This window comes from Schistocerca americana, chromosome 5, assembly GCF_021461395.2.
Source record: "Schistocerca americana isolate TAMUIC-IGC-003095 chromosome 5, iqSchAmer2.1, whole genome shotgun sequence".
Lineage (NCBI taxonomy): Eukaryota > Metazoa > Arthropoda > Insecta > Orthoptera > Acrididae > Schistocerca > Schistocerca americana.
In genome coordinates, this window is record NC_060123.1 from 204,272,784 (window position 1) to 204,344,872 (window position 72,089).

The 72,089-nt window shown below is 41.1% G+C and overlaps 1 protein-coding gene across 2 annotated transcripts; it reads right to left on the reverse strand.

The window, feature by feature from the left end:
• Positions 1-1,642: 1,642 nt before the first annotated feature.
• Positions 1,643-57,137, reverse strand: LOC124616700. 2 transcript variants are annotated; one of them, XM_047145042.1, is made up of 8 exons: positions 57,001-57,137; positions 22,248-22,384; positions 20,617-20,881; positions 17,801-18,012; positions 16,938-17,181; positions 12,910-13,145; positions 2,709-2,852; positions 1,643-2,383 (listed from the first exon to the last, which is right to left on the reverse strand). In XM_047145042.1, the coding sequence occupies exons 1-8, from the start codon at positions 57,119-57,121 to the stop codon at positions 2,297-2,299; spliced, it is 1,446 nt and encodes a 481-aa protein (XP_047000998.1). In that variant the 5' UTR covers positions 57,122-57,137; the 3' UTR covers positions 1,643-2,296. The 2 variants fall into 2 exon arrangements, with proteins under 2 accessions (XP_047000998.1, XP_047000999.1); XM_047145043.1 differs by lacking the exons at positions 16,938-17,181; positions 17,801-18,012 and adding an exon at positions 15,919-16,038.
• Positions 57,138-72,089: the final 14,952 nt, after the last annotated feature.

Here is a 72,089-nt window from a genome sequence, read left to right on the forward strand (position 1 = left end):
TGCAATTTCGATGATTTTCAGGTGACACAAAAACAAATTTTCCTAAGGTTTCTACAACTCCGATGCTTTTGTTTACTATTCTCTGAACAGTTCTCTTGCCAACACATGCTTGAGCAGTTTGTTCTTGATTCTTCAAAGTGTCAAAAATAGAAGTGTCACTTTCAGCTTCACATTTGAAGAAATTATAAATATCGGACATTAAAGTCCTTGACTGCTTGTGAAGCATGTACATCTACATGATTACTCTGCAATTCACAATTAAGTGCCTAGCAGAGCGTTCATAGAACCACATTCAAGCTATTTCTCTACCGTTTCCCTGTCGAACAGTGCGCAGCAAATACAAACGGTATTTTCACAATCTGAGGAGAAAGTTGGTGACTGAAATTTCATGGGAAGATCCTGCCACAATGAAAAACACTTTTTCCTCAGTTGCCACCTCAATTCGCATATCATATCCCAGGAAGTATCTTCCCTGTTTCATGAAAATACAAAACAAGCTGCCCTTCTTTGAACTTTTTCGATCAGTTCTATCTGCCGTGCATCCCACAATTGACATCAATACTCCAGACGAGGACGGAAAAGCGTAGTGTAAATAGTCTCTTTAGTAAACCTGTTACATTTTCTAAGTGTTCTACCAATAAATGGCAGTCTTTGGTTTGCTTTCCATGCAACATTATCCATATGATAATTGCATTTTAAGTTATTCGTAATTGTGTTTTGTTGAATTTACAGCCTTTATAATTGTGTATTTTGTCCTGTAAACCGAATTTAGTGGATTTCTTTTACTAATCATGTGGATGACTTTAGAATTTTCATTGTTTAGAGTCAGTTGCCACTTTTCTCACCACATAGATAACTTGTCTAAGTTGTTTTCTAATGTGTTTTAATCTCTGATGACTTTATAAGAGTGTAAACCACAGCATCATTTGCAAACAGTCTAAGAGGGGTGCTCAGATTGTCTCTTAAATCCTTTACTAGATCAGAAACAGAGGAGCAGCTGCAACGCATCCTTGCAAATGCCAGATATCACTTCTCCCTTACTCGATTTTCCATCAATTACCACTTACAGTGACCTTTCTGACAGGAAATCATGAAACCAGTCACACGACTAAGACTATACTCTATAGGCACGCAACTTAATTAAAGTTTAATTGTAAGGAACTTCATGTTTATTGCCGTCACATGACATTTTCATTTAAAAATCACTCTAAAACGTTTACAGATATACATTCATTCACATCTATACTGCTACAAGAAATTAACATCAACATCTGAGTGAATAATTCGGTCATTCTTTGAAAGAGACTGCATTGTCGCAAAATGCAGCAACATCACAGCACGTGGGAGAGAGATACTCGCGCTCCAGTTTGTAACTCACGGCTAGCCGTGCAGAAAGAGAATTAATCTTACTATTAGCAGTTGATGGTGGGGCTGTGCAGAACTGCTGAAAACAGGCCCACCTTCCAACATGACGCGAGCTATAGGAGTAATTTTGCCAGCCGCACACACGTTATATTTCAGAACAAAACAAAAAATTGATCATATTAGAGTTTAGTGGGTACCCATATTTTAAATCTGACACTATCCATTCTGAGGTATGATTTTGTTTGTAAAGATAATTTAGCCAAATAACACAGTATCATTTAAAGACAGTACAATTTTATTGAACTATATAGCTTACACAATGATAGCTCCACTTTCTCCAGATCTTTGCTAAACATAATTATTGCTATTGTGCTCATTGTAATACAAATGTAGAAGGATCTATCAAAATAGAAGCAATTCATTAGCATAATTTGTTAGCATCCTTGACATCAAGTGAACAGCTGTTTAAGAGTCCAATAACCAATTTGACAACTGTAATGCATATGTTTGCTATGTACAGCACATTGTTACTTTAAGAAAATAGAATTAAGGTTACATCTGTGGTTCCTTTACTACATAGACAGTCTAAAAGTTCATGTTTCTGTTTTGAAGCAGACAATAGGTCATCATTTCTGAAATATAACTTATAGCTTTCCTCTATCAAACTACCCTAATATAAAAAGAATTGGACAACAAATATTTATAATTAATTTCAATCAATCTTGACAGCATAATGCCTTTATTTAGCATACATTTTAACCAGTCATAATTTAAATAATAATATCTGCAGTGTGCTGTAGAAGCACCAGAGGCACAAATTTATGTCAATACACATGTTAAGCATTATAGTATTCCATTTAACATTTTAAATGCAGCCTATGGCAAAAGGCACAACTGTGGCACTATAAAGATGCTGTCAAAAGGAAGTCTTTCACTTGGCAACGAGAACTTCATATTCTGGGTATGCTATCTCCTGACCTCCATACGGAATGTAACAGACTGTATGACTTCCTTGGACCTGCAACACACAAACATTTAAAGCAGTTAACAAATGTATCAGTACTTTAGGAACACTACCACTTTTCAAACTGATACGCATTTTATGTAAAGGTATAAGCCCCATGAATTTTTGTTTTTCCGATGATTCAACCAGTATAGAATTTAATTTTATATTTATTTTGTTTGAAAACAAGCTTCACATTTTTTACAGTTTGATAACAACAAATTTCTAACTGTACTGTGCATGCTAATTAAAGATAAACACTGACAATTGTAAACACACGTTTGTGTTTACAACTTCAGATTGCAAACTTAAGACTTTTTCATTGCCACTTCCAACATACCTTTCCAACACACATAGCTCCTTCATGTTGTGCTCTCCCTGTAAAGAGTGGCTCACCATCTTCAGTTTCTCCAGAAGGCAAGGCACCCGCAGGAACTTGGCCCTGGGCAGCTGGCACCCACGCAGCCTCACACCCACACAGTACCTGCACAACAAGGTTCAGATCACGTTAATGCAATGAGGATAAGTTACAAAAAATTTGATTATATCTTTTACTTCTTTTTGTCTTCCTTCAGAGCAAATGCAGTATGGATTCTTAATCACCATGTTATATTAGGCTTTAAATTTCATTGTTTAACAGAATTTTTTGTATAAAAATGAGACTACAACATAATAATGTGAGACTTTGCAATTAATTGTCCTTATTGTATCGGAGAAATGGTGTATCTACATATACACTCTACAAAGCACTGTGAGATGCCTGGCAGAGGGTACGTACCATTATACCATTGTTAGGGTTTCTTCCCATCCCATGATTGTTGTATATTCCTAGTCATCATTTAAAGCCAGTTTTTGAAACTTTGTTAACAGACTTTTTCAGAATAGTTTATGTCTATGTTCAAGTGTCTTCCAGTTTGGTTCCTTCAGGATCTCTGTGACACATTCCCATGGATAAAAGAAACATGTGATCACTAACGCTGCCCTTCTCTGTATACATTCAATATCCCGTGATAGTCCTATTGGGTACAGGTCCCAGACAAGAGTAATATTGAAGAACCTGTCACAGAATTGATTTGTAAGCAATCTCCGTTGTAGACTGATTGCACTTCTCCAGTATTCTACCAATAAACTGCAGCCTACTACCTGCTTTACCCACGACTGAACCTATGCCATCATTCCATTTCATATCCCTACAAAGTGTTATACCTAGATACTTGTACGAGTTGGACGATTTCGACAGTGAATCATTGATATTATAGTCATAGGATACTACATGTATTAGTTTAGTGAAGTGCACAATTTTACATTTTAAAGCAAGTTGCCAATCTTTGCACCACTTTGACATCTTATCAAGATGTGACTGAATATTTTTGCAGCTTCTTTCACACAGTACTTCATTATAGATAACTACATCATCTGTATAAAGACTGAGGTTACTATTAACATGGTCTGCAAGGCCATGAATATATAACATGGATAGCAAAGGTCTCTGAGGCACCCCAAAAGTTACTTCAACATCTATTGATGACTCTCCATCCAAGAGAACATTCTGCATCCTCCCTACCAAAAAGTTCTCAATCCAGTTGAAAATTTCACTTAATATCTATATGGTCATACTTTTGACACTAAGCATAGGTTGGTACCGAGTGAAACGCTTTTTGAAGCTCAAGAAACTCTGCATCTACCCAACTGACTTGATCCAAAGCTTTCACTACATAACACGAGAAAAGTGCAAATTGGGTTTCATACGAATGATGTTATTGGAATCCATGCTGGTTGTCATTAAGGAGGCTGCTCTGTTCAAGATACCTCATTATGTTTGTGCTCAGAATATATTCTATTGACGTTTACAAGTGATGTCAAGAATACTGGACAGTAGTTTTCTTGGTCACTTCTACTACCCTTCTTGTAGGCAGGTGTGACTTGTGCTTTTCCCCATGAACTGAGCTCAGTTTTTTGTTTGAGGGATCTATGATAGATTATAGTGAGCAGAGTGGCTAACTCAGCTGCACATTTCTCTATAGAATCCGACTGGGATTCCATCGGACCATGGAGCATTGTTCATTTTTAATTATTTCAGTTGTTTTTCAGCACCACTGACACTAATAACTATTTCATTCATCATTTCAGTGGTATGAGGATTGAATCAGGGCAGTTCTCTTCGATTTTACTTTGCAAACCAACATTTGAAAATGGAGTTGAGCATTTGAGCTTTTACTTTGCTGCCCTCAATTTCCATTCATGTCTGATTCGCTAGGGACTGTACATTGACTTTTGTGCCACTAACAGCCTTTGCATATGACCAGAATTTCTTTGGGTTTTGTAAAATACCATTTGAGAATATTCTGCTACAGTAGTAAGTGAAGGCATTGCACAGTGCTCTCTTGACAGCCAAATGAATTTCATTCAAGATCTTTATCTATAGCCCTACACTTTGTTTTACACATACCATGCAGTAATCTCTGTTTCTTTAGAAGTTTCTCTACACTGACTGTATACCATGGAGGTTCCCTCCCTTTATGAACTGTTCTACTGGGTACATATCTATCCTGTGCATGGTCAACTACTCTTTTAAACTTCAACCATAGTTCCTGTACATGCCCCAGTCCTGTGCTAAAAGTTTCAAGTTACTTGATTTTTTACCTAGTTTACTGAACTTAAACATATTTCTGCATGCTGTAGTTGTCCTTTATCCTTTGCTAATCATTGTTGACAAAACCGTGTCAAGGTCACTTATACCAGTTTCAATGTGGACATCCTCAAACATGTCAAATCTATTTGTTGCCATTAGACACACTACATTTCCATCATGAGGGGTTCCTAAGTGTGAGGTCTTTTCGAAAAATTCCAGAACTTTGTCCACAAAATTTTTCTAAGCTTACCTTTTACTTATTATGCATGGTATCCTTTGAAATATTCTCCTACACAATTCATACACCACTCCCAATGCCATTTCCACTTCTGGTAACAGTCTTTATATGCCACTTACTGGATCACATGAAGCACCATTTGTAAATTTTGTTTTATCTCATCTTAAGTTGCAAATCTCTATACTTTCAATGGGGTTTTCAACTTTGAGGGAAAAAAAAGTCCACAAGGGCCAGGTCTGGAGTGCCAAGGATGAGGCAGCACAGTGATTTTGTTTTTTGTACAATAGTCACACACCAGCAGGGATGAACGTGCAGGTACATTACTGAGATGCAAGAACCATGAATTGTCTCACCACATACCAGGCCGTTTGCTTCTCGCATTTTCTCATGGGTGTTGCAACACGATAGTACCATCAAGTAGCAGTTTATCCCTGTGGCGCGAGTTCATGATGAATTAATCTTTCAAAATCAAAGAAAACTATCAGTCTGGTTTTGAGATTTGACCTGACCTGATAAGCTTTCTCTGGTCTTTGAGAACCTTTCTTGATCCACTGTGAAGATTGAATCTTCGTCTCAACATCATAACTGTACACCCATGAGCCATGGGCTAACTTGGCGGCAACACAATACATTCCAAGATGCCATGTCAGGATTTCATGACAGGATATAACTAAGATGTTACATTCTTCTGCAATCTGTCAGTCAGTCAACCATCAATTTGCATGCACAGTTTTGTTGACGTTCCTGACATGAATGAGAGTGATCTTTAACTTCTGTCTGGCCATTTTTAAACTGCATGAGCCAGTCGTCACACCTAGTACAGTTTAAGCACTCATTGCCATAGGCTTCTTGCATCATTTGTTGCATCTCTGTAAAGGTTTTCTTTGGTTTCATGCAAAAATTCATCCAGACACATTGCTTCTTTAACTCTGCCACCTCTGAATTCACAAACTGTGTGACATAGCATTCTACTTGATAAAACTCTGAACACTAAACTTGGGCATGTGCAGGGATGCCAACTGCATTTCACTCAAACACACCATGAGTGCGAAATTATGAAAGTCATGGAATTTTTTGAACAGACCACCTATCTGTTCCAGGCATTTTTCAGAGAAGGTATTTATTAATGTTTTGTGGGATATCTTTTTGGTCTATTTGATAACTCTCTCTGGAACTTCAGAAGTCATCTGCCGAACAGTTTGCTGAAGACTACCTAGAATTGCTTAAATTTAATGTTAGAAGTTGTTGAGTGAGTTACGGCAAAATAGAAGAATTTTTACCCTTCAACATTTTGTTTGACACATCTTCAATAACAGTGTCTTTCTTATCCAGACTGTTAATCAATGGTAATTTTATTTCTCAAAACAGCTCACCTTCTATGTCAAACTTTCCTGGTTCCTCCCCCCCATCTTCACACTTTTCCACTTCAGCTCTATCTGTCTTCATAAAATCTCTCGACAAACATTTGTCACCTTTCTTTGATGAGATGATTAACTGTTTTCAGACTATAGAAATTTATCATTAGGCATAACTGCTTAAATCATGACTCTGCTCTCCTTCATAAATGAGAGTCTTCATTTAATTGTGTAGGCTTCTGCGGCCAGAGTCAGTCGACATAAAAGTTTTCTGGGTATGGTACCATGTCATTATTGTATAAAACTACTGCTGGAGAAAACCCAACATTTTGGCTACAGTTGCAGCGGCCTTCTGGGTCTACTGCATAGCTAGAACACACCAGTAGACCTAGGAGGAGGCCACGGCAACCGTGACGGAAACTTTGGTTTTTCATCAGCAGTAGTTTTATACAATATGGCGTGGTACCATACCCAGGAAACGTATGTCGAGTGAGTCTTCATGTTTCACAACCACCCCCTGTGCTTACCAAAGACCTCTACAAGACTATCTCAGTAACCCAACAGCCAAAATGACTAATAAAAGAACATCAACGAGGCACTACAGTCACTGAGTGTTGCTATTTGGGCAGCAAATTAACTAATGATGGTTAAGTACAAATGGCAAAGACTGGCAATAGCAAGAAAGCATTTCTGAGAAACAAATATTTTAACATCTAACAAATTGATGCATTTGGAAGATACTGAAAGTTTTCATCTTTAGTGTAATCTTATATGGAACTAAAATGGGGGAAATAAATTATAAAGACATGATAAGGAGAGAAGCTTTTGAATGTGGTGCTACAGAAGAAAGAATACTGGAGTTTAGATGGGTAGATTGGATAATTAATGCTAAGACACTTTAGTTTCTGTATTTTAGTTTCATTTGATCCTTTCATGAACTACGAGTTGTGTCACTTGCTGGTAGCTTCCACATTACCTCTTAACTCTTCTTCTACAGTTACAGAACTAACAGCAACCCCTACCCCCAGTTCTTTAAAGAATACAAGTTCTGTGTATAAAACATCCTTACATGTCTGATCACTTTACAAATGAGTTACTATGTTACAGTTTTTCACACAAGTCAATGTTTATGACTTCATATCTTCTAAACCCATGGTAGTCAACCTGGTCCCTAACACCCACAAGTGGGCATTTCGGCTATCATGGTATGCAGTAGTGTTTTTAAAAACATATTCATTAGTTTTCCATAAAATTCGACAAATTATCTGGTAAGTACCCATAGTTATTGGCATTTGCTTTAAGTTGCTGTAACTCTACATTACAAATTTTATAATGTAAAGTTATTTAGTTAGTTTAGAAATCACCATTTCATTGTAACCAGTAGGCAGTTAAAAAATTTTACAACAGAAAAACTAAAGTGGACACTACTACTTTCCTGAACTGCATAATTTTGCAGGTACATTCAGTGGTGTATGTAGGAACTAAACAATGTATGGAAAGTAGCTAGATATTATAAAATAGCTGTAGAAGTTATGATATTGGTGTGATTATAATGGTTGGTTGGTTGATTAAAGGGACAAAACTACTAGGTTATCAGTACCTTTTTCCTTGGACAGACAGGTGTATGTGACTGTGGATCAGAGAGAGACTACCACACAAAACCCACGGGAAGAAAACCCCATGACCTACAAAAGGTCACCAAAGCTGAGATAAGGGTCAAAAAGAAGAAAGGGAGACAGAAAAAGGATCCTAATGGAAATTGTATGTACATATATGTCACTGAATAAGGTTTGGATTTCTGCAGTCATGGTGGGGGCATGCATCAGTTGGCTTCGAGGTCATATTGCCATACTGCCAGCGACACAGTTGCAAACATCTGGCTACCAGACCATACTTTCACACCACAATCTCTTTGTGCTCAATCTGCCCTGCTCCCTCCTCTTCCTCTCTTCTTTCCCCTCCCCTCCTCCCTCAGTGAGCACTTTTTACATTTTCTGCAGTACACAGCACATACGATTGCTGTGAGAGGAACTGTGCACAGCAATTGAAAAGATGCCTGATCACTTGACTGTCCAACAGCAAGCACAGAGTGCTACACATTATGAAGTGTAGAATTCCATCATTCTGGTGCAGACAAAATGACATTCTATCATACTACAAATGGAGTGAATGCCACAATTCGCCCAGAGGCAGTACAGAACTGTCACAGAATGTTAGGCTTAGTGAAGATGCAAGAATAGCTGGTTAGCCAGTGGCAACTGTGCAGGGAGTGTTTATATACAGCCCTTAAAAAAATCATCACACCAGGCGGCACGTGAAAGTGGACTCACAAAAAATGCGATATGTCAGATCTTGCATAATGAACTGAATTATCGAAAGTGGAAACCTCTCAAGTTCAACAGCTGGCACCAGAAGACAGATGACGCAATGGAGTATAAGGAATCTATGTTGGGGTGGTACGAAGATTGGCCTCAACTGTTTAATAATGTCCTCTGGAGTAACAAGAGATGTTAAGTTCCATAGTGCTCAGAACCATTTGAACCTCAGTAACAAGACTTTATTCAATATGGGAGGTTTTATAAATGAACACAACTGCCATTATTATGTGGAAGAGAACACTGGTGTTATGGTGGAGAACATGCAGTCTTGCTCAACAGTGGCTGTGTGGTGTGGAATGACTGCCACAAATGTCATCAGGCCATTTATCCTACAGGACACCATGAATGCAGAGCAAGCATATGGGATAAAATCAAAGACATTATTCTTATGCAAGATAGCAAGCACCTCACTTTGCAAATGTCAGTGTACATATGACTGGATGACAGTTTTCATGATGTTGGTTGGGAAGACGTGGACCTCATGAGTGATCTGCACCATGTCCAGACCTGACATCATATGGCTTGTTTTATGGGGCTGGGCAAAATGTGATGTGCACTGGATGAATCCTTGCACTCTGAAAGAATTGGAAGCATGGATTCAGGACATTATCAGCAACATCCCATGCAATTTCCTCCAGATGACTGGATTCCATACCCAGCCACTGGCGATTCCTACATTGAATTAAAAGTAAGCATCCACATTCTTAAGGAACACTGTAAGCATGATATTAACTTCAATAAATTAACATTGTAAATGTAGAATTTATCTGCCCATTTTCAATACCTAGTTACTTTCCAGATACCATATATTTGTAAAATGTATTGTGAATAAAATTCCTGGTAAGAAAATAATAAATTCAAATCCCATACACGGTGCTTAAATGTTTTTGCATGAACAGAAAAAATGTAGTAAGGAAACGTATTTTCCTTTCATTATTTCATGAGGTGTCAGTGAGAAAGTTCTGTAAAGGTTTTAAATTATGTGTAAAATTTGTTGGAAGTTGCTAAGTGCTTCCATTCTAAAATATTGGGTTGATGTAGTACGCATAATTTGCACACCACGAGTTACACTGCCTCAAAACTAATACACAGTTTCCATCTTAAATAGACAACTTTTTTTGCTAAAACTAACAGAAGATTATACCCATTAATGAGTAGATTATGACTGTTTTAAATTTGAGTTCAGTCAATAATTATCGGAAAAACTGAAAAATTAAATCCATTAGATAGGCAATCTGCATCTGGAATGGGAGATAAGATTAGATGTACTTTACATTCCAAATAAATCCATGATGAGGAGATCCTCCAGAATGTAGAACATATCAGAAAAACAAAAATACACAAATATTTTCCAAGGAAAACGAATACAATTATCTACCTTCCACAGAGCTCAAGTGAAATAGTACTCCTCATGAACATGGAGTAACTCAAGAATATTTTAAACTTTTCATAAAGTAATAAATACATTGTCACAAAACATGTGAATGTTCAATGTAATTAGGTGTGTATGATAATTCTTGGGGTAATATGTAGCCACATGTAAACAGAAATATCATTTTATAACACTTATTTACAAAGATCAAATTTGTTGTATAGAATATGTACAGATGTCAGATTGTACTGATACTGGAGTGAGCAGGTGGCTGCTTTATCATTTAGTAATATAGATAATATTGAAATTACTTGCTATTATCTTCAATTTCTAATGCCTATGTGTTCAATTTATTATAGACTATATATGTTTTATTATATGTATAATTTTAAGACCCATTTACAGCATGGAGTAATCAGTAGTGAAACACATTTTTTGCTTGTTATGATTAAGTTTTTGCTGTGCTTATTAGTTTCCTCTATTTTGTTTGAAATATAAACTATTTGTCTGTACACTTTTGATAGTTTTTAGGAGTGTACCTTAATATCTAACTTCAAGGACTGAACATTCCTGTTAACTTCAGGACAGTGTACAATGTTTACTGTAAATATGACTCCAGGCCAATGGAACATTAACAACTGTTGTGTCATGATAAACATCTATGTCATGATGTAAACAATATTAAAATAAGAGTGTACTTGAGAAAACAAATTACACAAAGGCAGCATTGCTAGGTGTTATTTATCTTTAGGATGCAAAACTTCAATACCATTGATAAACACATTTAAAATTAGAAAACAGCTATTTCTAGCTTCCATAACATTCCCAAATGTATCCCTCTTTACTCCATGAGAAGGAACTAATGGTTGTAAAAGCTAGGTAATAATTTTTTCCGCTTTTAAATTTGTATTGGAAGAACTGAAATTTCTGAAATCTCTTTCCTTCTAATTTTCTTTCTTTTTTTGTGGTCACATAAATATTAAGTTATCATTAGAAAATAAACAGTAGCTATTTGAATTAACTACAATGAAGTATTCTATAAATCTTTTTTCTTGGGTTTGTTGTAGTTCTGGAATAATTAGTATTTTGTCTGTTTCTGACTTTAAAGGTGTGGCCATGCTGGTTTGATAAAAATGTATTACCCCCTACTCTGCTGCTCCAAATGTGTGTATCAATAGGCCAACTTCCAGTGTCAGTTTGACATTTTGTTTTGGAAAGTGTTTCCTCTGCCATTTATCTACTTTTAATCTTACTTTCTATGTATATTTCACCTTCTGTCCTGAGATCTGACACTACCACCTCTGACCTCAGCAGATGGGGACTTTTTCTTTCAATTTATACTCTCCTCCCTCCAACACTCACACCTCATTTCTTTCTGTTACTTCAGTCATTAACCTGATCTCCCAGTCCAAAATGGGGGAATATGCAACTGAGTATATACTTAACACAATCCTTTTGTGGACATGCATTTATCAGCCAGCACATTATGACTGCCTACCCAATGTTCAGTATGTCCACCTTTGACACAGATAACAGTGGCTACATGTCACGGCATGGAATCAATAAGACCTTAGTAGGTTTCTAGAGGGAATTGGCACCACATCTGCACACATAATTCACATAATTCCCATAAATTCTGGAGAGGATGATGACAAGCTCTGACACCACATTCAGTCACATCCCAGATGTGTTTCTGGCAAGTTGGGAGGCCAGCACATCAATTCGAACTCGCCCCTGTGTTTCTCAAACACATTTTCAGCACAGTCCTGGCCTTGCGACATGGTGTATTATCTTGCTGAAAAATGCTACTGCTGTCAGGAAACACCATCATCATGAAGGACTGTATGTGGTCTGCAACCAGTGGACGATACTCCTTGGCCATCATGGTGCCCTGCACAAGCTCCACTGGACCCAAGGGTACTAATGTGAATGTTCCTCAGAGCATAATGGAGCCACCACCAGCCTGTCTCCATCCCATGGTACAGTGTCAAGGAACTGCCCCCAGGGAAGATAACAATTCATGCCCTAGCATCAGCATGATGAAGGTATTGGGATTCATCAGGCTGTGCAACACTGCCACTGCAACAACATCCAGTGCTGACTCATGTGCCCATTTCAGTCATATTTGTCAATGCCATGGTATTAACGCTGGCACATACACGGGTCGTCAGCTGCAAAAGCCCATCGTTAGTAGTGTTTGGTTTATGGTGTGTTCAGACACACTTGTTCTCTGCTCAGCATGAAGGTCTGATGTTAGTTCTGCCACAGCTCAGTGCCTGTCCTGTTTTACCAGACTGCCCAACTTAGACTTCTGACATCTGTAATGAGGGGTGGCTGCCCAACTCCACAATGTCTGGACATAGTTTCATCTTGGTTTCACCATGTGTCCAAGACTATGTGTGTGTGTGTGTGTGTGTGTGTGTGTGTGTGTGTGTGTGTGTGTGTGTGTAGCAGTCATTCCTATTCCTTGCCGGGTGATGCTGCTACCACCTGCATGGGTTTAAATCAATAGTAGGTCAGTGGTCATAATGTTTCGGCTGATCATGGTATAACCATGTGTACGTACTTCATATTCCTCTTTGCCATGTTCTTGACCTCCCCAGGCAACGTAGCAGACTCCATGAGATGGATGTACTTTCCCAGGAATCAATGCACCCTCATGACGAGCACGACCAACGTACAACTGCTCATTGTCATATCCACCGGGAACAGCCCCTGGTGGCACTTCACCTGCCCTAGCAGGTACCCAAGTTGCAGCACCACCACTTGGAGCAGATGGAAGACTCCAACCAGGTTGAGGAGCTGCCAAAAATAAATAAAAAATGAAATAACTGGAACATTATTAATAAGAGTAAGACTACTGATTGTGCGACCAAGCAGAAAGCTGTCCTGTTGGATTCTGTAGTTTACTTGCTCCCTTCATCATTGATTTCTGATAAATATTTTACACAAAAAACTTTTCACAGCTGATCCTTTTAAACAAGGGGGGAAACAGGTGATGAGGGGGGGAGAGGGGGGGACAACAGCACGGAGAGGGTAATTTCCATGTTAGTCCCAGCTGAGGGAATGGATTTGTAATTCTTACATATCTCTAATGTTTCACTGCAGTATGTGTTGTCCCTTTCATTAATTTTATCAACAGAATGCAGAAATTATGTTAGCACACTTATAATACGAATCTATTCTGACATAAGAAGCAAAGAGCTAATTTATGCCACTGATAATCAAAATTTTGTTGACTCAAAGTGTAGCAACTCATAGAAAATTCCAAAGAAATGTCACTACAAATGTCATTTCTGTTTTTAAATGTCCTGAGGTCTTTATATTAACAAAATGATGAATTATGCATACTTTCAGAAGACCCACACATATCAACTGACAGTGCAGTAAAATTGTGTTAAAAATTTGATTTTATGTAAACTGCCTTATGGATTTACTATTGAAGCTTGTTTCAATTAACAATAGCCTGTTGTAAATACACTCAAATGAGAGCTTCACATTAGACCAATTACATTATTGTAACTGTCACAAGCCAGTTGGTATCTGCAAGTACAAATATAAAGATGATTTCATGTAATGCAGCTTGTGTGCTAAGTGAACAATAATATACACCACATTTTCAGATTTTTTGATGAGTATCTGCAAGAGCAACAGCTCACATGATTTGAACCCATTAGCATGACCCACCATCCTCTTCACAGGGCAGCCTTAGTCTCATGTAATCAGTGGTTCTATTAATCAGAAAGAAAGGACACAGTATCAATGCTATCTATGTCATTCTTTGATATGGCAACTTTCTTTAAGGAAGCAATAAAGAATTGTGTACTCTTTACACTTTGAGTGTCAAGAAACATCAGGATATCAGTATCACCTTTGATTGTCATGTGATGTTCATAGATCTTCATTCTTGTGCAAATATTCTCCAGTATTATGATGATGATGATGATTATTATGATTATGATTATTATTATTATTATTATTATTATTAATGGTTTTTGGGGCACTCAACTGTGCGGTCATCAGCACCCATACAAATTCCAAATTTTTACTCAGTCCAATTTTTTACACAGTCCAATCTAGCCACTGTCATGAATGATGATGATGAAAACACAAACACCCAGTCCCCAGGCAGAGAAAATCTGCAACCCGGCTGGGAATTGAACCCGGGACCCCGTGATCCAAAGGCGACACCACTAGCCACTAGATGATGCCAACAAGTTACTGACTTCATTTGTTTACATGTGCTTTGAGGAGCACAATGAGTTAAGAACAGTGTGACCTAGAAAGTCTCCAGACCTTAATGCTACTCAGCTGTATTGGTATACTCCCATCTGTGTGAAATGGCCTTTTCTGCCTTCCATTTCTAAGGGCTCTCTAAACAATAGGCACTAATACTAGCAAGTATAAATGAATTCTAAATATCAAGTAGTGGACCAAGTATGCCCCACCACACACTCAGGCAGCCACAGGTAGAGAAATGGTGCTGAGGAAACACATCTCCTTTGCCTCTTGTAGTGCAGGAAACACATACTTGCATTCCATGCTTCTTTAAATCAGAAATCACACACAGATAACAATTACATAAGAAATTTGCTTAACAAACTATAACAATGCTTCATGTTCATTTATGATAATTATTCCTGCAAATTACTGAGTGGCTAAAAGAAACAGCATTTAACAATGAGTATTGCAAAGCTATTGCACACAGTATTGTTTCATATACAAAGCTGGTTGCAACTGGAGATAAGTCAATACTGATCTAAAGTCATCTAAATTCAAGTGACTTGCTCCACCCAGAAGCTCTTACTAAGGGGGCCAGGGGGAGGGGGGGGGGGGGCGGGCGGGAGATTTATAATGAACATAAAGCAGATATCAACTAAAATCTTTATTCTTTTTTCTCTTAAATATGCTATTTCAATATTTTACATTTGTGTGCTTTGTACTTTTAACACTCATTCAGTTGAGTAAAAATCTGTAGTAGACTTTCCTTTATTCTATGCTTTAATTTGTATTGGAACCTTTAATCATTTTAGTTTAAAATACCCACAGTGATCTTCAATGAATGAGTTCACCAACCAGAAATGTCTATGTGGGAGTGTTAACAAAAAGCAATTATATGAAAACATAAAATGTAAAGTGAGTCTCACATCAGCGTTCTAGAAAGACTTCTTTTTCTCCCAGCTAGGAGAACCACTGATTCTGAAAGCTACACATATTTCAACTTTTGAACACATTCAATGATACTGCCTCCTTCTATATTAACAAGAACTTATTTTGCTAGTACTGTAATAATATCTCTTTATTTGATTATGAACTTGTATTTATAAGGATAATTTTCAAACAAAAGAAAAAACAAACAAGTAGACAAACAACTGGCCAATGAAGGGCAGTAACCTTCAAAAAAAACTTTAATCTAAGCATAAACTACAATCCAAAGATTTTACTGAACAATAATTGATAGAGATGCATATCAGAGCTAACAGATTTGTTAGCTTTCAGAACCTTGGTTGCCCCTCCACAGCTTTCTGCACTGGCCTTTAACAAAATGTTCCTACATATAGTTATTTCCACATACCATAAAGCCCTTGAGATATCTCTGCTTGTATAAAAGAGTGTGCTTCCCCTTTTGGTGGAGACAGGGCAGATGGAAAAAATTCTGCTGCAGGTAACCCTATATTCCAGCCTGCTACATTTACTGAAATAAAGTGCAAAATCTGATGCCTTTTGCAGATATCCCAAGTTTGCTCCTTCCTTAATTGTAGTTTTAACTTTTAGTTTAGTATTAAATTAAATACCACATACTACAACATTTTAGTTACATGTTAGAGAAAGACAGACACCTTTAGTATTGTGTTAACATTTAAAAAGGTTATTTCACTTACCTTGTTCCTCCATCACACTTTAAAATGAAGCATGTAAATTTTTTTTGTTTGCTTCTAAACTCTGAAGTAGTAGGTTACTTTTTTAATGAAACCATGCATGTGACAGCTTATTTTAAGCTGTAATGTTTCCTGCAAGTTCATAATTATGTATCTGCTCTTTTTATGACAGCCATGCATAAGCAACAGTAAGTACTTCATTAATGTTCCTATGACAAATTCAGTTGCAGAGTAAATGCATTTTAGTTGCTATTCTACTTTCACGGTACTGACAGTCTGACTGCTGTTATTCACATTTTACACTGAGTCCAAAATATTACCTGTTCCATGAATATTTTTTTTGTCCCCACATTCACAAGTGTAACGTGTGACTATTCTAGTAGCACACAAAAGCTGTTGAGGAACAATTAGGCTAGAACTGCAGAATTTAAAGTTTTAGAGGAAAAAACATTGAGACTACATGAACTATCTAAAACTGAGTCAGTCTCAGTCCACAATACATTCAATCACAAAATGAGTGCCAGTTTTCAAATGCAAGAAGGTCCGATACACCAGAATTTTAGTTCAATTGCAGCACACAAAGAAGAAAGATTTTCTGTTAATGAGAGATTTCTCTGATAACCTCAAGCACAAGCACATGCTGTTGAGGCAGCATATGTTAGTCGATTTCTGATAAATCCCTGGCCATCAGTGGCTGTGCACCCTCTTCTAATACCTGCACGAGGTGCAACTATATGCTGGGGTCCCGTTGACCCTGGAATTGAGTTGCGCACTTTCCAGTGACCAGTTGCCCCCCACGCTGTTCGCACACCATAGTGCGAGATACCAAATGGCGCTGGATCACGCCATTCTATCAGCACGATGCCGTCCTTCTTAGCCTGGATTACACCTTTGTCCCACTGTATAGTCAGCCGGCGAAATTCACCACCATGCAGCAGTCCAGGAGTCTCTAGATGAACCTTTTCAAATTTTTGCAGTGTCACATACAATGGTAATTTTAGGACACCTACTTATTACTGTGTTACAGGTTGCTTAGAGTTATGGCCTTGATATTTTTATTTTTTATAAATTCAGTGTAAGACTATTTTAGTTTGAGAATTCTCTGAATGAAAATCTAATGTATACTGAGTGCAGACTTCAGTATAGAGGCTACCAATGGTATAAATACTACAGCTGTGGGGAAAGTTGTTAAAGAAGCAAGTAATTACTTGTAGGTCATGAACAGAAATTAGTGACTAGAACAGAAAATTTTTTATTATATGCAGAAAGAAAGTGGTTGGTTTGGTTAACAAATTTCTCAGGGGTGGCAGCAAAACTTGTAAGAAATAAGAACTGCAGAATTATTAGTACGGTCTATTGTGAATTTAGAAGGTTAGCATTTGCATTGGACAAATACTGTTTGAAGGTGAGAAGTAATGGAGAATGAAGAACTCACTTATGAAAGAACAGTACTGAATGACTTATTTGGTAATTTAGACAGCTTACTAAATAGTTAACTGAATTGTTGCCACTTTCATTAGAATCATTTATTATGTTCAAAATCTGGCAACATAGTGCTTTTGTTAGAGGACTTAGTACCTTATCTGGCTTAGTGCGGTTGAGACGGATAGCAGATTCTTTGTTGTTCCAGCCTCCCAGAATCAATTCATACATTGGATCTGCCTCACGAGGTCCAGTGGTGAGTGCAACATGGGCATTTGAAGGAGCTTTAACTTCTATCTCCAATGCACCCTTACAAACCGCCAAGAATCTGTACTCCAGGCGGTCAGGTGTATCTACCTTCGAGCCATCTAATAAAACAATTCAAATGTTAAGACGCTTCACTGGTTAGTGTGAATGTTACTTAAGGCCAAGGGAAATTATTCTCTCTTTAAGAAGACAGGGTCAGTATTTTAAAATAATTTCCCGCTCTGCAGAAACAAAAATTGGTTGTCAAGGCTTTTCCACTATTTGTTGTTCCCTTACTTCAGAAGCAAATGGTTTTGTTCACTATTTAGCACATTATGAGTACCACATTTATATTTCATCTCAGTTTTATTTAAGGTATACGAGTATTTCTGTAGTATACAATGTTTCAATAAAATCACTTCTAACACCAGGAACGAAACCTATCTATAAATCTACATCAATCTAAAATTATGTTTTGTTCTTATGGCTGTTTGAAGTATAAATGTCATTCAAAATATTGTTCCTTTCCACCAGCCTGTTCTACACTATGAAACACGATTAAGGCTTCGTCACACTGTTCATCAAGATTAAGGCAGTAAGCTACTGTTTATTTTTAATGGCAAGGAAATAAGTCTATTATCCTATATGTAATTAATATAATGTATTCCAATATTTTTCTTCTTAATTTTGCTAGTATTGTTTTTGTTTTGGGGTATATTTGACAAACTCGCTAAATGTTTTACCAACACAATTTTAATAGAAGATTACACACTCCAAACACTTTTTTATAATGTCTTTGTGATAATGTTTTAACACTGATCTTTGTAAAATTATGAGTTTCGAAGTCTTACTATCACTAGATGACATTTTCAGGTGTCTGGTCATTTTGATTCCATATTTACACACAGTGCTTGGAGAGCTTCATCTCATTTCCATCCTCAGGTGCTAATAATGAAATCTTTTATGTCATCAAAGCATTCATGTCATCATCATCATCATCATCAACAGAACAGACTGTGATGTATAGTCAATGAGTGCAACTAAAACCAATGGTCGCATCTAATGGAGAAATGATCTTTATCAATAAAAATTGTCAATAAACATGGAATCATTGACCTCCTGGACATGTGAATAAAATCAGCTTTACAGAATTGTTGGCTGCACAATATTTTATAGTGTTTTCCACATTCATTTGTGCTAGGTGTACTCACCTCATCCCTACCATGATCCAAATGGTGACACACAAATTTTGTTTTGCTTCTTCCATGCAGACCTGTTTCTTTATTTGAAAATGAACACACCATGATGGATGAAAAATTGTGTCAGGGCGGGACTTTAACCAAGATTTCGTGCTTTTTGCAAGCATTCAATTTAACCATTAGGCTGTCCAAGTGCATCTCCAAGCCTGACCATCTTTCACTGTCACTGATGTTTCCAAAATATATGTGAGTAGCACCACTGGGCGAACAGTTGGTGAAGGACAATGGCTTACCTTGCCATGCCACACTGGATTTGTATAAGAAATAAATTTAATTCATTACTTTATCCCCAAAAATGAGTTGGTTTCATTTCAGTGAATCCAATTCATTTTACTTTTATGAAAAATTTAATAGTGTTTCAAACTAAAGATTCTGCAGTCCAGTTCAAAAACTATTTGCAACACTGATCCATTATAAAATTCACAATAAAAAATGTAACATAGTGGTATATGAAAAAACCATTAAAAACCTTTATGCACATTTTTGAAAGCAGAAAAATTATTCTAGAACAGCTTCCATGAACTCTCTTACTGATAATTTCCTATTGCTTTGACATTTACAGCAGAAAAGACTGCCAACTGTAGGAAATCCAGTATAACTCGACCAGCAGCAGGAATAGATCTCCACCACGAAAAAATTAATTTGTAAATCATTGTTAATGCCTGTGGTACAGAGCTTTCTACAGTTACATTTTATTTACAGTTCTTGTGTGATTAGAATCTCAGTTGTTGATCCATGAAATGTGGCATAACATGCAAAAGAAAAATATCTGTATCAGTTAATTACAAGAATTATACATTTTGTAAGTTTTTTCTGCTATTAAATTTTCCAGCTTTTCCTCTGCTCTTTAACGTATGAAATTTACTCTGGTGACTGTATAACTGCTAGGTACATAAAACAGAGTATACAAAGACCAAACATGTTACATACAGTTAAAAATTGACTTCTTTCTGATAAGTAGGACCTATCAATGATAGTAGAATATTTCTGAATTTATTTTCTCTGCAGCTTTTGAATTGTTTGCTCTAAGCATACACACGGTCAAAACTTGCAGAGTCTCTGAACAATCTGTTCTGTTCATCGTTTCTGTACTACTCGCTGAGCAGGGTATAAAGTGGTTCTAACGAAAATTATGTTCTGCAGTTCCAGCATAGACAACAGCCAAACTACAGCCAATATTGCTATTATATACATAACAACAAATTTCATAGAGCTAATAGCATAGCTCACAATGCAATTTTAATTAGCTGTGCCTTGCCTATTAGCTTTGCTTATTGGAGAATTTAACTGTCTCTTAAGATGGTATTTCTCCAAAAATATTAAGATTCGAATCACATGAACAGATCTGAACATGGATTTTCTCTTACAACTTTTGTCTACTGGCATGCAACTGTGCACCTTTCAAATACGCAGTTAAGTGCATCATGCTTTTGTTAGATTAAGTTACCAAATTATTTCTGTACTCACCTTCTAGAAGCCATGAACCACTTGCACCCCATCCCGTACAAACTCCATAGTAACCAATACCAAAAGGTTCTGGATCATCCCATGACATAAATGGGTGGGCTTCACCTTCCTTTCCACAAGCAATTGATCCAGCTGACCAGCGAATCCAAAAGCCTCTGAATTCGTCACCACTGAGAATTCCTGGTGTTTCAACTTCTACCTTATCCGGCTTTTGCCTGTTCTTACGAATGATTGACTTGGTGTTTCCCCATCCTCCAATGAAGATCTATGGAATAATATTTTATAATATTAATTGCAATGCATGCTGCTAGTCAGATCACATACCAGTTTGTGTATTCCAGATTTAATTTGGGAATTCACCTTTGATTGATTTTGCTTGAATCATGGAGTAATAGTTATTATAATGGAGTTAACATGATTACCAACATAATCTCAAAATACACACAATGAAGCTGAATGAATTATTTATAATGTCATTTGCCTTACTAAACTGGACATAAATGTCATCCATTTAATTTGCTGCATTTCATTGTATGGATTTTCTTACCTCTTCTATACACTATCTTATATCAGTTTACATCAAAAGGTTATCAGTTTAGTTAACTGTAGGCATTGCACTGGTTCTATAAAAATAGCTGGAGTCCTGTCCAATGATTGTGATAGTATGTTCTTCATTTCAACACTTTATGATTGCTTATTAGATTTAAATCTTTTGTATTTTCATATCACACTGGGAAGTTCTGGTTGGAATGTAAATGGAAGGTGTACAGATAACTACTCAACCATATAGCCGAGGTGTTGAGCAGCAAAGAGGTACACAAAGTAGACTGGACTTATTGCTTAGCCTAGCTTTTCACAGTGTACCAACACAACTGGGCTTTCACTTGTAGGAAAATGCAGATGTACATACAATATGTGATCGAAAGTATCCGGACACCCCCAAAAACATACTTTTTCATATTAGGTGCACTGTGCTGCCACCTACTGCCAGGTACTCCACATCAGCGACCTTAGTAGTGAGAGAGCAGAATGACGTGCTCTGCAGAACTCCTGGACTTCGAACATGGTCAGTTGATTGGATGTCACTTGTGTCATACGTCTTTACACGAGATTTCCACACTCCTAAACATACCTGGGTCCACTGTTTTCGATGTGATGTGGAGTGTACAGGTCGACCTCGTCTGTTGACTGACAGAGACTGCCAACGGTTGAAGAGGGTCATAATATGTAATAGGCACACATTTACCCAGAACAAAACACAGGAATTCCAAATTGCATCAGGATTCAATGCAGGTACTATGACAATTAGGCGCGAGTTGAGAAAACTTTGATTTCATGGTCGAGCAGCTGCTCATAAGCCACACATCACACCAGTAAATGCCCAACAACGCCTCGCTTGGTATGTATCCACATTTTTTTGTCAGTTATCTCTGAGGAAGAACATTGTCTGAAAGCTTAGTGAAAACTTTAATTTTGTGCTTGCTCAATGTCTCCACTACACAGTACGTAGTTACCTTTATGCCTCACACTATGTTTTGTACGATCACTATCTACAAAAAGAGAGAAGCAGGGAACAAGATCTCGAACTGTTGAGGGTTAAATTTCTGCATTAAATGTATTAAGCAGCTTACCTCATACATAGGATCACTTTCTGCTGGTCCTGTTGTCAAGGCAATGTGTGCGTCATTTGGAGTTTTCACCTTGAACTGTGTTGAACCAGAAGTAACTGGGTAGAAGTTGTATTCCAACTTATCCGGAGTCTGGAGTTCTGAAACAATAAAATTATTGATCAGCTGTAATTTTTACCTGAAAGTACACTCTCTTGAAGAAGAAGAAGAAGAAGAAGAAGAAGAAGGAGGAGGAGGAGGAGAAATTTATATTTCCAGTGATGTATATTGTTAAAAAAGACATCAATCATCAACAACTTCCCTGTACTGCCTAATGTGATTTTCTTATTTCAATACAAAAAAGAAGCTGATGAATTAAGCCATTTAAATGATCATTTTATTCTTGGTTTGTGGTGTAAATAGAAGTAGCAAGGTGTAGTTACTATTACCAAAACTGGACAATGTTGTTTATTGGTCAGTATAGTGAAAAGATGTTTGGACTGCATGTGATTCAGAAATATGAATCCCACCTTGGTTATTGCGCTTTTTTACTACAAAGCATGCTTTCCTAATCAAAGTCTACTATAGTCAAGACAGCTGCATAATAATTTTGATGATGATGGGTGAGTGTTTTTTTCCAAAGTTGTCCATGTGGTTCACTTTTCTAGAGTAAGAAAGACTACTTTCATAGTAGTTGTTCCCATGCGATAAGGCAGGATTTTTCAATATCTTCCCAAACACCATCTAAATCATCTTTTTGGACAACTATTTTTCCCACTTTCACAGAAAGGTACAGACTGACCAGCTCTTACTAGAAAAGAGAGAAAAGTAGTGTGCTCTCGTTTAGAACCAAAGGAAACACACACACACACACACACACACACACACACACACACACACACACACACACACACACACACACGCTAACTTTCAGAGAGGAAGTAGCATGAAAAATAATTCTTAACAAAATGGAAATGCATTCCATAAATTACAAGCTACATTTCAGTTCTTTGTTTGAGGGCCTACCCATCAGGATGGGCTTACGACTCTACCAGTGACACTGTAGCTGCATAAATGGGTGAAGATACACATTTCCAGGCTGACAGTAATGGTTAACAACAAATCAAACACTCTGTACAAATCCCCCCCCCCCTCACACACACACACACACACACACACAAAAACCTGATCAGGATGAAAGGGGTGGGGAGGGGGGCGGGGGGGGGAGGAGGGAGATACGTCGAGTCCTCAAACATTGATGGAAAACACTGAAAAACAGCATTTATAGACTCTCATAGCCATAATGTTCAGAGTTGTGTTCATAGTCTCAGTGCTACTGTGGAAGTTGTGACTGTCAGTGTTGAGAGAGTTTGTTATGGTATGGTAATTCTCAAATTTTTGGGCAAATGCTTTCTTTGCAGGTGTTATATTTATATGAATTGCTACTTCTTTGATATTCTATCAAAGCAATGTAGTAAGGACTGAAGTAAATGAATCACCACTACCATCATGCTAAAACATTTTATATAACATTTCAGTGTTAAAATTGTGGACATCTGTGGCAGATTAAACGTACAAGTGATCAGAAGTAAAAGTAATATAGGTATGGGGAGAGGGGGGGGGGGGGGGGTGAGTGTAACAAACTATGATCTCTCCTCCTCCCCATCCCCTAATAACCAGACTGCGTTCTACATTTGCCATGGAAAGTGTTTTGCTGAGTGCAAAAATTACCACTAGGGTCTGACTAAATTAAAATAAAAAAGCGTCATATTGCTAAAAAGTAAAGTGCTGATCATGGCTTTGCAACAAGAAGAACATACAAAATGTGTTAGTACACGTAACTGTATATTTCTGTCTATGGCCACATTCAACTAATATTAACAAAAGAAAGATCGTCTCTAATTTTTAAATTTATTAATCATAAGTACTGTAGTTTCATACAATTAAAATTTTTGAACTGTGTAAATTCTGATACAAATATACAGATTATATGACACATAACTGCGTAACTTTTAATGTGATTTAGAGCTTTACAGATGAGTTGAAACCTTAAGATTGTCATATGAAGGGGCATGGAAGCAATCGAAATGTATTAGCGATTTTTAATTTTGTTTATTGGATAGAGCGCTTCATTGTCGCAAATCCGCACAGTTGGTTTATAACTGATTATCCACGGTGCTACCTAACCTCACTGTTTTACTAATGTTTAGCTGCACCACACGGTGGCTGCACCACTAGAGTGAATGATTTGTGACTTCACACTTCTCCATTTTGTTTTATCTTTCGAAAAGTGCGAAAAATTCGAAACGAATACATTCAGATGATCAAATATCAGAACAATATTGTCAGTACGTAGCCATTTTTTTAATACTGTGAGGAATGCGTAACAAAAAATTCGGCGTGCAATGCGCAGGGAGGACTGCCCGCAGATGACTTTGCTTCGCCCGGTTGGCCTTGCGCTCGTGCTGTGCCGATTTTGGTTGTCCGGAGTCAACGACCGCCCGCATGGCGCGCTACACGAGGTAAAGAGCCGCAGCTGCACCTGTCGTGACGTATTGGAAGGGAGCTGTCGTTTCTAGGAGAACAAAGCCAGTAAGCTCACGACGGAAAGGAAGAAGGGGAATATTTTTTAACCAAGTATGTCTCATTTTATTCACACGAACGTAAAACTCAACATGGATAAAGAGATCCATACAGCCCCAGTCTATATTAGCAAATGACAAGCAACGTGGAGATGCGGAATAACACAGATAATTTCTCAGCAGAGGGTTTCTCACTTTCACGAGTTTATTACAAAACAATTTTACAAGTAATGTAAGGCAATCGCCAAATAAAAGGCTAGTTTAAAACCACAGCTAAGACTGGGCATGGTTCTAATAGAGCTGGTGTTATCTTTCCATTCTACGATGTGCAACGCAGCTCAACCAGTATTTGAAAGCAGAGAGATTAACTTAGAATACGAACAATACCGTAATTTACAATGTTTCATATGCTATACATACAGCTTTCAGCATGTGAAAGTTAAAATATTTGATTTTATAATTATATAAAAAATTGTACCAGTATGGGCAAATACTTTCATCGCATACTGTATAGTAGCTTCTGGAACATATACGCTTGACGAATAACAGTTTTCTGCCGTCGACTGAGAAGAAGAGAGAAAGAGTAAAAATACGAACCTGGTGCAACGACATACGTCTAGCGTCCGCCTTCACAAGGCAATGCAAAAGAGTGTAACGGATGATTCCGCAACAGTCTTTGTGATTCAACCGTACTCATTCGACGCGTAACAATTATTCCACGGTGACAAGTACGCGATGACACGTCATTCTAGTTCCCCTTACTTTCCTTGAAAAATGCGATGAATTTCTAGCTTCCCCCATCGGCAAGTTTCCAATAAAACTAACACGTCGATGCTGTTCACCCGTCATTTAGCAAACCTATGTGAGATATCGGAAAATGTGATCAGATTGTTTATTTTTAGCGGCATGGACATTCCGTCAGAGATTCGCCTCAGTATAACGTGACAATTACGAGGGTGTGTCAATTATTAGCCGCAATTTCGTTATATTTTTGTTTATTTTGGTAGTACTATCGTTTTACGTTGGTGACGCATGCTTTTTTATTTGTTGTTATATCTTTGCAATTTTCAAGCTGCTAGGTTAGTTTCGTTATCGCTGCCTTGCTGTTAATCATGGCTGCTCCGCTGTCTGTCTGCACCTAAGAATAGCAACGTTCAGTGATCCATTTTTTGTGGTCGGAAGGCGAATCAGGGTCCGAAATTCATCGAAAGCTTTCGGTACAGTACGGGAACAGTGCTTCCCACAACGGAGTGTCTACGGATGGATTGAAAAATTCCGATATGGTCGCACTAGTGTTACGCACTATGAAGGAGCCGGACGTCCGTTTACCGCCACAAATGAAGAAACCACTGAGCGTTCACGTGAAATGATTCTCTTAGACTTAACGATTGACGATGTGGCACATCGTCTGCAAATTAGTCACGGCTCTGCCTACGAAATCATCCACAACAGACTTGGGTTTCGTAAAGTTTGTGCAAGATGGGTCCCAAAACAACTCACACAGATGCATAAATAAACGCCCTTGGACATTTGCAAAGAAAAAAAAAAACGTTTGGATCGCTATGGTAACGGAGGGGATAACTTCTTAGACAGGATTATTACTGTTGACATGGATCCATCATTACGAGCCGGAGAGTAAACGTCAGAGTATGGTATGGAAACATCCAAATTCGCCGTGCAAGAAAAAGTTAAAGATCCAACCGTCGGCAGGAAAACTTATGCTTATGGTTTTTTGGGATGCACAAGGTCCAGTACTGGAACATTATGGGGAAAGTGTCACAACAATAAACAGTGTACGTTACAGGGAGATGCTCACTGCCAGGCTAAAGCCTGCAACTCGAGGCAAGAGACGAGGATCGCTGTCAAAAGGTGTTTTATTGTTGCACGACGATGCCCGTCCACATACTGCTGCCCACATTGCTGAAACGCTCCAGAAAATATTGAATCATCCTCCATATAGTCCCGATCTTGCCTCTTCTGACTGTCACTTGTTTGGTCCACTTAAACAGGCATTAAGGGGCCGTCGATTTGCCTCTGACGAAGCACTGAAAGAAACCTTTTATGAGGGCATCAGGAAGCTTGTGCAACGATGGACCAAGTGCGTTGAAATGCAAGTAGACAATGTCGAAAAATGATGTTCTTGTAAGTTTCCTATTTGATTACAATAAAATTTTATAACTATTTTGCGGATAATAATTAACCTACCCTCGTAATTTGGTTACGTTTAGTTTGCCAGAAATATTTTACATATCACAGTGGAACTTGAGCGCGGAGAATAGGGCAATAATTTACAAATAAAAATCTTTAAACACGCTGATAGTATAGGTTGAAGCTTTGATGGCAGCATTAAAATTTTGTAAGTTCACAACCGTGTCAATGGCAGCGCTTTCAGAAGAGCTGATAAGACGCCTCTGGTTAGCAAGTGTTCGATGCGTGCTTTGGTTCATTGAAAGACGTGCACAGTATTTGATCATGTCCTAGATAAAACGTTACTTATGAGATAGGAACTCAAATTCTGGCTTCCTGAGGGTATGATTTTAAATTACGTTTGAGTTGCGTCTGGAAGTTGTTGCCAATTAATAACAACACCTCAACGAGCCAATGACTGTCGCTTAATTTCAGTGTGATATCACAATTTCAGCTCACACACTGCCACATAATGGAGCTGTATTGGCATTAACTCGTGAAGAAATTAACTAAACGTAATGACTTTCAGCATGTTATGCTGTATAGAAAGTCACCCACAGACACTCAAAATGTTCCATGTCGGTTATACTTAATTTCATTACATTACTTAACAGAGTGTATTAGTAACAGTTCTATGGCGCAAATGACACCCATAAGGGCGCGTTATTAGAGAAATATTGTAACAATGTCCATTCGGAACTGGAAAAACATCCAGGTGCGAAGAATTGCATATACCTCCTACTGTACATATGTAGTAAGCTGTGAAGATTAGAAAACGCAAAAAAAAAGATGTAGTAGCTTTTGACTACGGGGTTAATTAGTTAATCGGGAGTTAAGTCATAAAAATACGAGTCAGCAACAGTGTGTACCGATAAGTGCGAAGGCCACACAAGCTGAGCTGTACCTTAAGCAATAGTGGACTTTATTGTATAAATAGAACGCCGTAACAACTGCCGTTTGCCTTCGAAACATTACAGTGCTTAAACAGCCCACAGCAATTATTGTTCAAGTTTGTGGGATCTGTAAGATGTCGAACAGGCGACAGCATACATAAACAACGATGGCACGAATGATCCCAGGTTGTGTGACGAGAGAGCAACAAAAACGCTGTAAGCATTCTTAATCAGGAAATGCCATAAAAGAAACTATATAACGCGATAAAATCTGCTTAGAAAATTCAAAGAATCTTAGGTTAGGGCAGAAACCTGCCCAACGGTAACTCAAACAGGAAATATAAATTTGGGCTAATAACGTCAATCGTTCTTTCCTCTCTCGTCTCCCGAGTGTGACGGGACAAAATTAATTAGAAAGCACCCACTGCTACTTTTATAGCGTTTCGTAGAGTAAAGAAGGAGATAACGAAATGAGGGGGAAAGTCTTGTAAACATTGCCCCCAGAGTTGGGTTTAGGAAGGGTCCTTAATGACAATTCTTTCATTTATTGTTTTGCAAAAAAGTGTTCGATTCATAAACAAACGAGTGAGTTGGGCACTGTACTAACCCTGCTGAATGAAATGTGATGTTGCGCAGTGTTTGAGTGGAGACGAACGAACGCGGTCTGCAGAGCACTGCAGATGGTTAGATACATTATGAACCCGAGAACAGCAAAGAACATGATACACAACGCGGTTGAACCAAACGACCTGATATTCTGCTGCTTCCGTTAAAGTCGGCGATACATTTTGCAGAGAGAGAGAGAGAGAATACTTTTTGTATGGTAATTACATTGGTATTAGCCACAACAAGGAAACAAGTATGAATATTTCGCTCTGGCGGAACGCGCGATGGTTAGAAATTTCCTGATAGATTGCAGTATGACACACGGAGTCAAACCCGGAACCCTGCCTTTTGCAGGTAATTCTCGTTTATTCAGGAGGAGGAGGATATTAGCGTTTAACGTCTCGTCGACAACGAGGTCATTAGAGACGGAGCGCAAGCTCGGGTGAGGGAAGGATGGGGAAGGAAATCGGCCGTGCCCTTTCAAAGGAACCATCCCGGCATTTGCCTGAAGCGATTTAGGGAAATCAAGGAAAACCTAAATCAGGATGGCCGGAGACGGGATTGAACCGTCGCACTCCCGAATGCGCTCGTTTATTCACTGACTGCTGATGTAGCAAGACATACTGGAACGTTGGTGAGATGTTTGCCAAGTAAGTATCGAGGCGGGCCATGAGGCATGCCTAGGCAAGAAAGTGGGTGAGAGCATTGCCGGCGAAGAACAGATTTTGTTCGGCACACATTTTTAATTTCAAGAAAACAAATATTTAAAACAGGACGGTTAAGAACATTGCATCATTGCTTAGCACGGGTCATGACACTTCATACGTTTATTCTCATTTTCAATTTTGTGTTCCGTGGCCTTTAGAATACGAAAAGAAAAGTGAAGGCCCCCAATAATATCATAGTTATGTATTTCGTCATTCCGGAGCTGCAGGATGTGTGTGTGTGTGTGTGTGTGTGTGTGTGTGTGTGTGTGTTTGTTTTCTTAACGTGAAAGAAGAAGAGGATCGCTTTTCTTGGTACATTATTTCTGGGAAGAGAAGTCAGTTAAGACAAGAGTGCTGCTTAGTCAACTCGCTGCTACACTGACTCGGAGGGGTCAGAAGGACGAGCGGCCGCAGCACCAGAAGCTATTTTTAAAAGATTGTAGTCTTATCGCTGTGACTAGACTTACGGGTGAGTCATACTACGAAAGACATCTCTAAACGGTTTCAGGCTGTCTGTTGTCTAGCGAGAAAACCCTTTAGTCTTCTTTACTGTAGGGAAGAGTGACAACGACAATTGTATGTGGCGGTATTCTTTTGGCGATGTCAAATTATGTTTCCACCCAGGTGGTCCTTCCGTTAGCAACACAATAGTGTAATTTTTATCTCCTGATATAGTAGGATGTCCAATAAAAATACAAGAAAAATATCTGCGCATATAGTCACAGAATTAGATGAATATCTTTGTCGATATCCCTTTGTTCCAACCACTGATAATGCCGTACGATCGTTTCATTACATCGCGATCCTCAGGTCATACGATCGATAAATGTTCTCCTGTATAGTATATTCAATTTCCCGCTGTTGAGTGTAACACAGACGCAATTTAAGTGTCTTTCGAAAGACGTTGGAGAAAATACTTGCACTGAACAAGCCGAATGTTGGGAGTATGTCGAAAACATTATTTGCAATATGAAGGATTCTTAATCAGCTTAAGCCAAAATTGGCCCTCTGAACACAGCTGAACTTTAAAATACTAGCCGGCCGGGGTGGCCGAGCGGTTCTAGGCGCTACAGTCTGGAACCGCGCGACCGCTACGGTCGCAGGTTCGAATCCTGCCTCGGGCATGCGTGTGTGTGACGTCCTTAGGTTAGTTACGTGTAAGTAGTTCTAAGTTCTAGGGGACTGATGACCTCAGAAGTTAAGTCCCATGGTGCTCAGAGCCATTTGAACCATTTTTTTAAAACATTGGAAGTCCGTACCTCATCGGATTCTACCGTGGATACTACAAATGCCAGTGTCAAGAATAGTAAGCAGTTATTTTCTTCGCAACTTACATACAGTAAACAATTATTTATGAGAACATGAGACAGGTATTTTTATTGTTCGATTACAATCCAGTTTTTACTGTATATGTGCAACAGACTAGGCCATTGCGGCGACATCGTTTTACTATACGGTATGAACCCGAACTCTGACAAAATCGCTCAGGTAGGTCAGGGATGTATAGATCTAATTGACCAGTGGTCTCCGGTAGTTCACTATAACTAACTGCATTTAGTTTGATTTCGTATATCCTTTATTATTGTATCTGTGCTGCAATGAATCGCACAACAGTACAAATGTCGACGCTACGCACTTTGTCTCTTGTTTAGAAACAAATTATTCCATTCACTCACGGCACTTGTGTTAACAACAGTAATGCCAGCTTCACTCTTCACCCTCAAAAATGTTATTCGGCACTGCTCGGTTCTCTCGGCGGAGTTAGTTGTCGTTAAACAGTCACGCCCAACAGCTGTGTGTTAGCCTGTTGATGCACCTCCTGTAAATTTTCACAGAATGCAATGGAGCACGGCGCAACAACAGTATGTTCAGTTGTTACCGCAGTTACAGCAACCACATCCCAATACGTTTGTGTTGCTCATTTTGGTGAGTGCATATTACAGGCTGTTTCACTGCTGTGACGGTATTTTCACAGTAATAAAGGAAACTGGTGTAACAGTCCGAGTAAATTCATCACATTTCTAGGACGAGGCAATGGAGACCTCGGTGTGTTAATACCAAAATGCTCAGAAAATATTCCTGAAAAACATCCGAAATTTTACTGGTGGATGTAGGGTTAACCCTGAAATTTGGTGGTGGATTACCTTCACATAGAAAGGTAGCACAGTAGTTATGGAGCTGGACTCATTCGGAAGCAGCGCAGTTCAAATCTTCATCACACCATCCAGATTTATAGTTTCAATGGTTTTCCTATCCAATTAAGACGAATCCCGCAATGTGATTTCTTTGAAAATAATACAGCCGATATTCTTCCCAATCATTTTCATGTCGGAGCCTGTGCCCCATCTCAAACGGTTAGTTAACACGACGACATTATGCTGCGAAATTTCGAAACTTATTGCGTGAAATCAGTTTCAGGAAGCTAATTTCATATTGTGCAATGTGCTGTATGTTACACGTGTACAAGTGCGAAGTCGTATGTGAAACGCTTATATAATTATTTCAATAAAAATATAGTCTCATCAAAATGTTTAAAATCCATAGACAAATTTCTCACACACACACACACACACACACACACACACACACACACACACACACACACACAACTGAAAAGAAAACCAGAAAAAATTATTTGAATAATTCTTTTCAATATAACACGGTTTTAAATTGCACTAAAGAGTACAAAAACTACTTCTAGCCACATGAAGATTCCTAAGCCCACACAGATAGTCCTGAACATTTGTTCTTGCGATTTTTAATAGCTGTGACCATATTTGTAAGATCTATAACGAAAGACGTGTGGTGAAGGCAACAGATAATAGCTAGGGAGTGAATTATTCGTGCATCAATTATGTACTGAATGCGCTCGCCATTTTTCGCTATAAATCTGAAAAGTATTGTCATAGCTCTTAAAAATTCACTAGCGCAAGTTTTCAGGGCTATCTGTGTGTGGTTACAAATCTGTAAGGGTCGGAGAAAAATTATTTTATACTCTTTAGTCAGATTTAAAAACGTTATGTTACAAATTTATTTTAATTTAAATAATTATTTCGCAATTTATTTGTGCATTTGTTTCTAATGGAATGGATTTTTTCAGGTTGCGTAGTGTTGCCTCAAATGCAACAGCATGTCACTGCTTATTATTGTGATCATCCTTGAAATCTTGCAAAAGCCTACCCACAGCATAGATGTCCTAGAACCGAACAATTTGCTCACTTTTTATTTCTTTTGGTATGCTACCACACGACACTTCACCTTAACTCACGCGTGAGGTTCGAACAAACCGATGACTTGCGCCACCACACACCGCGCATGCGCAATGGCCGCTAGCGCACTATCTAAACAATGTTTGGCAGCCTAGTGTCGTCGTGTAAACTAGCCTTAATCTCGTCATCGGCGGGACGTTAAACCTTGAAAATGTCACATGGAACGTCTTCAGAGCGCATGATGTGAGTCTCTCTGGGACAAGTTCTGTCTAGAACAAAGTATCAGTCACTGCATCCGGAACGGAAGGTAAGGGAATGGGCGCAGCGCAGAACTTTCCGCTCGCTGGCAAGTGGGCGAAGGACACCGGGTGACGTCACCGCCGCAACCACCACCATCACATGGCTGCGGGTCATCCGATGTCGTGTCCAGCCTACGACCCAAGAGTCACGAGGCCCTTGCCGTCCCGCCTTCTAGCGATTTATTACGCCGCCACAGGAAGTGGGCGTTCCGCATCCGCTTCGCTCTACACGTACTTCCACGTCTGTTACGCAGGCGCTTTTAATCTTTACTATATGCGTACAGAAAAATGGCTGACATCGAAATAAGTGTTCAAGGCATAGAAAAGCAACTGAAATCACTCAACAGAGGAAAGCCCACTGGACCTGACGGGATACCAATTCGATTCTACACAAAGTACGCGAAAGAACTTGCCCCCCTTCTAACAGCCGTGTACCGCAAGTCTCTAGAGGAACGGAAGGTTCCAAATGATTGGAAAAGAGCACAGGTAGTCCCAGTCTTCAAGAAGGGTCGTCGATCAGATGCGCAAAACTATAGACCTATATCTCTGACGTCGATCTGTTGTAGAATTTTAGAACATGTTTTTTGCTCGCGTATCATGTCGTTTCTGGAGACCCAGAATCTACTCTGTAGGAATCAACATGGATTCTGGAAACAGCGATCGTGTGAGACCCAACTAGCTTTATTTGTTCATGAGACCCAGAAAATATTACATACAGGCTCCCAGGTAGATGCTATTTTCCTTGACTTCCGGAAGGCGTTCGATACAGTTCCGCACTGTCGCCTGATAAACAAAGTAAGAGCCTACGGAATATCAGACCAGCTGTGTGGCTGGATTGAAGAGTTTTTAGCAAACAGAACACAGCATGTTGTTCTCAATGGAGAGACATCTACAGACATTAAAGTAACCTCTGGCGTGCCACAAGGGGGTGTTATGGGACCATTGCTTTTCACAATATATATATATATAAATGACCTAGTAGATAGTGTCGGAAGTTCCATGCGGCTTTTCGCGGATGATGCTGTAGTATACAGAGAAGTTGCAGCATTAGAATATTGTAGCGAAATGCGGGAAGATCTGCAGCGAATAGGCACTTGGTGCAGGGAGTGGCAACTGACCCTTAACATAGACAAATTTAATGTATTGTGAATACATAGATGGAAGGATCCTTTATTGTATGATTATATGATAGCGGAACCAACACTGGTAGCAGTTACTTCTGTAAAATATCTGGGAGTATGCGTGCGGAACGATTTGAAGTCGAATGATCATATAAAATTAATTGTTGGTAAGGCGGGTACCAGGTTGAGATTCGTTGGGAGAGTCCTTAGAAAATTTAGTCCATCAACAAAGGAGGCGGCCTACAAAACACTCGTTCGACCTATGCTTGAGTATTGCTCATCAGTGTGGGATCCGTACCAGATCGGGTTGGCGGAGGAGGTAGAGAGGATCCAAAGAAGTGCGGCGCGTTTCGTCACAGGGTTATTTGGTAAGCGTGATAGCGTTACGGAGATGTTTAGCAAACTCAAGTGGCAGACTCTGCAAGAGAGGCGCTCTGCATCGCGGTGTAGCATATAGTAGGTTTCGAGAGGGTGCGTTTCTGGATGAGGTATCGAATATATTGCTTCCCCATACTTATACCTCCCGAGGAGATCGCAAATGTAAAATTAGAGAGACTCGAGCGCGCACGGAGGCTTTCCGGCAGTCGTTCTTCCCGCGAACCATACGCGACTGGAACAGGAAAGGGAGGTAATGACAGTGGCACGTAAAGTCCCCTCCGCCACACACCATTGGGTGGCTTGCGGAGTGTAGATGTAGAAGTATAGTTGACACTTTCAGTCCGTGTCCTAGCAGCGCCTCTGAAGAGCGAATAATTGGTTCAACTTAAAAAATCCAGCCCTTCACACAGATGTTCCACCACACCACATAAACACTGTATTACAAATATGTTTACGCTCTACCTCTGCGCATTGGGGTCAAAACTTCAGGAGTTAACTTGTTAAATCGCTTTCGACCGAGTGCTAATGGAAAATTAAAATCAGAATCATTCAGGATTCTGATAGCTCCTGGGTCGCAAAATTTCGGCGGTTGGCCCTATCAGTGAACAACTGCTATCTGTTCAACTACAGCGCATGCTTATGAAGCAACATGCCAGGGGTGTGCGGGTGGTCACAGCTGCTGCTGCTGCTGCATAAACTGTTTACATTCCTTCAACGTAAAGCAATTATCGTCTTCACTCATAGAAGATAATCGAGGCAGTCCGCGTCACTGAGGAAATATGTATCAAGGCAGTCCGCCCGCGTCACTAAGGAAATGTATGGTCTCGTTGTTCCAAAATCCATGTGAGAAGCAACAGAAGGCTAAGTGACAGAACAACATGTGATGGTTTCAACGAGCTTCCCGATGTTTGTTGAAACACACTTACGAAGTTTCATTTTTTTCTGTTTAGTTTATTGTCCCATAAAGCGACAGACGACAAATTAGAAAAAAAGGGCAAATAAGAACAGTTTCTGCGCGAAAAATGTCTCCTATGGCTGCTGCAGCGCGACAGCTTTCTCCCCGCCACGAAGTTGGCAACACTGCAGCTTCACCCGCATTCCTGGAGCGCCGCCAGCTAGACGGCCGCGCGGATGCTTCCGAGTAGTTCTGCGAACTCTCTGGCGCCAAGTCCTGAGAAATGTTGTCTTCAGGGTTAATTTAACAACCCGCCAGAATACTCAGAAAGCTATTCCGCGGCAGCTCGACCGGGCATTTCGGAACCAGTCTCGGCTTAGCCCTCAGTGACATTGCCCAACCATTGATTCGTGCGGACATGATATAGACGCTCAGATTCAAAGAAACTACAATGAAGTCTGTATAGGAAATTGGCACCGATATTTTGCATCAATTTTCTCCGTTATAGTCAAAGCCCTTTTGACTAGTTTGTTGCCGTATGCCATCTGTTTCTATCGTGTGTTGATGTTTTCACCTGTACATATCTGCCATATTCTAATGTCTTCACTTCAAATGCCTGCTATTGCAGGGGAGCATAAAAGCAGAGACGGAACTTTCTACATAGCTTGATTAGGGCACCTTGCCCATACCGCCTTAAGGCCAACTTCTCCATAACTTCTACTATACATTTCATGTGCTTATACATTCTACTTTTCTGTTTCCGCAATGTTGAGCTACTAGAGAGACAAACTACTACTGAAATTAACTCTCGGCTAATACTTGGGGCCTAGAGATTCCTTTGTCTTTTCTAGAGACGAACCCATATCTTCTCCAAATTTATGTACAGACAGTCGTTTTCTACAATTTGCCTTCACGCAGACCTGTTTTACCACTAATCTTAACGGAAAGATGAAATACTTTGTTGAACTAATTAAATAACATCGTTCAGACTTCCTTCAGCAGCTCATGCGACTGGTGAAATAACAACGGCATCCCAGCTTTTACTGTTTGTATTTTTATTCCGTTCTGGACTTCTGTCACTACTTTAGTGACTCTTCAACACGCAAGTCATTACCAAGCAAAAAATAATTTGCTGCGCCTTTTTTTTTTGTTTTTTTTTTACAAAATAATTATATCCATGACCTGCATTTATGAAAAGTCACGGATCATACAACTGATTAAGACGAACCTACCTCAGCAACAAACATACATTTATAGCCATACTAGACGTAACTGTATTGAATAATCTGGCCGATGAAAATCAGAATAAAAATCGAATTCGTGGATAATGGCGCTGTAACTAACAGAGGTCACAACCCTTTACGACGTGACCAAATGTATGGTTAGTTTTGCAGTTGAACTTCAAATCGGTCTGGTTTGCAGCAAGTAGTAAAACAGAAAATACAGCAAAGTAGCGAATGCCGAGCCGTTGTTTCTGTGAAGTACAGATTGAGACGTATGGATCAAGTGAGAAATGCTGTTTGCTCAGCTCTCATCTGTTGCATCCTCTAGAGATAAACAGTAGGAGACGAGGACACCAGATGTGGAATTTTCTGCTTTTATTTACCAGATCTTATACATACAGGGTATCTCAAAGCCTTTTCGTCAAGCATCAAGGTGTGACAGATCACTTCATGGGGAACCATTTTTGTTAGAGATGACATGATCTTTGACGCTTCCCCGTGGCGCTAGCCGTCCGTTAATAATCGCCGGCCTGGAACGACAAGATTTCACCGTACTAGCAGGGTCTACTAACCAGACGTGCAGCATATTACCTATCAAACTGAAGTGGTGATAGTTATTTTCAGCAAGAAAACCTTAAGAATCAGTGTCTCGAAGCGAATAAAGTTATTTTAGAAGAGGCTCAAGAGCTTTGATTTTGCTGGGCCTACCCCCTTTCACAGAGATCAGATGACTGTACTGAAGGCAACATACAAGGCATACGCACTGTGCGGACTACTTACACCCTGCCGCCTCTCAGGGGCGTAACCAATTACAAAAGGACGCATAGCATCGCCAGGATGCGTCAGCGAACACTTTACCCATGACACGATCTGTCAAGTTTGAAGCAGATTTAGAAACCCCATATCCATTTCTGACGATTTCTCCCTGTTAAAACGACGTGCTGAGATCTGTCTGCAAGCACGTCTTCAGTCTCATCCCAAACCTTGCCTGATCTTCCGTAAGCTTTTATTTATTTATTTTATTTTTTTCCACTAGGCGACAATGCGAACTGTATACAGTGTGAACCGTGGACGGTTGCTGGCGGTGTTCTTCGAATTCCTTGCGCGACGTGCTTCATCTGTCGTGGTTTCTATTTGCTAAGCTTACTTAATTGAGGCTGTTATTATTGAAGGCCTGTCTGCTCCCTTTTAATTAAATTAAGAGCCATAATTTGGGTTAGCTGAAACACTTATTAATCAAGACCTGTTTTTATTGCCCTGTTATTGAGATCTGACATATTACTCAATTTGTGTTGTAATTACTTGAAATTATGATTGCCAAAGGCCTACGTGTTTCAGAGGTATTTATGTCAATAAGGTAGTAACAGGAAATCACACTTGATGGTACATGGGCCCTAATCATTCACCTTACACCCCTTGACCTATAACTGTAGGTTTCGCAGTGTCTTCCAGAGGTGAAGAAACAACTCTAGGCTCCGCTATTACTACGTCATATACGTCAAAGAACAGGGACAGTCGCATCAAAAGACCACTGTTTACGAATGTTGTGTATATCCAGGTCTACGGTTACATCTACACTCTGCAAGACATCTTACGGGGTGTTGTGTGGAGCACATTGAGTAATATTGTCACTTCCTCCATTTCTTGTTCCAGTCGCGAATGGTTTGCAGGAGGAGCGATTGCCGGTAACCCTTCATGGACTTTTGAGATACATGTAGGGCGAAGCAATATATTGGTTGCCTCTTCTTAGGACGCACACTCTCGGAACTTTAACAGCAGACCACACCGTGGTGCAGAACGCCTCTCTTGCAGAGTCTGCCACTAGTGCAATCACACCATCAACACAGATTTTCTGTGAACGTTTGGGCAGGCATTGTTGGTGATGTCTTGATTGGGCCCCATGTTCTTCCACCTACGCTCAATGGAGCACGTTATCATGATTTCATACAGGATACTCTACCTGTGCTGCTAAAACATGCGCCTTTACAAGTACGACACAACATGTGGTTCATGCACGATGGAGCTCCTGCAAATTTCAGTCGAAGTGTTCGTACGCTTCTCAACAACAGATTCGGCGACCCATGGATTGGTAGAGGCGGACCAATTCCATGGCCTCCACGCTCTCCTGACCTCAACCCTCTTGACTTTCATTTATGAGGGCATTTGAAAGCTCTTGTCTACGCAACCCCGGTACCAAATGTAGAGACTCTTCGTGCTCGTATTGTGGACGGCTGTGATACAATACGCCATTCTCCAGGGCTGCATCAGCGCATCAGGGATTCCATGCGACGGAGGGTGGATGCATGTATCCTCGCTGACGGAGGACATTATGAACATTTCCTGTAACAAAGTGTTTGAAGTCACGCTGGTACTTTCTGTTGCTGTATGTTTCCATTCCATGATTAACGTGATCTGAAGAGAAGTAGTAAAATGAGCTCTAACATGGAAAGTAAGCGTTTCCGGACACATGTCCACATAACATACGAGGGTTATTCCAAAAGTAAGGTCCGATTCGCCGTAACTATTGAAATTTGGCGCCAATGACAAAACACGCATGCGCGCCGACTCCCGGCAAGCCTTGCGCGTCAAACGCCGCCATTCGCTTTGTTACTGTTGCTGAGTGTAGTTCACAGTGTCACTTTACAATGTTTAAGACAATTGATCAGCCCGCCGATTGTGAAGTAAGGGCAGTGATACGGTTTTTGTCTGCAAGAAACAATTCAGCGGCGGAAATCCATCGGCAGATTACTGAAGTGTACGGTCCTAACATAATGAGCGACAGTAAAGTGCGTAAGTGGGTGCGAGCTTTTAATGAAGGACGGGATAATGTGCACGATTAACCACGGTGTGGCCGACCATCAGTGATTTCAGACGATTTGGTCAATGCGGTTGACAAAAAAATTCGTGAAGATCGCCGATTCACTATTACAGACGTAGACATGCATTTTCCGAATGTGAGTAGAACAACTTTGTACAGAATTGTGTCTGAACATTTGAAGTTTCACAAATTGTGTGCCCGTTGGGTTCCCAGGCTGCTTACTGAGCCCCAACGAATGAAAAGAATGGCTTTTGCTCTTGATTTTTTGGAGCGATATCATAAGGAAGGTGACAGTCTTTTAGACAATGTTGTCACAGGGGATGAGACATGGGTTTCTCACATCACTCCAGAGTCTAAACGTCAGTCAATGCAATGGCGTCACACGTCATCGCCAGTCAAGGTCAAGGCAAAGCAGACAATCTCAACACGTAAGGTTATGGCGACTGTGTTCTGGGATAGACGTGGAGTATTGTTAGTCGACTTTATGGAGAGAGGAACAACGATTAATAAAGCCGCCTACTGCGCTACCCTGACTAAACTTCGACGTGCAATCCAGAATAAGCGACGTGGTCTTTTGTCGTCTGGAATCTTGTTGTTGCATGACAATGCCAGACCCCACACTGCAAATGAAACGCAAGCTCTGATCAAGAAATTTGGATGGGAACAGATGGACCATCCTCCCTACAGTCCGGACCTGGCGCCAAGTGATTTCCACCTGTTCCGTTACTTAAAGGAGTTTCTCGGCGGCAAGCGCTTTGACACAGATGATGAAGTGAAAGAAGCAGTTAAGGACTGGTTATCGTCACAGGCGGCCGATTTCTATAACATGGGCATTCAAAAGCTTATTGAACGATGTGACAAATGTTTAAATAAGTATGGAAGTTATGTAGAAAAATAGATAAAGATGTAAGGAATGTAAATAAAACAATTGTTTTGAAAAAACATTTTAGTTTTGATTTTTTTTTTATAACCGGACCTTACTTTTGGAATAACCCTCGTATTTTCTTTCTTTGTGTGTGAGGAATGTTTCCTGAAAGTTTGGCCGTACCTTTTTGTAACACCCTGTATATAACTACCGACGTGCTGATGTTTACAAAAATACCATGAGGAAGGTCGATTGCAACGGTAATCGAAACGTAGGTAGTAATTATATATATACGTAAAAGTAACTTCGTGCGTACCCCAAGGGAGTGTTGTTGGACCATTACTTTTCACAATACATTAGAAGTGACCTAGCTGATAAGGTCGGAAGTTTAATGAGGCTTTTCGTGGATAATGGTGTTATATGCAGTGAAGTCGTAACGCTAGAAAATTGTAGCGAAGTGCACAAAGACCTGCAAAAGATTGACTCTTGGTGCAGGGATTGGCAGTTGTTTGCCATCAAATACGCAGATAAACATATTGCGTTTAAATAGACGAAAAGAATAATTATGTTATGATTACACGATTGCAGAACAGTCACTTCAACCAGTCACATCCACAAAATATGTACGGACCGATTTAAAATGGAACGAGTGACCGCGAAATTATATATATATATATATATATATATATATATATATATATATATATATATATATATGAATTTGGCCAGCTATGGACCGCATAGAACTTAAGACTTATGGTGTTTCTTTTTCTTCCGTTCTTCCCAGTACTTCATTTTCTCGCCAACTGCTCGTCTCTGCTCATCTGTCCACACTCTCTTGGGTCGAGGTTTTGGCGCATCTTCTTCATAGTTTGCGTTTTCTATAAGCAGCCTAAAGTTATTCCTGTCACGTATTATTTCTTCTGTAACACCTATTTTGTTGGCGTCTTTCTTTACTGCTTCTATCCATCCTACAGTTTTTTTCAGCTTACTAATGTAATTAAAAATTTTCTTTGTAATCCGTGTTTCTTCCATTCTTTTTAAATGTCCATAAAATTTTAGCCGTCTCTTTCTCATTGTATCTGTGATCTTTTCTGTATTTTTGTATAGGTCTTCATTTCTCCTTTTAATCCACCTATTTTCCTTGTTTTTCTCAGGACCTAGAATTTTTCTTAATATTTTTCTCTCTCTTTTTTCTCGTTCTCTTAATTCGCTTTTCTTATTCAATGTTAGGCACTCTGATCCATATGTTGCTTGTGTCCTAATATAATTATAATTATAATTAATTATAATTATAATGTTTAATCTTTGCTTGTATGGATATTGATTTCTTATTGTAGTAGTTTTGTGTTAATTTATATGCAAACTCCAACTTTTTTATTCTTTCTTTATTTGTTGTGTTATCTAGTCCATTGGCTTGGATCCACTCCCCCAGGTATTTGAATCTATCAACTCTTAATTTTTCCTTACTTTGTTTTCATAAACTTTTCTGTATTATGTTTGTATTCTATATACTCGGTTTTTTCGTAGGATATTTTTAGCCCAGTCTTTTCAGCAATCTCGTGTAACATATCAAGCATAACTGTTGCGTCTGTTCGGTTTTCAGTTATCAATACCATATCATCCGCAAAGGCTAAACATTTTACTTCAAATCTGTTCTTTCCTTGGCCCATGCTTATACCCTTTGTGCCTCTGTTATTTAATGTGTTTTCCCATGTTTTTACTATGTTATCTGAAACCAAGTTAAAGAGAATATATACAATGCGTTCAAAAACCCAGATAAATTTTATTGAATCTCTGTTATAATTGCGCGGTCACTCGTTCCATTTTAAATCGGTCCGTACATATTTTGTGGATGTGACTGGTTGAAGTGACTGTTCTGCAATCGTGTAATCATACAATAATTATTCTTTTCGTCTATTTAAACGCAATATGTTTATCTGTGTATTTGATGGCCAACAACTGCCAATCCCTGCACCAAGAGTCAATCCTTTGCAGGTCTTTATGCACTTTGCTACAATTTTCTAGCGTTACGACTTCACTGCATATAACACCATTATCCACGAAAAGCCTCATTAAACTTCCGACCTTATCAGCTAGGTCACTTCCAATGTATTGTGAAAAGTAATGGTCCAACAACAATCCCTTGGGGTACGCCCGAAGTTATTTTTACGTCTAAAGATTTCTCACTGATGAGAAAGACGTGTTGTGTTTGCTAGAAATTCTTCAGTCCGGACACACAGGAGGTCTGATATTCCGTACGCTCTTATTTTGTTCATTTGGCGGCAGCGCGGAACTGTATTGGACATCTTCCGGAAGTCAAGGAACAACTGCCTGGGCATCGGTATCTAGAGCTTTCTGGGGCTCAGGCTGACAGAGGGGGCCGAGTTTCACACCATAGCCGTTTTCGGAATCCATGTTGATTCCTAGATTTTCGAGCACAAAACATGTTCCAAAATTCTACAACAGACAGACGTCAGACATACATACCTATAATTTTGTCCTTCGGTTGCATGGATCCTTTTTGAAACCCAGAATGACCTGCGCTGTTTTTTCCAGTCATTAGGAACGCTACGATCCTCCAACTTTGTTAATACCTATATGAGACTGTCTTCAAATAGGGCATAATATGCAAGCATAAAACATTTTTCACCATATATTAATAAGTTCAGTTCATGTACAGAAGCAGCATGTACAGTGGAAAGGAAAAGGAAAAGCGAATATGGTTGGCACTCGTTTCCAGAATATAGCGAATTTATAGTACGAGAGGAAAGAATGGGTGCAAAAACGGTTGGAAAGAGCCGAGGGCCGAAAACGAGCTATACGTAGCCTGTGCGGGCGGTTCTATACCACATGTGGAGGAACGTCTAACTTAACATTTAAAATGCGTTTTCCTTATGTTTGTGTGGTGGATTGAATATGCACCACCAATTTTATGCTTCTCTCAATATTGAAATGCTTCGTCTCGTTAGGAGATAATCGTTTAATTGTGTATTATCCTGTGGAAGATTTGAATGAAGCGCAGAGGAATCAAAGACTGCATAGCTCGGGCGTATTGGGGCGTGTTGCAAATATAATTTGTGCTGCTTGTAATACAGTCTTAGTGTTTTGTATTTGTGCACTTTTTATATTCTTAAAGATTTTTAGTAGAGGAGAATAGACGACAACGTAATAACTTATGAAGCATTGATGAACATCAGCAGAACCCATACAGCACTACTACTCTGCAACAAAAACCACACAGCTCGTATTTGGAAATTAATAGGGGTATCATAACACACTGTTTACTGTTTTCTGAGGGCCTAGGGACTACTCGTCAAAGTGAAAATAGAGTATCAATGCGACGCTACTCACACTACGGAGGGCGGCTGTTTGAAACTGACTCGCTTCCAGTTCAACAGAACAAGTCAGGCTCCGATTGAAACGACGCCAAAGCTACATCTCAGAAAAGTTCCCTGCGGCCAACACTAGTGTAGAATAAAGATACTGTAATTTTTCTGGCATCGCAATATGTAGCAGAATTTCATGGTTTCCATTAGGTCAACTGGAAATTTTTTTTTAAATAAACATAACAGGCAAAGACAATAGCGAAAATTGAATAAAATTTTACGACCTGCGTCAGTTTTGAATAGGCGAACTTATCGTGTTCAATTTCTAATGCAGGTAACACATTTCTTAAAAATTTAAATATTCTATGGCTTTGGACCAAAAGGAAGGCCACATTTCGAACTAAGGTCCACAAATGCGACCTCTTTGGCAACATTCTAGCAATTGTCTCAAGTATTACAAATGTGAGCGATATGGAAGAGAGCTCCAGAGGTAATTAACGTCTTAGATCCGGCAGGTTCATATCTCTCTCTCTCTCTCTCTCTCTCTCTCTAACGTGTTTTACTTAGCCCAAGATGCCGCGCGCCGAGACGGCGTTCTGCCCTGCCCACTGCACTCGCCAGAGAAATATGGGCGCATAAAAACTCTCGGCCCGAAATAAACCGGCAAGCCTTCCGCCTTCCGCACGGCGGGCAGAGTACAGCAAACACAACGCCCTTGGCGCTGCCCGACACGTAAGAGCAGAATCTGACGTCTGTCGATACTTCCGGGTATGTCTCAACGTCACCCGACTAGCCGGTCTTAGAAACCAGTTGCGCTCTGGTATCGTTACAAACGCGCCGCTGTCAATCGCTACTGCAGGATATGACTCCAGTGATGAAGCGGTTGCCCAAGAATATGAATGAACATCTCTTGCTCTGCTGCTCACGATTTATCCACTGGCAGCGTGTGCAATTTTCTATCTAAACATATCACGATATTCACCAGCTTTTATCAGTTCATTACTGAATGCTAACCTTATTTCCATCCATGTTTAACTGTGAATAGGAGAAGTTTATTACCAATTATATAAAAGACACCGCAGTTATTCGTGTTAGTCACTTGTTTTCATTTTCCTCCACGACGTGTTTCAAGAGCTTAAATCCTTGCCTTCAGGTGGATCAGTAGTTCATATGAGTTTATTTTCATGAATGCAGCCAGGAGTCTGCCTTACATTCCATTTCGCTACAAGTGTTTCTTGTCATAATGTGGTACAAATGTCACGTTATGAACATTGTAAAAATGGTCGTTAAGATGAATCCTACTGAGGACGACCGTTAGTGAAGTAAATATGAAGTCCCTTGAAAAGCTTAAGCCATTCTCCCTTCGCCTAACTGCAAAATATTGTTCAATAACATTTGGTTTCCTGAGTCATTCAGAGCAACAGGCAAGAAAGCGTCCGGTGTTTAATAATGACGCGGCGATAACTTTTCTGTACGGAAATCTACAAACAGAGTACTCTAGAGCAAGATGGAAAGTTTTTACAAACTTATACAGAAATATTAAGACAAACATTGCGTGTCAAATCACACTGTTCCTTAATATAATTGACTTATTAAGAAACTAGTTTTCTGGTATACTTTGTTCGCCTCTGTCGCCGGGTACATTATACTGTCAGTGTCGATGTTGTTGGAGAAGTAGAACGTACTCCAACTCGCCAGGACCACAAAGGAATCCGACAAGACATTCTTGACCATAGTATAACATAACTCAAGCTCCCAAGTGTGTCTTTTCCAACGAATGCTCTCATGCGATCGGGTAGTATTACATCAATTAGAAATAAACGATAGAGTCGCTTACAGAAGTGCGATAGACAGCTCTTCGTTTGATGAGGTGCAGCGTGCTATCCCCTGGTTCGCCCGATCAACCTTCTAGATAAAAAAAATGACTACCGATACGCATGCGACAGCAAGCGCTACCAATATGTTCCACAACGCCGCGCATAAAAACTGAGGTTTTTTCAGGGCTCATACCTCGGGTTTTATTGGTGGTAGAAAGGTAGGATCTCGTGTTTTGGATAGCCCTTTGTCAAAGGACCACATGTATACCCAACAGAAGGATTGTCAGTGTCACTGTCCAACAGTACAGGATCAACGTATGAGTATTACACACTTCCCTCAGATTAGGCAAATGGAACAGATCGGTTGATTCTGTTTTCATTACATGTGCTCTACGGTGCACCTTAACGGGCTTGTGGAGGCACCATTTAGTTCGTAGGCAGTACCATTTTCTCGCTGTCCGCAGCAGATATCTAAATAACTAACCGCAGCCAATCGCTCAAATCTTAACGGTATATTCTCTAGGCACTTAAGTCAGTTAAGACAAGAGTGCTGATTAGTCAACTGGCTGCTGTGCTGCCACTGAGGGGTCAGAGGGACGAGTGGCCGCAGCACCAGAAGCTATTTTTAAAAGATTGTAGTCTTATCGCTGTGACTAGACTTACGGGTGAGTCATACTACGAAAGACATCTCTAAACGGTTTCAGGCTGTCTGTTGTCTAGCGAGAAAACCCTTTAGTCTACTTCGCTGTAGGGAAGAGTGACTACGCCAATTGTATGTGGCGTTATTCTTTTGGCGATGACAAATTACGTTTCCACCCAGGTGGTCCTTCCGTTAGCAACACAATAGTGTAATTTTTATCTCCTGGTTTAGTAGGATGCTCAACAAAAATACAAGAAAAATATCTGGGCAATATAATCACAGAATTAGAGGAATATCGTTGTCGATATCCCTTTGTTCCATAAATAACTCTTAGGGAAAGTTCGTGGCAAGCGCCTTTCACCGTCATTAATCACGCGCAAATCGCCGAAGTGGCGTCAAATAGACGTGCACCAGGCCGCTGAACAACCACTGATAATGCTGTACGATCGATTCATTACATCGCGATCCTAAGGTTCAAATGGCTCTGAGCAAAAAATGGCTCTGAGCACTATGGGACTTAACATCTACGGTCATCAGTCCCCTTGAAGTTAGAACTACTTAAACCTAACTAACCTAAGGACATCACACACATCCATGCCCGAGGCAGGATTCGAACCTGCGACCGTAGCGGTCGCGCGGTTTCAGACTGAAGCGCCTAGAACCCCTCGGCCACACCGACTGACTGAAAAATGGGGTACCAGCTGCCTCATTCTGCCTTCCTCGGTACCTTTAAAATTTTTCCCGAAAGATTTAGCATGCAAATATATTCGCGCTTTTTATGCTGAGTGTGGAGGAGACAATGGCCGTGGCAAGGAGACAGAAAAGTAATGAATATTGGAAGGCACTAGACAGTGACTGTGTTATAGAAAGAGCGCAGAGGGCAAGGAGAAAGAGAGACACAGTGGCAGTGGAACATAATTGATAGTGACAGAACAGTGAAGAAGACAGTGCCAGTGGGAGAGGAATAAAGATAAGGGGAAAGTGGATGAGAGCCAGTAATAATGAGAGACCGAGTCTACGACAATGATACCGAACAAGAGAGCTGGTGACAATGAGAAGAGACATCAGCAATGGGAAGGAATGAATGGGATAGTAGCAGTAAGAGAGCAAGCGGGAGACACTAATAGTGGGACAGGACGAAGGACACCGTGGCTGTGAGACAAGAGACAGCGGCAGAGAGACACAAAGAGATGATGAGTTGGGCTGAATGAGTGAGTGCGAATGGACAAGTGGGAGTAGATGAGCAGAACAACTTACACCGATGGAGTAGTGGGTATGAGTGAGTTACTCTTAGGGAAGGCTGTGGGGGTGCGAGGTGAGCTGCATGTTAGAAAGAGGCCGAACATATTCGCATCTAAAAATTTTCCCTAAAATTTTGACATGTTGTAGGTAGAATGGGGCAGCCGGTACCTCAATTTTCAGTCTTTTAAACAGGAACAAATTCGCCTTTTTATGAGCTCCAATAGTCTCATTTTCCAGCTGGTGTTAAGTATGAGGTTGTAAATGTCTTATTATTTGCTATACTAGTTGTCAGTTGCTATCGTCTTAGACTTCTTGTGGGGAAAAGTAATTCTAGCGAAAGTTGGCAGCAGTGCAGACCACCGGAGATGATGCAGAGCGAGATTACGGAGCAGACTGTGGCAGCTACACTGCAGTCGTGGGTTGCCGACCAGCGACGCGGAGGCGGGCGAGTTGGCCCGCTAGCCTCCACCGTGCCCACTCTCAGCACCAACACTGCACGCATCCACATTTGGTTCGCGTAGCTCCGCTCAGCGACCTGCATACATATCGTGTGCGTCCGTGTGGTGGGGAGGGGGCGGCGTTCCCTGATCAGATTGTGTGCGCTCTATTTCAGTGTGCCAAAGTATCGATAGTGTGGTCTAAAGGTGCGCCAGAAGTATCGATGTTGTTGTTGTTGTTGTTGTGGTCTTCAGTCCTGAGACTGGTTTGATGCAGCTCTCCATGCTACTCTATCCTGTGCAAGCTTTTTCATCTCCCAGTACCTACTGCAACCTACATCCTTCTGAATCTGCTTAGTGTATTCATCTCTTGGTCTCACTCTACGATTTTTACCCTCCACGATGCCCTCCAATACTAAATTGGTGATCCCTTGCTGCCTCAGAACATGTCCTACCAACCGATCCCTTCTTCTGGTCAAGTTGTGCCACAAACTTCTCTTCTCCCCAACCCTGTTCAATACTTCCTCATTAGTTATGTGATCTACCCATCTAATCTTCAGCATTCTTCTGTAGCACCACATTTCGAAAGCTTCTATTCTCTTCTTGTCCAAACTATTTATCGTCCATGTTTCACTTCCATACATGGCTACACTCCATACGAATACTTACAGAAATGACTTCCTGACACTTAAATCTATACTGGATGTTAACAAATTTCTCTTCTTCAGAAACGCTTTCCTTGCCATTGCCAGCCTACATTTTATATCCTCTCTACTTCGACCATCATCAGTTATTTTGCTCCCCAAATAGCAAAACTCCTTTACTACTTTAAGTGTCTCATTTCCTAATCTAATTCCCTCAGCATCACCCGACTTAATTCGACTACATTCCATTATCCTTGTTTTGCTTTTGTTGATGTTCATCTTATATCCTCCTTTCAAGACACTGTCCATTCCATTCAACTGCTCTTCCAAGTCCTTTGCTGTCTCTGAAAGAATTACAATGTCATCGGCGAACCTCAAAGTTTTTATTTCTTCTCCATGAATTTTAATACCTACTCCGAATTTTTCTTTTGTTTCCTTTACTGCTTGCTCAATATACAGATTGAACAATATCGGGGAGAGGCTACAACCCTGTCTTACTCCCTTCCCAACCACTGCTTCCCTTTCATGTCCCTCGACTCTTATAACTGCCATCTGGTTTCTGTACAAATTGTAAACAGCCTTTCGCTCCCTTTATACCCCTGCCACCTTCAGAATTTAAAAGAGGGTATTCCAGTCAACATTGTCAAAAGCTTTCTCTAAGTCTACAAATGCTAGAAACGTAGGTTTGCCTTTCCTTAATCTTTCTTCTAAGATAAGTCGTAAGGTCAGTATTGCCTCACGTGTTCCAGTGTTTCTACGGAATCCAAACTGATCTTCCCCGAGGTTGGCTTCTACTAGTTTTTCCATTCGTCTGTAAAGAAATCGTGTTAGTATTTTGCAGCTGTGACTTATTAAATCGATACTGCCGTCTATAGACGGCGGCAAGTTCATTATTGCGTTCCACATCAACGAAGGTAAACTGTTGCTCCGTTAGTCACAAATGTGCAATCTCCGGCAGGAAATGAAGCGAAGAATAAATGTTGACAGGCAACATTACAGACAAGTGTGTGCCTTAATGACGAACTGGGTTAGTTCTTAAAGAACGTCCATTTCTTCACCAATAATCGTGAATCTTCTTTTAAACGGGTATCTGTCCCTATCCCGATAAACGACGGCACCATTTGTAGGATGGAAAGGGGAGATTTGGGAACTTTCATGAATATCGAATTCAGATATCGCTGGAATGTGCTGGCTGTATCTTAGAGGAATTTGATGAAGGAGAATTACTCAGCAGTGTACCTACAAAAATTGATGACCCTCCACAAAAAAGTGGAGGAACCAGGTTTCGAAATGTGGTTAATAAACATACCATCTTGTGAAGTACTCATCACATAGTATCCTCTGATTTGGCACTATCGCACTACAGTCTATTTCCATTTTCAAGAAGCGTTTGGGGATGAAGTTTAGCGTCATGAAACTTCTTCAATAGAGTAAATTTTCATCCCATTCATCAGACTTTTAGTCTGAGGATTTCGAGAGTCTACATGTATTGCAACAGGTGTATTAGAATTTTAATAAAACATTAATAACATTGCACACTGTTGATATTGGTCGCTTTTCTGATCAATAGTGAATACTAGTAAGCAAACTTTCGCCGTTTCTGAATGTTGGTGGTTCGATAAAAAAAGGGGTAGATAATGATTTATGTGCGTTTGTATTTGTTTAAGAAAACCTGTTTTATGCTAGTGCTCTTAGTAGCAGAAGGTTTTATGAAGGATCAGACTGACGGAATTAGCAACAAGCATCTTCAAAAATGTTGATATTTTAATTTATGATTAATGTAATTTTGTAGAAAATTAATAAGTTGAGACCGTGGCTGCATAAATAACTAGTTACTTCTTAAAAAGAGGAAACAGCGTTCAGATACTTTCAAGGGTAGTTTTTATTAAGAAAAAGTAGCATCCTTACCGGTAATTAATGATTAATTCCGAAATACTAGGTAATTACTAAATCTCACAATTTCCTCTATTCTAGATTTTATTTCTTCCGATAGTTCCGAATTATTCCGGCGAAACTTTGCCTACATTACGCTGGGATATTGCGCGTGTAGGAATACTGCCAACACTTCTTTCCTATTCCGGATACGGCTGCATGTTTTATCTTAAATCATTTGCTCCCCACGTACGCAACTGGCGATTCAGTGGCTAGCTAGCTTACTGATTTCTCCTTAGTCGACGATGCAAACTGCTTGTGCAGGGTTTGAGTTATAAGCACTGCGTAGAGTAAGCGTTATCGGCAGCTTCCCACTGAAACGTTTCTGCGTAAAATCTACGAATACTAAGATTACAACATCGACCTTAGGAGTGCGTGCATATCATAATCTAGGATTTATCTAGTTGTCATTCTATACAAATAATGTTTGATGTTTCCCCTCGTATGAACATGATCTTTCAAAACAGGAATTCGTCTATGTCTCCAAACATACGTTTCTGCCAAAGACTATATGGAGTATCATTTATAGCGTTCACCACCACAATACTTTCGTGTCACTTTTAACATCGCCCAGGCATTAGGTCGTCTCACAGGTTCCAATTTCCCAACCGTAAATTTAGGCATTTTCCAAAGCTGCAGAAAAGTTGCCTGTTCATTGGTTTATCTACCGTGCTATAATCAATGACTGCTCGTTGCAAGTTTGTTTACGTAACAGGGCAACGCGCCAGTATCTCTCTAAACGTCACCGTAAGTTTTGTCCATCTGATTACTAACTTTGAAATATAGCTTCTTTCACCGTTGGGTACATAATTTGTTAATATGGTTTTTCGGAATAGATAAACTGAAATACCGCTCAGTCTTAAAATTCTTTGGTGTGGTCGGTTTACCTCCAAAGTACGTCATCCAAAATCAGTGATTTTATAAGAGGACGGTTGATTCAATCTCAAACAATAGCCTGTAGAAATTAAGAGAGACAGGGCTACGTTTAATGTGACAGTGAAGGACGTCCCTGGACAGCAGCCACAGATGAAGACATTGAGAAAGTGCACAATGCAGTGCAGGCCGAGCAGTGATTAAAAGTGTGTGGAACAGCTGACTCCATAGGCACATCAGACGGACGAATATGGTACAACTGACATGAAGAATTAGCTACAGGAAACTTTTTTCAAATACTGGGGCCCTTTTCTGAATAAAAGTAAAAACAAAGAACGAAGTTCTCAGCATTGTTTAAAGCGTTTTAAAAGGATCCAAGTGATTTGATGCTCTGGTTTGTTACTGCAGATCAGACGTGATCCATGTTTCTAGTTACAATCTATGCGACAAAGTAAGAAGACAGAAGCCGGTATGCCTGCACGAAAAGGCAGCGTTTAAGCCATGGCCTGTGTTTACTATGATGTAGCAGAAGGAATTATACTTACTGATTATCTTACAAATTTCAATATAATGAGCGACAAATGTATGAAGATTTCTGGGGGAATTGGATGAAAGAAAGGTCTAAATTTAAAGAAGTCATCACGAAATTGCAACCTCTTACATGGCTGCTTTGGAAGTGGGAAACCGATTTTAAGTACAGACTGTTGGAACATTCATGAAAAGCGCCCGGACTGAATCCTCCTGACTTGCACTGATTCCTACATATAAAGAAATGTTTGGTTGAAAATAGTTTTGAGCCCAGTGACGAGATTATCTCATCGTCAGCATGAACCAGAGGAAGCTGAGACATCTGATGTAAAGTTTCTTATGATCGATGGAACGAAAGTACGCTGGATCCAAGAAGTACAAAGGGATATAGAAAAAGATAGTAAGGAGAAAGATCGACAACAGGATGGCTTTGAAAACAAAAATGCAAAAAAAAAAAAAAATAAATAAAAAAAAAATGGCTCCAAGCATTATGGGACTTAACATTTGAGGTTATCAGTCCCCTAGACTTAGAACTACTTAAACCCAACTAACCTAAGGACAACACACACATCCATGCCCGAGGCAGGATTCGAACCTGCGACCGTAGCAGCAGCAGCGCGGTTCCGGACTGAAGCGTCTAGAACCGCTCGGCCACAGCGGCCGGCTACCATAAATTTCCAAAGGAGAATTAGAACCAGGACAAAAATATCATGGCCATATGATCCAATAATATTGCACGGTGTGAGAATGAAAGATTATCGCGCGAGGATAAAGACCAGGACAGAAGCTGATTCAAACTAAGATAGTCCTCATATGGCCAAAACGAAAACAGGAGAATTGCACGGCAGAGTAGCAGTTTGGAAAGGCATCACTGGGAAAGCGTTGAAGAAAGTTTAGTGAGGTGGATGGAAACGGTCGATAGGAAAGTAGTTTTGACATAACAGGTCATCAACCTTTCGCTTTGATTCCGTGAATTAGGGTCACCCGACTGGAGTTGAAACCTCTCCAGAAAATATGAATTCAGCTGGAAAACAGAGCTCCACAAAGACCTGTGTGAGTAGCTGGAATGATTCGAGTAGCGTGAACAGGTTCGAAAACCACGACGACAGATACACACACCAAAGAACGCTCAGCGAGAGGCGTTTGTCTCGCTCTGCAGACTGCGTGCAGAGGGAGCGCGAAACGGTCACGCGCCGCAGCGCATCCAGCAGGTGCAGCCGCTAGCCTGCCCAGAGGTCGCAGCTGCCCTTGTCGGCAGTTGGGAAATGCTCTGGAAGCTTCTTTCCTTACGATTACGGAACAAGCGCTCACCGCCAGAGAGCGACTCGTACTCGGCAATTCGCCTACGCGTCTATGCGCTGCCACTTTGTTACGTCAGAGAACAAGCGAGGAGCGCACTGCGCAATGCTCAACAAATGTTTGCGCTGTCTCTGACATGTGTGTGCTAATAGATAGTTAACCGCTCGACAATGAATCAGGAATAACACAGGTAATTCTGACCGACTGCCTAAACGTAAGGAGCGCGCTGCGAACTGTACACACTACAGACTTCAGTCTGGATTGCACATCCTCCTTCACGGTTCGGGGAAAAAGCGAATATTTTCGTGGTCTCTCTCTCTCTCTCTCTCTCTCTCTCTCTCTCTCTCTCTGTCCACACTGTGATCAACATCGACGCCCACAAATAGACAACCTCGACAGCTTGACAACACTGTTCAAATAATCAAAGCGTGACGTCACTGTGGGAACCAGCCAAGCATAGATCAAGATGTGTCGAGTGGGTGGGAAGGAAGGACGGAGGTTGCTACAAAATGAGACTGGAGGTTGCAGGAACGTGGACGAACAAAGTAGCATAGGTTGCTGATGGACTCGTCGCTGACTTAACGAGAATACGATGTTTCAGTGTTCAAGAAGAACAATGCAATATTCCTTCGGACTTGCATTCTTGCACACAAAATTCATGAACACTACATTTTTACGCAAATTACAGGTATTTCACTTCGATTTTTAGAGTCTTCTTTACGCTCTAGGCCTGATACAAGAATGCCTACGTGAAATGAATTTTCATCTTGAAATAGTTATTTTCCGCTTACACTGATGCGAGTTTCCAACGTAAGCCAATCTTTAACTTTTCTTCGTTCAGGAGATTGTTGTGGTTTACTACCAACTTCCACTGATTTCGTTCACGTTAGTTTGTACTACACCCCTACTGAAAATGACCTTTGTCCTCTAACCACTATTCATCTTTCATAAAGAAAACATGCAAAAGAAATCAGTGACATCTGGAGGAAACCCAACACATCTGCAATGGTATACCACAAGTCTTATCAACGTCTGCTTCCATTGCGTCAGTGTCAATCAGTTCTAGCGAAACCTTCCAGGTTTTCTAATATTTTTCTCTCTGGAAGTAAAGTTTCCTTACGTCTACCGAGCGAGGTGGCGCAGTGGTTAGCACACTGGGCTCGCATTCGGGAGGACGACGGTTCAATCCCACGTCCGGCCATCCTGATTTAGGTTTTCCGTGATTTCCCTAAATCGCTTTAGGCAAATGCTGGGATGGTTCCTTTGACAGGGCACGGCCGACTTCCTTCCCTAATCCGATGAGACCGATGACCTCGCTGTTTGGTCTCTTCCCCGCAAATCAACCCAACCTCTTCCCCCAAATCAATCCAATCCAAATCCTTACGTCACTTCTACGTCGGCGTCATTAGGGACACAGCACTAGTTTTGTTCACCGGCGAAGTAATTGGTTGAGGGCTCTTCCAAAGAACCATTCGAGCATTCAGATGAATTGACTAAGGTAAACCAAAGGAAACCTACAACTGATTTCGTGGTCTCCACAGCAACAACTCTGGGGGTGCCAGACAATGAAGTGGAGCCCTTAATCATAAAATCCGCGTGTCTTTTTACAGCGTTTTACTACACGCTAGTGTACATTTCGATGTCATGGAAAACCTCACTGAGGAACTGAATGTCGGTTCATATCACCCTCCCCCAAAAACGATCCCAGTCGTCTAACCGCTAACCGCCTCATTTGGCCTATCATCTGAGCTGCAGTTTTTATGCAATGAATTTCATTGCGATGTCAACAAGACACGCGTTCCCGGCGTGTTGAAAGCACAATGAAGTTCCTTAAATAAAAACTAACGCCAATACGATTAAGCTGTGACTTTGGAATGTACACAGCCATCACAGTAAAAACGCTACAAGAAGGCAGTAGACGCATTTCATTATTAAGGTTTCCTAAATTTGATTGCCAAGGCGCATCCTCTCGTAAACGACCTACACAATGGAATACGTCACTCGGTATGAGGCAGAGCTAGAAAAGAACGATTCTGGATTTTCGGTTAGGGCGGCCTACCGCAAACCAGGTGCGCTAACTGCGCAGCGAGGACCTTCGTTCGATCCGGCCCGGGGGCGCCGGCCACCCGTAAGTCGCCCCCGGCCGTGCCCAGCAAGGGTGCGATCGACTGCACTGCAGCTGCCGCTGCCGGCAAAGGGCGAGCTTCGGCTTCGCCAACGGCCACGTCAGCGCGGCAGGCCACGCCCACCATGGGACACAGGCTCTGGGCGTGAGGACGCCACAGGCACCAACGACTGAACCTCGATTTTAACAGGCAAAACTTTTAGGCGCTCCAATTAAGAAATCATTTCGCGAATGTAGCTGGCTGTTTCATAAAGTTTCCAAGACGTCTTTCAAAGAGTATCTACAAGGGAATTATCTGATTTCTTACGCAACCTCTGCCAAGACATTATAGGCGAAGATTCTCGTCTTTGACAACTCTGGTGCGAGCGGAGTTTGAAGAACTTTCACTTGCACAGTAATACGACAAGAAGTACTAATTCTACCAGAATTAGACGAAATAGTATGTACAATAATGTTAGCAGCATTGTATTGTGCTTTAATGGTTTAGTAATAGTCATTAGTTGCCGTTTTCTCTACACTATACACAATGCAACAAATTTACATTAAAACAGCCGTATTATTAACCAAGGTAGATGTAGCTTTACAATATCAGTTCAAACTTTTCGTCAAAAGAAGTCTCCGTAAATACAGGATATCTTTGCATATTTTAACTCTTCACTTAATGCCATATCAAGAATCGAAATAAGCTTTCAGGTGTTCCTTAGAGACCGTTTACCGACATCCGTACGAAAGCCACCATATTTCCGATACACTGCTTGATGTCTCGCATATAGCGACTGGACGAAGGTGACATGCTCAGCATAATACGTATCGAACTACAGGAATCTTACGATTTACGACCATCAATGGGCAGTTAAATAGTAGAAAAGAACACAGATGTTAAAGCGGAATATTATTGACTAGGATATAAGGTTGTGAAGTTGCATGGAACTTTTCCACTATTAGCTTCCCTTATAAGATGACATCGACGTCTAACACGTCACGGCATTATTTTGCTGTGCGTGAGGAAGGAAGGACGATTAGCGTTTAACGTCCCGTCGACAGTGAGGTCATTAGAGACGCAGCACACGCTCGGAATGTTTCACGGGTGAGGAAGGGAATCGGCCGTGTCCTCTCAAAGGAAGCATCCCGCCGCTGGAGCGATTTAGGGAAATCACGAAAAACCTAAATCTTTATGGCCGGACACGGGTCTGAACCACCATAGGTAGAAGCATAAGCGCCCAAAGACACTACTAGGTAGGGCGTAACTACCTATGGCAAGCTAACATACAACAAGCGACAAACGTCGGCAAGCTCCTGTATATCAGCAACGTTGACTGGATATACCAGCTACTATTGCAGCCGACCAACAGGCTACAGCAGGGAAACCGACGAGCTCGCCCACTGACGCACAAACAAATCGCCAACATCACCCTACACTGTGCATCTGATATATGACCTATCGGACACAAAACGATGATGAACCTGTTACAGGTATGTTGACGCTGACCGAGAGATCAACACCGGCACCCAGCGCCAGCCGCTGAGTAACAGCACCGCACAACGTCAAAGGTATCGACATGCATGATACCCACTACTATCAAAGCCTACCCTTGCAAGACCTGTCGCAGGTAGCAAGACATCCGCTGCTGCTCTTACTACCAGACCAAACTATCGCAGAAGTTTTTTTCCATTAGCTCTTACCTTGGCCCTTTTTTTTCCCCCTCTGCCCTTCAAACCGCTACCCTTCGTTCGACTTTCGACCCAATCTATCTCCAGATGAGCGCGTATTAATCGTTAACCTTAACCAGCCGTACGCAAACATCATAGTACCCACATCCTGCGACACCTCACATTATGCAGAGATGGCAGTACACCTTTTGAGTTTGCCATCATGCCGGTGTGGGAGTGGAGGGGCTCCACCTCTATTATTTTTTACGGGTCTGAACCGTCGTTCTGCCGACTACGAGTCCAGTGTGCTGCCCTCTGCGCCACATCACTCGACGGTGCAAGGAAGAGACTGCTACGGCGAATATACATCCCTGTCTTCTACGGAACTAGTTTACGGTTATCAACCCATAATATTTACGTAAACATAGCAGTTGATAGTGGCAAGCAAAATCAAAGCTGTTATTGCTGTTTTCCTTACCGACTGCCATGGTTGTCGAGCGCGAATCTACAGCGGTATACTCTCGAAAGCTGCAGGACACAAACTGCAAGCGAGGACGAGCCGGTGAGGGGAAATATGAGACTGACTCGATGCCGCGCATGCGCAGAACGGCGGTCGCTGGAGGCGCGCCCGTTGCGCCGCTCAGCGTCACGTGGCTGTGACGACGTAGCGCGCCGGGAATGCAAATGCGGCCCCGTCACCGCCAGGAATACCACGTGAAACGGTCACCGGTCAGACGCGGGCGTGACCTCGCGTCATTCGTCAGCAATGACGCTTTATCAAGCTACGTGTCGAAAGGATAACGTGCTAGGAAGCAGGCTACGTCCGCCACGTAATGCTTTCCCAAAAAACAATTACGCAAAGCCGCCGAAGACACTTCTAACTGACCTACGAGTAACCATCCGCAACGACCTCAGATGCAGTGACCATGTAATATAAGCTGTAATCTTAAATACAGTAAATGTAATTCATTCACGAAAATAATATCTCACATAATTCTTGTTCGACTGGTTCTTGAGTATTGCACATCAATCTATGACATCTAAACCAGTGCTGTTTTTCTGGGGGAACGCTGGGGGATGCGCACCCCTAAACTTTTTCGTCGACAAAGTAATTTTTTTACGATATTGAGAACTTGGAAGAGTGCCAAGGATTTATGTCACAGACGTAAATTTATTATTTCATTTTTTCGTGTTGGTAATTGCAACACGAACGATACCAGTGCAGTTTTTGGTGGGAACGCGATGTCGTTGACTGTTTCAAGCACTTCGAAGCTGCGTCAACCGTTCTCGACAACTGAATCGCTGTCAGCCAGTTCGACAAGCATGTAGTGACCTCGCCCGCTAATAGTGGGCGATAGATGTCTCTACAGTCCCGCTACCATGATCCTTCGCGATTGATACCCATCTTTGTTTTGTTGTTCTTTATTCGTATCCGTTTGATGTTCCGTTCTTGTCGGTTGTGCGAAGTTTTACAGTGTGTCCTGTCTTTCGTTGCAACTTGTAATTTAAGTTGGAGGTAAGAGATGAGCAGAAAAGTAACAAACTATTTTACTTGTTCTCCTGCATCTAAAAAACCAAATACTGTCAATAATTCGTGTGCCAGTGTAAAGCCAGGAAGTTCAACAACAGTGGATGACGAAAGTGATGACGTCATGGCTAAAAGCAGACGGGTAGTATCCCATGCTTCAGTTATTAGTAATTTTCGCTGCATTATATCCTATGTCGGAGTACCCTTAATCTTTTTTATAGAAAAAAAGCACTGCCTAAAACTAAACTCCGCCCCTACAAGCCTTGAAGGCACAACGGTACGACCGGCCGATATGACCCCCGCCTGGTTGAATTGATAGACGAGATAGAGAAGATCCAATGAAGATGGGCGTGTTTCGATACAGGATCGTTTAGTAGGCGCGCGAGTGTTGCGGAAATGCTCAGACATAGTCTATGGGAATAAGAGAGTGGTTTACTGTCAAATTCAGAGAGAGTCGTTCCGGGAAGAGTCGGGTACCATATTTCTTCCTCTTACATACGTTTTGCGCAATGACCAGAACGAGAAAAGCCAGAGAAATAGAGCCCATGCAGAGGTTTCTTGACAATCATTCTTCCCACGGGCCATCCGCTAATGGAACAGGGAAGGGGGAAAAATGTCGTGGTACCAGTCACGCGCTATAAGGTGGCTTGTGGAGTATGCCTGTATGTAAACGGATGATCTTTGCTTGGTGTTCTGCCAGACAAAGATATTGGAACGTCCGGTAGAAATTAACGTCAGAGGCTCTCAATGTCACAAGTGTTCGAGTTTCTATCAGAGATATTGTGCTTCCACTGACGTGGACGAAATAGCTTGGAGCTTGTTGCTTCGGTTAGAAAGAATCGTCCGATGGAAACGGCAGTTTTAATTTTTTAGCTTTTAAAATGCACAGTCCTTACTTACATTTTACACCACGTAAGTCAAAGCGTTCACCTCGTTTGATAATATGTTAAACAAATGAAAATTCGAAAACGATAGTCACATTCTCTTCACATATAGCATCCCATCTCTGAATACGCAGCTCATGTCCCTTCGTTTACTGTCTACCCGACGTTTCTGTACCCATAGACTGCATAGTCCTTGAACTGCTAGAAGTCAGCAGTACTCGGTCTATGATCTTTTGCACTAACACTTATCTACATCTGCATACACACTCCGCAAGTCACCAAACGGTGCCTGGTGGAGGGTACCAGGTACTACTAGTACTCATCATTTCCTTCTCTGTTCCACTCGCCAATAGAGCGAGGGAGAAACGACTGTCTAAAAGCCTCCGTAACAGTCCTAATTTCTCGTGTCTTATCTTCGTGATCCTTATGCGAAATCTACGTTGGCGGCTGTAGAACCGTTCTGCAGTCCGCCTTAAATGCTGGTTCTCCAAATTTCCACAACAGTGCCTCGCCAAAAGAGCATCGTCTCCTTTACAGGGATGACAATTTGCGTTCACGAAACATCCCCGTGCTGCTTCCGCACTGATCGAACCTACCGGTATCAAATCCAGCAGCACGCCTCTGAATTTCTTCGATGTTTTCTTTAATCCGACCTGGTAAGGGTCCCAAACACTGGAGCAGTACTCAAGAATGGGTCGTACTAGTGTTCCATACGCCGTCTCCTTTAAAGATGAGCTACACTTTCTCAAAATTCTCCCAATAAAATGAAGTCGAGCATTCACCTTCTCTGCTATCAACCTGGCGTGCCCATTCCATTTCATATCCCTTTGTAACGTTACTTCTAGATATTTAATCGACGTGACTATTTCAAGCAGCACCCTAATAATGCTGTATTCGATCGTCACAGGATCGTTTTCCCTACTTATCCGCATTAACTTACATTTTTCTACATTTAGACCAAGTTGACATTAATCACACCAACCAGAAATTCTGACTACGTCATCTTGTATTCTGCTATCGTCGCTCAATGACGACGACTTGCCGTACGTCACAGCGTCATCGGCAACCAGCCATAAACTGCTGCTCACCCTGTCCATCAGATAATTAATGTATGTAGACAATAAGATGGTTCAAGTGGCTCTGAGCACTATGGGACTTAACTTGTAATGTCATTAGTCCCCTAGAACTTAGAACTACTTAAACCTAACTAGCCTAAGGACATCACACACATCCATGCCAGAGGGAGGATTCGAACCTGCGACCGTAGCGGCCGCACTATTACAGACTGTAGCGCCTAGAGCCGCTCGGCCACCAGGGCCGGCGGAGAATAAGAGCGATCCTATCACATGTCCCTGGGGCACTCCGGATGATACTCTTGTATCCGATGAACACTCGTCGTCGAGGACAATGAACTGTGTTCAATTGATCAAAAGGTCTTCGACCTACTCATATATCTGGGAACCTAAACAGGATGCTCGGCCCTTCATCAACAGTCGGCAGTGTGACACCGTTTCAAACGCTTTCCGGAAATCTAAGAATATGGAAAACGTTACAAAAAGTTCAAATGAAAGTGGATCCGCAAATGAAAGGTATGAAAAGAATGCCCTATAGTGACTCTTGGTTGTGTAATTTACCTCAGATGTGCATTTTTACTCACTTACTTGTTTACAGTTGGTCATGGCATTTGTTTTATTTTGTCTGATAGTCGTTTGTTCTGATTTACATTAACTGCCATTAAAAACATGAAAATAAAGTTTTCACTCTCTGAAATGAAGAATATGCAGTACGTGTACGACCTAATATCGGGATTGCGGACACAGCACGTCAACTTTATGTTGAACGTTACCCTGAGATACAGTTAACTTGTCCGAGAACGTCCGTACACCTCCATCAACACTTGCGAGAGGCTGACTCGATTGAGAACACAGTTGCGTGGTGTTTGAACGCCTGAGTTCGAAGAACGGGCTCGTCGTGGAAAAGGAAAGGAAAGCACCGCCGTTCTGGTCATAGCTTGGCCATTCGGGTCCGACCAACCGCCGTGTCGCCCCCAACCAATAGCGTCATCGATATACGGCATAGGAGGGATGAGGTCAAAAAATGGTTCAAATGGCTCTGAGCACTATGCGACTTAACTTCTGAGGTCATCAGTCGCCTAGAACTTAGAACTACTTAAACCTAACTAACCTAAGGACATGACACACATCCATGCCCGAGGCACGATTCGAACCTGCGACAGTAGCGATCGCTCGGTTCCAGACTGTAGCGCCTAGAACCGCACGGCCACTCCGGCCGGCGGATGAGGTCAGCTCACCGGTCTCCGTGCCGTTATCGGATTAGCAGACCTGGTGTAGCCACTACTCTTCAAGTAGCTCCTTAATTGGCATCACGAGGCTGAGGGCACGCCGTTCCAGTCTTCCCAACGAGGAAGAATCCGTGGCAGTACCGGGAACCGAACCCTGGTCTCCTGCATGGCGGCTAGTCGCGCTGACCACTTTTTCAGCTACGGGTTCTTCGTACTGTGGATGAAACACTATCAACCAGTACAAGGCGAACTGCGAGAAGGGAAGGCATTAATCACATGACGGTGAGGAACATTCTGCATGAAAATTTTCTTTACCTTTACCACCTTCAACGAACACAAGTATTAAATGATGCACGCTTTCAGCCAAAAATAACATTCCAGGGCACTGTGCTGGGTTTCTGTAGTTTTTAACATGCACCTTATTCACTGATGACTCTGGCTTTACACGTGATGTGGACTTCAGTTATTGTAACAATCACTTCTGGGCTTATGAAAACCCTCAAGAAGTGCGGTAAGACTATTATCAACAAAGGTTCAGCCTCAACGTGTGGGTTGCAGTCACTCATAATCATCTCATTGATCCTTACTTCCTTCCGCAATATCTTACTGGAAAAAAGTATTTACACTTTCTCAGAAATGAGTTACTTTCTTTACTTGATTTATCTCTTGACGTTATCAGCACAAAGTACCCTCCTACACCCTTAAAGTGTTTCAGGTTGTTACTGAAAAACTTTGTATTCTGCCTTACGGCAGATCATGTCATGGGGGAAGCCCAGTCAGAGAAGTCCACTGCATGAGCGTCTAGGGAAGTGATTCCAGTGGTGGTTTCCCGTTGCCTTCCACGTGTGATGATGAAATGATGATGAGGACAACACAACACCCAGTCCCTGAGCGGAGATAATCTCCGACCCAGCCGGGAATCGAACCCGGGCCCCTTGGCGTAACAGACCCCGCGCTGGTCACTCAGCTATGGGGCCGGACAGGTTGTTACTGAACAACCCGTATCATGCAAAGTCTGTGTTTCATTTCTGTAGTGGTACTCTTTCAATATCCGTGTTTCCAAAACATGTCGAACAGTTTGCAAATCAGTGCGACATAATTAGACAAGAATTCGTTAATAGATAAATCGAGTCCGTCCCTGGCTTAAGGATTTGTCGAATACGATGGCCAGCCGTTTTAGGTCGTTCCCCCCACCAGCCTAGAGAAGGGGCAGGCTAGTTACCCTGCTGTACCTCAGAGACACAGCAGTTAAAACTAGAAAGTGCACAGCCCTAAGTGCACACGACTTGTAGACAGGGCGCGTACGTGACTTCCCCTGCCGTCTCAGGTTAAAGAGGCGTGTGGCAACATAAACGGCATCTGGTCACAAAAAAACATAATGGTAAATCTGGTAAAATAATAACCGATAGGCCATTGTAGGACTGACTAAAAGAGAGAACTGGCTGAGCGCAAACAGCAGTGACTGCATCGATCTGTTTGAAATTATGTATGACACATTGTGGTACTTTAAACATTGCGCCGAAACAAGTGCTACTCCAAAGGTAAGATATGAATCCATACAAGATTTTATTAAAATCGTTAATATACTCAAGGAAAAAAATCCCGTCCCCAAGAAATAATTAATGTAGAGTAATGAAATTACGTGAGTACATTTGTCTAGCTATTATGTTTAACCAAGGCAACTTGTCGACATTTTGTAGAGCTTCTTGGCTTACAAAAAATGGTCCAAATGGCTCTGAGCATTATGGGACTTAACATCTGTGGCCATCAGTCCCCTAGAACTTAGAAATACTTAAACCTAACTAACCTAAGGACATCGCACACATCCATGCCCGAGGCAGGATTCGAACCTGCTACCGTAGCGGTCATGCGTTTCCAGACTGAAGCGCCTAGAACCGCATGGCCACACCGGCCGGCGCTCTTGGGTTACAACAGCGACATGTGGGCAAGGGTCATCCTGTAGCACCAGAGTGCTCGTGCTGTCATAGGATATCGCACCCCAGACCATAATTCCAGGCGAAGATCCAGCGTGCTTAGGCCGCAGACACGTTGGTTCCAGACGCTTACCTGGCCTCCTAACCAACACACGGCCATCACTGGCACACAAGCAGAAACTGATTTCATCAGGAAACACAACAGACCTCCATGGTGTCCTCCAAAGACCTATCGCTTGACATCGCAGAAGGCGCGAATAGCGGTGGTTGGGGTTAGTGGAATCCACGCTACAGTGTCTGGCTCGGAAATGTCCTTGAATTAACCGATTTTAACTGTTCGTCGTGTCGCTGTGGTACCAATTGTTGCTCGAATTACGGCTGCAGACGTAGTAAGATGCGCCACAGCCATACGGCGACCACGGCGGTCTTCCCTCTCGGTAGTGCCACGTGGTCGTCCGGAGCCCGGTCTTCTTTCGACCACAGATTAGATTAGATAAGTACTTGTTCCAGAGATCATGAATACGACACTTCGTAACGATGTGGAACGTGTTAGGTTAATAAAAGGTGTCTATACAAGATATTACATTACAGAAAATATTACATGACTCTTAATATTGTTAATTTTTTTTATCTTTTGGGTGGGGGGTGGGGAAATTAACCACTTACTATATCCAAAAATTCATCTAATGAGTAGGAGTTGCCATTCAGAAATTCTTTTAATTTCCTTTTAAATGCTATATGGCTATTTGTCAGACTTTTGCTGCTATTAGGTAAGTGACCAAAGACTTTTGTGGCAGCATAATTTACCCCCTTCTGAGCCAAAGTTAGATCTAACCTGAGTAGTGAAGATCATCCTTTCTCCAAGTGTTGTAGCCATATACACATTCTCATACACTCTCGTGACCACCGCTGGCAGTAATCATGTACAGTAGCTTCATACCAATCAAATGGCTCTAAACATTATGGGACTTAACATCTGAGGTCATCAGTCCCCTAGACTTAGAACTACTTAAGCCTAACCAACCTAAGGACACCACACGCATCCATGCCCGAGGCAGGATTCGAACTTGCGGCCGTAGCGGACGCGCGGTTCCAGACTGAAGCACCTAGTAGCTACATTCCTGCCAAGTCTTTCTGCAGTATGCAAGAACTCCAGCTTCTATAGCCCTAATACACAACCTCGTTCAATCTCAGTCAACTGTCGATAATTGTGCTGTCATCGTTGTAAAACCATTCTTAACTAACAACAACTCATTATGTCCAATCTCAAAGACAATTAACGCTCACGACCATTACAGCGCCTATTTCAAGCAATCCTCTAATGCGACTGACGCGAAATCTGAATAGGCGTCATCTTTCAGATGTAGAAACAAGTCTACCAACTTTCATTTATCTCGCACAACTCCTTGGAGTTGGGATTTTCTTTTCGTCAGTGTATTTAACTACCTAATTTCTGAAGATTTTCGCTTCTGTCGAGTGAAATGTGTTAATGAAGGTGAGTTGCGTGCAACTTGGGGATGCTCTACAGTTTTAATTTCTAACAGTAGCTTCTCCCCCTCAGGCGATCCCTTGCTAGCTGATATTGTTTATCGCTGAAAAATTGAAGTATCCCACAATACCAACCAATATACGAATCATTAGTCTTTTAGAGATGACATAAGTCATTAGTCCAATACTATATACTACATCCTAATGCCATAATCTCTTATCGTGAGCGTATTCAATATATTATTTACAAACTGTGCAAAATACACGCTGTGAGTTAAACTGGACTTCTCGCAGTTGGATGCTCCTGTTAAAAACTGGTACTTGAACAAAAATCATGTGGAATGCATATAAGTTAGGCATCCTCAACGTGTACCACAGTCGAATCGAAGCTCTGAGTTGGACTTGTAAAACAGTGTAAGAATGTCAGATCTAATGAAAGAATAAGGACATGCACTGAAGAGCCAAAGAAACTGGCACACCTGCCTAACATCGTGTAGGAACTCCGCGAGCACGCAGAAGTGCCGCAGCACGACGTGGCATGGTCTCGGCAAATGTCTGAAGTAGTGCTGGAGGGAACTGACACCATGAATCCAGCAGGGATCCTTACGACTACGAGCGCGTTGCAAGGCATCCAAAATATGCTCAATAATGTTCATGTCTGGGAAGTTTGGTAGCCAGCGGAAGTGTTTAACCGGAGAACAATGTTCCTGGAGGCAGTCTGCAGCAATTCTGGACGAGTGGGGCGTCGCATTGTCCTGCTGGAATTGCCCACGTCCGTCGGAATACACAATGGACATGAATGGATGCAGGTGATCAGACAGGATGCTAAGGTACGTGTCACCTGTCACAGTCGTATCCAAACGTATCACGGGTCCCACATCACACGCCCCACACCATTACAGAGCCTCCACCAGCTAGAACTGTCCTCTGATTACACGCTGGGTCCATGGATTCAAGAGGTTGTGTCCATACCCGTACACGTCCATACACTCGATACAATTTGAAACGAGACTCGTCCGACTAGGCAACATGTTTCCAGTCATCAACAGTCCAATGTCGGTGTTTACGGGGCCAGGCGTGGCGTAAAACTTTGCGTCGTGCAGTCATCAAGGTTTCGTTGAATGGTTCGCGCGCTGACATTTGTTGCGGTCCAGCATTGAAACCTGCAGCAATTTTCGGAAGGGTTGAACTTCTGTCGTGTTGAACCATTCTCTTTAGTCGTCGTTGGTCCCATTCTTGCAGGATCTTTTTCCGGCCGCAGCGATGTCGGAGATTTGGTATTCTACCGGATTCCTGATAGCTACGGCACACTCGTGAAATGGTCGTCCGGGGAAATCCTCTTTTCATCGCTACGTCGGAGATACTGTGTCCCATCGCTCGTGCGCCGACTGTAACACCTTTAAACTTACTTAAATCTTGGTGACCTGCCATTGTAGCAGCAGCAATCGTTCTAACAACTGCTCCAGACACTTGTATTATAAAGGCCATGCCGACCGCAGCGCTGTATTCTGCCTGCTTACGTATCTCTGTATTTGAATACGCATGCCTATATCAGTTTCTTTGGCGCTTAGTGTATTTCCTGAGTAGGTTGATGTTAATCGATTCTTGAAAAAAACTGTATGTGAATAAGGAAATTTCCTTGATGGCTTCAGTTCGACTCCCCAATGCGTTCCAGGACTGCAATCTTGATTTTTTTCTTTTTTGTTGTTATTTCATTTCCCCACAAATGGGATGTCTGGCAGTGGATGGAGCCGCTCTTCAGCCAGAGATTACACATATTTAAAAGAAGTTTTAAAAGACATAAAAATAGATGACAATTAATGATGTTTAAAAACACTTTGCCGGCGGTGGTGGCCGAGCTGTTCTAGGCGCTTCAGTCTGGAACCGCGCGACCGCTACGGTCGCAGGTTCGAATCCTGCCTCAGGGATGGATGTGTGTGATGTCTTTAGGTTAGTTAGGTTTAAGTAGTTCTAAGTTATAGGGGACTGATGACCTCAGAAGTTAAGTCCCATAGTGTTCAGAGCCATTTGAATTTGAATAAACACACTTTGGTGAACAATGTTTATGACTTTTAAAATGTTTTTACTTAAGTTTATATTACAGTTAAGAAATAATCACTGATGATGATATTAATGCTGCTATGGTATAACGGAGATGCTGGTGGCGTATGAAAATGATCGTAGTCATAATGAAGGAAGAAAGACTGTTATCACCATGGGGCTCTGCGTAACCTCGGGTAGCGACTAAAGGTCACTGAGATGGAGGAAGGGACGAAAGTGGGAGGATGGTGTGAGGTGGAGCGTTGATACTAGGGCAGAAATAAGGGTATAATTTTGGACGGACTTCATGACTGGATAATGGGAGTTGGTTCAAGTTGTGGAGGGAGAGGATGGATAAAATATGAAGATGCATAGAAGGTGAGATATGGATGCAGTGCCGTAGCAGAGTACCTGAATTGTTGATTTCAAATCTGAGGCTGGTCTGTGTGGTGTAGATCTTCAGGAGTGAGAAATTAATCCATCAGATCAGCTCGATATGGACAAAAAGCATAGACCAGCTGCAACTGAAAAGTCACAAATGTAGTTACATTAAGTCATCTCTGTTTGTATGGGAAATCCTCAACCATCAGCGAAGATAAGTTGCCTGCACTAATCCAACATCATGTCTCTTCACCCCAGGACGCTAGAACCCTAAAACTGGTCTCTCTCCACAAGGTTCCTGTTACTTGTACTGATCACCATTTTCCTTCCAGGCGAATGCGCGACAGACAGCGATCGGTAAGCTAAAGCGAGATTCACTTGTAAAGATTACATTCTTCCATTTATCGACGGTCAGAACTCGACATTACTATCTAAATAACAAACGAGCTCATCTCTGTACTACCATGGACGGGAAGTCTGGCACGCGAACGGTTTATTCCGACCTTACGATGTGCAGTTTGTCGGGAAACTGAATCTACTGTATGCTCTATACACAATTGTATACAGACAATATAATCGTGCAGTTTAAGCTCTATGCTAATCCTGCTGTGGACTGATTACCTTTCACTGGCCTACGACGAACATTTCCTGCGTCTCGGTTCGTCGCCAAAGTCTTCAAATGACACTGCGTAAACACTCAACACTACCGAAACTCCATTCAATGTTGACGTACTTCAAGGCATCACAGAAATCCAAACAGCAACTCATGACCCAAATGGCGTCATGTAGCATCACGTTGTCAGTTTCAACGAGAGACTACACTGTACTCCCAAACAAATTGCAAACACACTTAAGATATTTTGGATTTAATGCTGTGATACTCCTTACGTTTGGATCACGTGATTGTGTAATCCAATTAGAGAAGCTAAGTTTTGTTATATGTAGTTCAGCACATGACTGGTTTAGTTCTTATTTAAGAAACAGAATGTGTTAAGTTACGCTAGATTGTTCGAGCAGTACAAAGTGAGACGTCAAATCATCTGCATAGGAAGAAATTGCAATTACAGTGTTCGATAACTGGCCCAGTACTGTCTCCACTTTATGTTAATGGTCTACTATTTTATTTGAATCAAGAGGCACAATTAGTACTATTTGCAGATGATATGAGCAGAGCTGTGAAGCTGAGCAAAGAAGCGTCGTCAAATAAAATAGTAAATGACATGTATGTGAAAGTTATTGACTGGTTTTTTATAAATGGATTACGTTTACACTTTGATAAACATAGTTCATCCAAGTTTCTGCTGTCAAAAATATCCCATCTGCTATTAACCTAATATACTAACAAGAAATAATAATTCGAATAGAAAGTGTTAAGTTATGAGGTGCGTTTATTGATGCAAAATTGAACTGGGAATAACATACAGTAGAATTGCTAAAATATTTGGTTTTGTCTTAAGAATATTTGCAATCTTTGGGGTTGCAGAGGTCAGTAAGTTAATACGTTCTGTATATTTTCATTCACTGACGGATTATGGACTAATATTCTGGTGTACCTCCTCATTTAGGCAACACGTATTCGTTGCACATATGCCGATCACAGTATCTTTCCTGGCACGGAATGTCGACAAATTTTACAACACAACGGTGGCATTGGAACTTATAGGTATTTGGCCTTTTTACTACTGTGCGAGTGTCCAAGTCTCGTCACATAGGGCGTACACAACACTGAGGACTAAAATTCTCAGTTGTAGGTATAGATTCACGTTACGCAGTCGTAGTATTGACTGCCGGCGTGGTTACTGTATGCAGATGTTAATTCATGTAAAGCTCTCAGCCCTACTACCACGCATCCAAAGTACTTAGATTTGTCACTCTTTTTTATGTTGTAATACAGATATAGTATATTCTTATGCACGCATAGCTGAGTTATTTGTATAATCTTCACTTTTATTTTAGAGATACTTAACCATATACTATATTTTTTTGCAGACACTTATCGCTTCTGCTGGTAATCTTTGGTCCACGAACTTTAATGCCAAATTTATTAATTTTTCTGTGGAATAGTGTCCACCAGTATCTGTAATGCGAGAGCTCGCCTAAAAGTAAATAATCTGAAAAGATACTGAACTCCATTTATTTATTATTCCCTAGATTTTCGCATGGTTTGGACGCTGTATAGCCTGAAAATTTCCCAGAGCAATATTAACCTTGACTAGATACTAGTTATCCCTTTTTTAAAGATTGTTTTCTCAACGACAGTATTTGAAGCTTAATCGGAACTGTTTTAACGATCGAAGTTGCCAAGTTAAGCCAAAGCAAGCAGCACGCAAAACAGACGTTAATACTTGCACCTGCACGAGGCAGAAACCGGATGCAAAGTCGCGTGAATACGGCTCCTGCGGAAGTCCATTTTCAACGAAGGGAGTGTTACGTCATAGTGTATAGATACGTGGCTCGATAGCGCAGTAGCCACTGCAGCACGCCCGTCGCCCAAATGGCGCCGGAAACTCACTTGCTCAGCAAGCGAAAATAGGTCTGTGGTTCACGAAAGAAGTTTGACAACTAGACAAATAACTGCATTGTTTTCTTTCTGTTAAATTTGGACACACTACACTGCTGGAACTAGGAAAGCAAAATTTATTAATATCATCACTATGCGGCAAGCCTGTGCATGGAAAATTACGAGCAGAAGTGGATGAAGCATAGGCAAACATCGAGAAAAACTTATCGTATTGCACAGGGCATAGTGGAGGAGGTCCTGAATCTCGCTTTAAGGACGGTACGATTAGATAATTCCTTCATGAGCACTGCGAATGACATTTGGCGTACTCTCTCACGAAGAAGTCTGTAGTGTAGCGTGAAAAGTGATTTATTCGTCGCATAACGTACACGTATTAATCATCAGATTATGATACAGAAGACATGCTTAAAATTAGCTATACAATTCACTGGGATTCAGTGGTAAAAGTTATAGGTAATGAAATGGAAAATAAAGATATTTACATAATAATGCTAAATATCAATGAAATCTTGCTTAAATTATTAGATCGTCCTTGTTGAACTGTTCCATGAGTAGTAGTATTTCTGATACAGAATATGATGCAGCTTCTTTTACAGTAGGGCTAGTTTCATGTTCAGAATGTTCTCATTTTTTAGCCTGTTGAAGATTTTCATTCTTATGTATTGGGTAGTCTGAGCGTTCAATTTCAATTTATGAACATGAAATGTAATATTGTATTTATTCCTTGTCTTATAAGATTAATAAAAATATTTTTCGTGAATAATCCTGATTTTCAACATAGAAATATTATTATCTCATAAATGTGTAGCAAGCGATTTTAAATGATGGACGACATGATTCACTTAGATGTGCAGCACATATATTTCTGAAGACTTTTTCTGGAGCTTCACCATACGCGGTGTATTACTAGACCTTCCACAGAAAACAGTTCCATACCTGATTACATAGCTATGGTATAGAGTTTTCCATATATCCAAGTCAGTGGCACTGGAAAATATTTCCACAGTAAACACAAAGCTGCATCTTTTACCTGATAGGTACTCGGTATGTTACCTAGATTTGGTCTAGCATATTTTCCGACTTCCACTTCTGCTGTGGCCATATTTTTATTTCTTGGTATTTTGACTGTTTAGTCCTGAATGTTATCAAATGTGCTTTTTAGAGGTTCAGAATTAGTCCACTTAGCTGGAATGTGTTTTAAAGATGTCGAGTGTAGTAATGATGCAGTTAAGGATTTTTCTACGCCGCTAATTTCAATTAATACAGATGTCTCATTTGCAAAAACAAGTAATGGAGTGTTGACACTATCGAAGGATCCGCTTTGGAGAATCGGTTGGATATGGGCTTGGGGAATATTTTCTGCATCATTTTTTAGGGTGTCGTTATACCGTGATCGGTAAGGCACTGGACTAATATTCGGAAGGGGCAGTGCTCGAATTATTGGCCAACATCCTGATTTAATTTTTAAACGGTGCGTCTAGCTCATACGAAATGAATGCCTGAGTGACTCATATAAGAAAGCCACGGACGATTTCCTGCAGCAGACCAATCCGAACATGTGCTACAATGCAACTGACGGGATGTAAGCCCTAATCTGCCAGATGCTCTCCCAGGGGTATATCGCACCACGTACACGCTTCATCATAAATTGAAAAGATGAGTTGCGCTTCCTCGAAAAAGACGTGTTGCTGCCGATCAGCACGTCATTGTCTGAACTTCGAGCCCCGCTGCTGTGAGAAGTAATATGTTGGAGGGTTTGTGACAGTTGGGCTTGATGACTTTTGCCTGGCCACAGATACCTCCCATTTCCGCATGTCCGCACTGACATCTAGTCCTGCACACGTCACAGACTAGATGGAAAATAAAGCCCAAGAGTTACTATTTCACTGTTTATTAGTTCTTTTTTCCCTTTATATAATGATGGCTGCTAAAAGGAAGGATGGTGATTAGCGTTCAACAATCCCGTCGCAGAAGATTACGTTAGGTACGGAGCACAAGTTCTGACTAGTGGAGGTAATCGGCCGTGTCGTTTACAACGGAACCATCCTGGAATTTACTTTAAGGGAATCCGCAGAAAACCCAATTATGCATCGCTGGGCAGGGATGTGAACCGCCGTCCACCCGAATGTAAATCCACTGGCTTAACACTGCGCCACCTCGCTCGATCAGGGTGGGAGCTGGATTGATGAGACCTGCTAAATTCAACGAATCTGACAAGTGCGTGGATCGATGTACTACGGTTTTGGGGCTACCTGACCTGCCGACGGAACGTCTGTGACCGATGACCTCGCTGTCTGGTCTCCTCCTCCAAACAACCCAACCCAGATCGTCTGTGTCACGTGAACACACTGGTAGCTTTCTGTTGGAGGCGTAGTTTGATCCTTAAATTTGTCTTCTTTTTTTACATGTATGTTTTTGGGTGTTCTGCATAATTCCTTTGGGACTTATCTCTTTTCCCCCTTCTTCGTGTACCTGTAACTCTTGCAAAT

Excerpts from the sequence above, each read along its gene's own strand:
- LOC124616700 (XM_047145042.1), bottom strand. The coding sequence starts at position 57,121 with ATGCGCGGCATCGAGTCAGTCTCATATTTCCCCTCACCGGCTCGTCCT. Across the intron at positions 22,385-57,000 it reads CTCGACAACCATGGCAGTCG|AACTCCAGACTCCGGATAAG; the intron begins GTAAGGAAAACA and ends TTATTGTTTCAG. Across the intron at positions 17,182-17,800 it reads ACCGCACTAAGCCAGATAAG|GTTCATCTAGAGACTCCTGG; the intron begins GTACTAAGTCCT and ends AAATTTGAAAAG.